The sequence below is a fragment of the Liolophura sinensis genome, chromosome 3 (assembly GCF_032854445.1).
Source record: "Liolophura sinensis isolate JHLJ2023 chromosome 3, CUHK_Ljap_v2, whole genome shotgun sequence".
NCBI classification, from domain to species: domain Eukaryota; kingdom Metazoa; phylum Mollusca; class Polyplacophora; order Chitonida; family Chitonidae; genus Liolophura; species Liolophura sinensis.
The window spans coordinates 4,774,942-4,847,030 of record NC_088297.1 but is presented as its reverse complement, the minus strand read 5'-3'; the positions used below and the strand labels follow the sequence as shown (position 1 = coordinate 4,847,030).

The following is a 72,089-nucleotide window of genomic DNA, read 5'->3' as shown; positions in this document are numbered from 1 at the left end:
ACAAACTCATAAATACTGATAGAGGGTCTTTTGTCTGGTGGTGCTTTTGTCCGGTGGTGCTTTTGTCCAGTGGTGTTTTTGTCCGGTGGTGCTTTTGTCCAGTGGTGTTTTTGTCTGGTGGTGCTTTTGTCCGGTGTCTTTTGCCGTTCGCACAAGGCAGCTTTGTGTGGTGTTGAATTGTCATGTTGGAATTGGAGGCCTGGACCATGAGCAGTTATTAATGGCAGCAGCTCCGGTAGAAGGACAAGTCGCTATGTGTTACTTGCTTGTTTGAAACAGCAGGCTGTGATATTAACTGTAGAGTGATGCTAGCCTACAACGGTCACGAGGAATACAGGTGCGTCCGCACTGCATACTGTAACCTGGAACCCGGTGACGGAAACCCAGGCAATATTTAAATTGGCATTTTCTACGAGTTACCACCCGCTCTTTCCAGTTAGCCTTTTTTTTCTGTTCTGTTTTTTTTTACCGCTGACACTTTTTTTAAAGACATAAGCATGGTACCAGGAGGCATGTACGTTGCAGGGAATTACACATCCTCAGAACGCATCTGAGCAAGAGTATGTCAGAATTAGAGATGGCAAACTATTCTAAACGTCATACATTCTTGCCGCCGATTGTTTTTATTTCTCTGCTATAAGTGTAACTGAGAAATGCACTTTTGGTAAAATATGTATTGTCCTTCAACTGATTTTTCGATTCCGCTATTGATCTCTTTTAGTGTTTACTGCATGAGTTTTTGAGTTGATGGACCACATACACTGGCTATACTCCTGTCCCAATAAAAGAAGAGATGGTAGGAATTAAGTACAGGGACTGACAAGAAGGTTTAACTATACTGTCATGCGCAGTAGTTTGTCCGACCTACCTGGTTCAGCTCCACCTGCTTCTGTGGCCAGGTGCCAAATACTTCACCTGCTTCTGAGGCCAGGTGTCAAATACTTCACCTGCTTCTGAGGCCAGGTGTCAAATACTTCACCTGCTCCTGAGGCCAGGTGTCAAATACTTCACCTGCTTCTGAGGCCAGGTGTCAAATACTTCACCTGCTCCTGAGGCCAGGTGCCAAATACTTTACCCACACAGGCAAATTCCCTACCACGTGATATTTTCCGTCATCTAGTGTCCCCTAGAACCGAATTTTCTTGTTGCTGCAACAATAGTTTCAGTCTGATCTGATCTTTATTCACTATTTAATCTGAAAAAACTCCCAGCTTACGACAACAGGCCCGATCGCACTAAGACAAAAATGCTCTATACCCTTAGTCACTTTCTCGGAAATTTACTTACCTTGAAAAAGGTTGTTTTTCTTGTGTATTTAGATCTTACATATGAGGTCCTCATGTAGTTTTACCAGCAAAACATTTTCTTTACCCCTTTTGTAAAGCCCCAGATACAATGCTGAACTTTATCTTGTTGAATGTAGGGGGTAGCCTTATCGGCCGAAAACAACTCTGGCAAATCCACTTGGTGAGCCTCACTTTCGTATTCTTGACTTCCCAAATCTGACGGGAAGTCAGTGCACCAGTACTGGATCAGGGAGGTGGATGCCACTCTAGGCCAGATACAACGACAAAAACTGCTTGAGGTGTCGCAGGATCAGTGTACTATGTTCTGGTGGAGAAACAGACACCTGGTGGGGGAGAGACTCATTTTAACAAGGGCAATATTCCCACAGATCACGCTTACATGTACGCCAGATACTTGAAATTGATCATTTTTGTTCCATCGCCGTACATAATGTGTGAGTGCACATGTAACTTGTCACAGGAGTGAATACACACATGCAATGATAGCTACATGCCTGCAGTGGTTTATTTTTAAGTTTAAAGAGGAATTCAATCTTGTCAACTCCAAGCCTATACCCAAGACAGCAGCCAGTGTTGAAGCAGAGATGCCAGATTTTGATATTTTGTGACTGCAGGTTGATTTGATGCACATTTACCTAGTGTGTGGTGGCACACATGGGAGGAACCTGACTTGGTTTGTGAATTAAATACACATTGGCCCTCTCTACTACTCTAGCCAAGTAATTTATTCTGCTGATGTGTTTTTATCCACCTGTGTGAGGCTGGACGCTTATATGTGATGCAAGGCTTCATTGACCATCCTTAATCACACACCCTATCTACCAGCCACATACTCCAATTTCACTCGCAGCACTCAAATTTTGCATTATTTCTCCAATGTCAGCCCCAAAAAGAGACGTTTTAAAAGCCAGGAACAATGAAACGTTGTCTGTGTTTGTTCCAGCCTGCTCATACACCTGTACTACCCTCGACGACAGAGCGTTTTAGCCCACTTTTGGACCAAACAGATACGTGAGGAAATATAAAACTAAAAAGCTTTAAAACTGCTCAATCAAGTTCCATGTCAATGCAAACCACATCTCAGATGTACCCACCAAATATTATCAGGTTGCTGCGAAATCTGAGCATGCAGTGACATATTATGTGTTTTGGCACAAGTGGACAGATCAGGCCACAGACCCCCATTAGTTTTCCATAAGCGACAATCTTAACGTTTAGCGCTGTAGCCCAGTCCCAAACATCCCATGGCCAATAAGCTTTGGTACATACCTGGCCCAGCCTGTGAGAAAGAAGCCATTAAAATCTTGATATAGCTTGACCGTCAAAATCCGGACCTTTCTATGTCGGCAGCTGGGAAGGGTGCCTAGCAACGCCAAGGGAACGTCACTCGCAGCCTCATCACCACCTGTCTCCTTGTGTCCTCTCACCCAGAATTTCAAACTTTCATCATTAAAACTCATACCTGCCCAAATTTCCAGCATTATGACACCAAGCATGCATCTGCACACCAAAAATGGCAGGCTGGCAGAAAAAAAAGACTTTACACTCTAAAATACACAGAATTACATTCATCCCTCCCAAAAAACGGAAGTTGCAATGGGGGTCTGTATCCTATTGTTCAGAAATGTGCGGCCAACAATTGCTATCCATCACGCACTTGATATCGAAAGCCTACACACAAAGTTAGCGCCAAAACCAGTAGACGATAGGGTGGCAGTTGTAAAGTCTAGGTCTGTCCATTTGTTAGTCAATGAGCCCCTTCTCAGACGCCCATTGTGAAAAGCTGTCAAGTAAAAATGACACTGTCATACACAGATTAAATAGTCTAATTAGATAGTGCTGAGGCTTTGTTGATACCGTTAAATCAACAAGAAGGGTGAAAATAATTACACTGCCACAAATGTGTTTATATCTTACAGAGTAAAGACTTTGTTTGTTGTAGAGTGGCATATCGGTGGGGTTCTGCAAGATGTTACTGTGCGGTGTTGTGGCAGTGGTCTTTGCTTTGCAAATCCCTACCCGAGACTGGCTATCCGTGTACTATGGGTGGCCACTGCAACCCTACTGGCATATTTGAATTGCTGTACTCATGGTGATCCAACACGAAAACAAAAATGAGGTTTCGAATTTCGCAGTGTAACACGAGACCACTTTTCGTGAAAAACATTTTCACTTCCCATTTCTCCAGGGTTGCGATGGATGCAACAGAAACAGAAATTGAAATAAAGCATCCTCTGCATGTGCTTTTTTTTAGCACTTACATCTTCGTATCACTCGACATGAAAACACTCCAATCGCGTTACACACTTGCGTGGATTCGAATACAGCCATACTATAGACTAAAACAAATGTGGAAAGCTTTCTACAGATGTGTATATCAGAGAAAATGAAGTCCAAAGATAAGGTAAAATTTGACGCTCCACAAATCTGGTAAAGTAGCTCTAGAGACAATGCTTCTGTCGATAGGTACTTGCATACGAAACTACAGCCCTATATGATAGGCTTATAGATACCTGGGGACCTCCGTGGCTCAGTTGGTTAGCGCTAGCGCAGCGTAATGACCCAGGAGTCTCTGCGGTCGCTGTGAGTTCAAGTCCAGCTCATGTTGGCTTCCTCTTCGGCCGTACGTGGGTAGGTCTGCCAGCAACCTGCGGATGATCGTGGGTTTCCCCCGGGCTGTGCCCGGTTTCCACCCACCATAATGCTGGCCGACGTCATATAAGTGAAATATTCTTGAGTTCGGCGTAAAAAACCAATCAAATAAATAAATAAAAACAAATATCGACATCTGTGCTTTACAGGGGTATGAGTGAAACAAAAAATGATGACAAATCTGGTAAAATCTAAAGAGGAACCTGGTTATCAATACACTTCATGTTCGTCTACATGTACATAGGTAGGCCTGTACACAAAAAATGTAACTTTACATGAAAGTTTTCTTGATTAAAAGAAATAGGTGAATTTGGCAAAGCCCATAGATCTGGGAAAAGAAGTCATAGAGACCCTGTGTACAAGAAATTTTAGGGGCTTTCCCTAAATTTTCTGTATTGACTACAGGAACGAAGTGAAGCTTATATAACTGGTAAAAAAATCAAAATGACCTAAAAAAAAAAAACCATTCACAAAGCGAACATAAAAAGTTCAACCTTCCATCAGTATTCCCCTTGCAAATGTATACCACATCTATGACCCCTTAAACATGAGAGCAAAAAAAAATGAAAACAACTTTTTATCGCTGTATGTTTGAGCTAAAAAGGTTTAACCTTCAATTCGAGTATGTATATGTACATACCTTAGGCGAAGGAGCTAAAAAAATGTTTACCTCCAATCCATGTATGAGTGTCCATCATACAATGAGCTAAAAAGCTTAACCTCCAATCCATGTATGAGTGTCCATCATACAATGAGCTAAAAAGCTTAACCTCCAATCCATGTAGGAGTGTCCATTATACAATAAGCTAAAAAGCTTAACCTCCAATCCATGCAAGAGTTCCCATTATACGAGGTAAAAATCTTAACCTCCAATCCATGTATGAGTGTCCATTATACAATGAGCTAAAAAGCTTAACCTCCAATCCATGTAGGAGTGTCCATTATACAATAAGCTAAAAAGCTTAACCTCCAATCCATGCAAGAGTTCCCATTATACGAGGTAAAAATCTTAACCTCCAATCCATGTAGGAGTGTCCATTATACAATGAGCTAGAAAGTTTAACCTCCAATCCATGTAGGAGTGGCCATTATACAATGAGCTAGAAAGCTTAACCTTCAATCCATGTAAGGGTGCCCATTATACATGAGGTAAGAACCTTAACCTTCAATCCACGTTTGAGAACCCTATATAGCAGCTAAAAAAGAGCTTAACCTTCATTCCGGGTAGTTTCAGATTCAGCCGAGTATAAATTTGTTTCCAACACGACAATGTTTGTGACAGAAATTCAGCACCACAGCAATGATGCTACACACTGTCCGTTTGCGACACGACACTGTTTGTAACAGAAATTCAGCACCACAGCAATGCTGCTACACACAGTCCGTTTGCGACACGACACTGTTTGTAACAGACATTCAGCACCACAGCAATGCTGCTACACACAGTCCGTTAGGGACACGACACTGTTTGTAACAGACATTCAGCACCACAGAAATGCTGCTACACACAGTCCGTTTGCGACACGACACTGTTTGTAACAGACATTCACCACCACAGCAATGATGCTACATACTGTCTGTTTGCGACACGACACTCTGTGTAACAGACACTCAGCACCACAGCAATAATGCTACACACTGTCCATTTGCAACACAACACTGTTTGTGACAGACATTCAGCACCACAGCAATGATGCTACACACTGTCCGTTTGCGACATGACACTATTTGTAACAGACATTCAACACCACAGCAAAGCTGCTACACACTGTCCGTTTGCGACACGACACTGTTTGTGACAGACATTCAGCACCACAGCAATGATGCTACACACAGTCCGTTTGCGACACGACACTGTTTGTAACAGACATTCAGCACCACAGCAATGATGCTACACAAAGTCTGTTTGTGACACAACACTGTTTGTAACAAACATTCAGCACCACAGCAATGCTGCTACACACTGTCCGTTTGCGACACGACACTGTTCGTGACAGACATTCAGCACCACAGCAATGATGCTACACACAGTCTGTTTCCGACATGACACTGTTCGTGACAGACATTCAGCACAACAGCAATGTTGCTACACACAGTCCGTTTGCAGACACGACACTGTTTCTGACAGACAATCAGCACCACAGCAATGCTGCTACACATAGTCCGTTTGCGACATGACACTGTATGTGACAGAAATTCAGCACCACAGCAATGATGCTAGACAAAGTCCGTTTGCGACACGACACTGTTTGTGACAGACATTCAACACCACAGCAAAGCTGCTACACGCAGTCCGTTTGCAACACGACACTGTTTGTAACAGAAATTCAACACCACAGCAAAGCTGCTACACACTGTCCGTTTGCGACACGACACTGTTTGTGACAGACATTCAGCACCACAGCAATGATGCTACACAAAGTCTGTTTGTGACACGACACTGTTTGTAACAGACATTCAGCACCACAGCATTGCTGCTACACACAGTCTGTTTGCGAAATGACACATTGCGACACGACAGACATTCAGCACCACAGCAAAGCTGCTACACACTGTCCGTTTGCGACACAACACTGTTTGTGACAGACATTCAGCACTACAGCAATGCTGCTACACACTGTCTGTTTGCGACACAACACTGTTTGATACAGACATTCAACACCACAGCAATGCTGCTACACAATGTCCGTTTCGGGAAAATATGGGCAGTTAACCGGGCAGTTAAAGACACTATTGTCAAGATAGAATCCAAATCCAGTCTGAATGAATGAGCGTATGTGTTTATTTTTACATCTAGGACGATGTCATTTATATACACTTGTACGAATGTATGTTTGATTGAGGTTCTACGTTGTATTTAACAACTGTTCAGTCAAATGATGAAGAGGAGTCGTTGGGTGTGTGTGCATATACTATGTCTTCTTGTGGCAGGGTGAGTCCATGCTCCCGAAGTGCTGCCGCCGCTGAAGTACTATGCCAAAAGACACCAGACGTGACACCCGGTCACATTATACTGACACCAGGCCATCCAGTTCTGTTTCTGTGCTCTAACCTCTCAGTGCCGAGCGTTACCTGAGCAGCAATAAGTATCATTTTTAAAGTCTTTGGTATGACCAGATCCAGGTGTGAATCCAGATCTCTCGACTTCGACGTGGATGCCCTAACCACTGGTCCACTGAAGTGTCATGCCGAAGACACTCGATGTGACACGCAGTCACATTATACTGACACCGGGTCAACCAGTCATGTTTCTGTAACGTTTCACTGCGCAAGTGCAAGCCAAATCAAAAGCAACAGCAAGTACCATTTTTAAAGCCTTTGGTGTGATCTGGGACGGGTTTGAGCGTGGATTTTCAGACTTCAGAGACAGACGCTCTAACCATTAGGCCACCGAAGCGGTCTGTCGCCACTGATGTATCGTGCCGAAGACACCAGAGGTGACACACAGTCACATAATACTGACACCCACTCAACCACTCCTGTTTTCTTGCTCTAATCTCTCAACGTTGAGCGCCTAGCAAAGCAACAACAAAGTACCATTTTTAATGTCTTTGGTATGATTCGACCCGGAATTGATCCCCAGGTCTCTAGACTTCAAGGCCAATGAAGCGGTCATTTGTAGTGACAAAGCTACTGATGCTTCACACATCATAGAAAGATAATGATGCACATTACACGTTTCTATCTCTCTGCATTTCTATCTCTCCGCTTTTCTATTTACAGGCCACATAAACCACATGTACGTATCTCAAATTAATTTTTGACTCTATCTCACAAAGTTACAAAGAAACAAAAAGAAAAAAAAAAAAAGAAAAACAGAAAGAAAGTAATAAAGCAGATTCTGAATCACCGGCACAAAAGACTTCAGTCTTATCAAAAATCAAAAATTATTATGATATCTGATTTTCAACCAATGGCGAGCTTCTAATATTTTACTGGATTTCTTTGTCTCTTACATGCATATCAAAGTTCAGAAGGATCGGTCAACTGGTTCTTGAAAAGGAGATTTTTAAATAACGCCAAACTAAGTTACCAACAAAAAACAAAAATTTTCACGTGAATATCCGCGAGAATTCTGTTGCCAAATTTCAAACACCATGGAAGCAAAAAGCACACCTATTGTGCACAAAATATGACTTCGGCAAGTGAGTGCTTGGAGTTTAACGTCGTAGTTAACAGTGTCCCGGTCATATGACCCACGGAGGGTATGCATGTAGTGTCTCCTTGTTGCAGGATGGATTTCCACCATGCTTTTTTCCGGTGTCGTTGCACTCTCCCCTTCATGCTGAACACCAGGCGAGGAAGTTACAACCTCCACATTAGGTGTGTCTTAGGTGTGACTCGACCCAGGATTGACCCTGGATCTACCGCTCCCAGAGCGCAGAATATTTAGTTGGATCAACAACCTATTGGAATACTTATCCCTGGTCAAAACATTTCTAAAACACCTACATGCACACAAAATACGTCACTATAAACCTCTTTCTGCAGACGTAAGTGGGAAGGTCTTGTGTTTCCCCGGGCTATGCCTGGTTTCCTAACAACATAACGCTGGCTGCCGTCGTATAAGTGAAATATTCTTGAATACAGCGTAAAACATGCATCAAATAAATAAATAAATAAATAAATAAATAAATAAACCACCTTTACCATTCCAACATAATTTGCCTTTAAGGATACAAGAAGCATCCCCCCCCCCCCAAATTCTCAGCTTTCTTCTTGGGGCACTGAAATGGCTTTAATAGCGCAGTTTTCATACGTTCCCACGGTCAGTTCGGAAATTACGCAGCTTGCAGTCGTGATGTCAACGGTAACAGTTGTCAAAAACAGCTTCCGGTATGTGGGGTAGACAGAGAAAGAGGGCGCCATGTGAACAGACATTTAATATGTTTCAAAAATGAATATTTTGGCGCAACATTCTTCATTTCCCTTCAAAAAATCTTCCATTCAAAGTTCTTTTTCATGTATCCATTAAGAGTGTTCAACTACCTTGAACACTAATATTTGGTGTTGGCCGTATAAGATCTTTCTGGCTCTGTAATGTCATGAACAAAGGCGTGTGGAGGCGGTGTAATGTTGGGGGAATTCAAAGAGTTATGCCCCTTTGTTCAAATCACTTGTCTCGTACAAAGGAATAAATAGATCTTAGATATGACCATTCCATCAAGACCTGCCGCATCATAAACTCGTTCAAACCTTTTAGGGATAACTTTTTCTCTGCGGCTCATCTTGGTCAGCCACACTGTATGTCTGACATGCTGTCACTCATCATGGGTCTCCTAGATTATAATATGCTTCAATCACTTAACATAAAACCAGAGAGCACTTCTTAGACGACAGAAGCGCTAATGAGCACTGTCTGATACATGTACACATGCGCGCGCCACTAAGTACCCAGGATACAGCTGAGAGCTAAGACGTCACACATATCACCCATCAGGTCAGGCTTACAAACTGGGAAAGTACCCAGGATACAGCTGAGAGCTACGACGTCACACATATCACCCATCAGGTCTGGCTTACAAACTGGGAAAGTACCCAGGATACAGCTGAGAGCTACGACGTCACACATATCGCCCATCAGGTCTGGCTTACAAACTGGGAAAGTACCCAGGATACAGCTGAGAGCTACGAGGTCACACATATCGCCCATCAGGTCTGGCTTACAAACTGGGAAAGTACCCAGGATACAGCTGAGAGATACGACGTCACACATATCGCCCATCAGGTCTGGCTTACAAACTGGGAAAGTACCCAGGATACAGCTGAGAGATACGACGTCACACATATCGCCCATCAGGTCTGGCTTATAAACTGGGAAAGTACCCAGGATACAGCTGAGAGCTAAGACGTCACACATATCGCCCATCAGGTCTGGCTTATAAACTGGGAAAGTACCCAGGATACAGCTGAGAGCTACGACGCACACATATCACCCATCAGGTCTGGCTTACAAACTGGGAAAGTACCCAGGATACAGCTGAGAGATACGACGCACACATATCGCCCATCAGGTCTGGCTTATAAACTGGGAAAGTACCCAGGATACAGCTGAGAGCTACTATGTCACACATATCGTCCATCCGGTCTGGCTTACAAACTGGGAAAGTACCCAGGATACAGCTGAGAGCTACGACGTCACACATATTGCCCATCAGGTCTGGTTTATAAACTGGGAAAGTACCCAGGATACAGCTGAGAGCTAAGACGTCACACATATCCGCCCATCAGGTCTGGCTTACAAACTGGGAAAGTACCCAGGATACAGCTGAGAGCTACGACGTCACACATATCGCCCATCAGGTCTGGCTTACAAACTGGAAAAGTGCCCAGGATACAGCTGAGAGCTACGACATCACACATATCGCCCATCAGGTCTGGCTTACAAACTGGGAAAGTACCCAGGATACAGCTGAGAGCTACGACGTCACACATATCGCCCATCAGGTCTGGCTTACAAACTGGGAAAGTACCCAGGATACAGCTGAGAGCTACAACGTCACAAATATCGCCCATCAGGTCTGGCTTACAAACTGGGAAAGTACCCAGGATACAGCTGAGAGCTACAACGTCACAAATATCGCCCATCAGGTCTGGCTTACAAACTGGGAAAGTACCCAGGATACAGCTGAGAGCTAAGACGTCACACATATCGCCCATCAGGTCTGCCTTATAAACTGGGAAAGTACCCAGGATACAGCTGAGAGCTACGACGTCACAAATATCGCCCATCAGGTCTGGCTTACAAACTGGGAAAGTACCCAGGATACAGCTGAGAGCTACGATGTCACACATATCGCCCATCAGGTCTGGCTTACAAACTGGGAAAGTACCCAGGATATAGCTGAGAGCTAAGACGTCACACATATCACCCATCAGGTCTGTCTTATAAACTGGGAAAGTACCCAGGATACAGCTGAGAGCTACGACATCACACATATCGCCCATCGGGTCTGGCTTACAAACTGGGAAAGTACCCAGGATACAGCTGAGCTACAACGTCACACATATCGCCCATCGGGTCTGGCTTATAAACTGGGAAAGTACCCAGGATACAGCTGAGAGCTACGACATCACACATATCGCCCATCGGGTCTGGCTTATAACTATGAAAGTACCCAGGATACAGCTGAGAGCTAAGACGTCACACATATCGCCCATCAGGTCTGTCTTATAAAGTGGGAAAGTACCCAGGATACAGTTGAGAGCTACGACGTCACACATATCGCCCATCAGGTCTGGCTTACAAACAGGGAAAGTACCCAGGATACAGCTGAGAGCTACGACGTCACACATATCGCCCATCAGTTCTGGCTTACAAACTGGGAAAGTACCCAGGATACAGCTGAGAGCTACGACATCACACATATCGCCCATCGGGTCTGGCTTATAACTATGAAAGTACCCAGGATACAGCTGAGCTACAACGTCACACATATCGCCCATCGGGTCTGGCTTATAAACTGGGAAAGTACCCAGGATACAGCTGAGAGCTACGACATCACACATATCGCCCATCGGGTCTGGCTTATAACTATGAAAGTACCCAGGATACAGCTGAGAGCTACGACGTCACACATATCCGCCCATCAGGTCTGCCTTATAAACTGGGAAAGTACCCAGGATACAGCTGAGAGCTACGACGTCACACATATCGCCCATCAGGTCTGGCTTATAAACTGGAAAAGTGCCCAGGATACAGCTGAGAGCTACGACGTCGCACATATCGCCCATCAGGTCTGGCTTACAAACTGGGAAAGTACCCAGGATACAGCTGAGAGCTACGACGTCACACATATCGCCCATCAGGTCTGGCTTACAAACTGGGAAAGTACCCAGGATACAGCTGAGAGCTACGACGTCACACATATCGCCCATCAGGTCTGGCTTACAAACTGGGAAAGTACCCAGGATACAGCTGAGAGATACGACGTCACACATATCGCCCATCAGGTCTGGCTTATAAACTGGAAAAGTGCCCAGGATACAGCTGAGAGCTACGACATCACACATATCGCCCATCGGGTCTGGCTTACAAACTGGGAAAGTACCCAGGATACAGCTGAGAGCTACGACGTCACAAATATCGCCCATCAGGTCTGGCTTACAAACTGGGAAAGTACCCAGGATACAGCTGAGTAGTACCCAGGATACAGCTGAGAGCTAAGACGTCACACATATCGCCCATCAGGTCTGGCTTACAAACTGGGAAAGTACCCAGGATACAGCTGAGAGATACGACATTACACATATCACCCATCAGGTCTGGCTTACAAACTGGGAAAGTACCCAGGATACAGCTGAGAGCTACGACGTCACACATATCGCCCATCAGGTCTGGCTTACAAACTGGGAAAGTACCCAGGATACAGCTGAGAGATACGACGTCACACATATCGCCCATCAGGTCTGGCTTATAAACTGGAAAAGTGCCCAGGATACAGCTGAGAGCTACGACGTCACACATATCGCCCATCAGGTCTGGCTTACAAACTGGGAAAGTACCCAGGATACAGCTGAGAGATACGACGTCACACATATCGCCCATCAGGTCTGGCTTATAAACTGGAAAAGTGCCCAGGATACAGCTGAGAGCTACGACATCACACATATCGCCCATCGGGTCTGGCTTACAAACTGGGAAAGTACCCAGGATACAGCTGAGAGCTACGACGTCACAAATATCGCCCATCAGGTCTGGCTTACAAACTGGGAAAGTACCCAGGATACAGCTGAGAGATACGACGTCACACATATCGCCCATCAGGTCTGGCTTACAAACTGGAAAAGTGCCCAGGATACAGCTGAGAGCTACGACATCACACATATCGCCCATCGGGTCTGGCTTACAAACTGAAAAGTGCCCAGGATACAGCTGAGAGCTACGACATCACACATATCGCCCATCGGGTCTGGCTTATAAACTGGGAAAGTACCCAGGATACAGCTGAGAGCTACGACATCACACATATCGCCCATCGGGTCTGGCTTACAAACTGGAAAAGTGCCCAGGATACAGCTGAGAGCTACGACGTCACACATATCGCCCATCAGGTCTGGCTTACAAACTGGGAAAGTACCCGGGATACAGCTGAGAGCTACGACGTCACACATATCACCCATCAGGTCTGGCTTATAAACTGGGAAAGTACCCAGGATACAGCTGAGAGCTACGACATCACACATATCGCCCATCGGGTCTGGCTTATAACTATGAAAGTACCCAGGATACAGCTGAGAGCTAAGACGTCACACATATCGCCCATCAGGTCTGTCTTATAAAGTGGGAAAGTACCCAGGATACAGTTGAGAGCTACGACGTCACACATATCGCCCATCAGGTCTGGCTTACAAACTGGGAAAGTACCCAGGATACAGCTGAGAGCTACGACGTCACACATATCGCCCATCAGTTCTGGCTTACAAACTGGGAAAGTACCCAGGATACAGCTGAGAGCTACGACATCACACATATCGCCCATCGGGTCTGGCTTATAACTATGAAAGTACCCAGGATACAGCTGAGCTACAACGTCACACATATCGCCCATCGGGTCTGGCTTATAAACTGGGAAAGTACCCAGGATACAGCTGAGAGCTACGACATCACACATATCGCCCATCGGGTCTGGCTTATAACTATGAAAGTACCCAGGATACAGCTGAGAGCTTACGACGTCACACATATCCGCCCATCAGGTCTGCCTTATAAACTGGGAAAGTACCCAGGATACAGCTGAGAGCTACGACGTCACACATATCGCCCATCAGGTCTGGCTTACAAACTGGGAAAGTACCCAGGATACAGCTGAGAGCTACGACGTCACACATATCGCCCATTCAGGTCTGGCTTACAAACTGGAAGTACCCAGGATACAGGCTGAGAGATACGACGTCACACATATCGCCCATCAGGTCTGGCTTACAAAACTGGGAAAGTACCAGGATACAGCTGAGAGCTAAGACGTCACACATATCCGCCCATCAGGTCTGGCTTACAAACTGGAAAGTACCCAGGATACAGCTGAGAGCTACGACGTCACCGACAATATCGCCCATCAGGTCTCTGGCTTAAAAACTGGAAAAGTGCCCAGGATACAGCTGAGAGCTACGACATCACACATATCGCCCTCAGGTCTGGCTTACAAACTGGGAAAGTACCCAGGATACAGCTGAGAGCTACGACGTCACACATATCGCCCCATCAGGTTCTGGCTTACAAACTGGGAAAGTACCCAGGATACAGCTGAGAGCTACAACGTCACAAATATCGCCCATCAGGTCTGGCTTACAAACTGGGAAAGTACCCAGGATACAGCTGAGAGCTACAGACGTCACAAATATCGACCCATCAGGTCTGGCTTACTAAACTGGGAAAGTACCCAGGATACAAGCTGAGAGCTACGAACGTCACAAATATCGCCCATCAGGTCTGGCTTACAAACTGGGAAAGTACCTGAGAGCTACGACGTCACAAATATCGCCCATCAGGTCTGGCTTACAAACTGGGAAAGTACCCAGGATACAGCTGAGAGCTACGATGTCACACATATCGCCCATCAGGTCTGGCTTACAAACTGGGAAAGTACCCAGGATATAGCTGAGAGCTAAGACGTCACACATATCACCCATCAGGTCTGTCTTATAAACTGGGAAAGTACCCAGGATACAGCTGAGAGCTACGACATCACACATATCGCCCATCGGGTCTGGCTTACAAACTGGGAAAGTACCCAGGATACAGCTGAGAGCTACGACGTCACACATATCCGCCCATCAGGTCTGCCTTATAAACTGGGAAAGTACCCAGGATACAGCTGAGAGCTACGACGTCACACATATCGCCCATCAGGTCTGGCTTATAAACTGGAAAAGTGCCCAGGATACAGCTGAGAGCTACGACGTCGCACATATCGCCCATCAGGTCTGGCTTACAAACTGGGAAAGTACCCAGGATACAGCTGAGAGCTACGACGTCACACATATCGCCCATCAGGTCTGGCTTACAAACTGGGAGAAGTACCCAGGATACAGCTGAGAGCTACGACGTCACACATATCGCCCATCAGGTCTGGCTTACAAACTGGGAAAGTACCCAGGATACAGCTGAGAGATACGACGTCACACATATCGCCCATCAGGTCTGGCTTATAACTGGAAAAGTGCCCAGGATACAGCTGAGAGCTACGACATCACACATATCGCCCATCGGGTCTGGCTTACAAACTGGGAAAGTACCCAGGATACAGCTGAGAGCTACGACGTCACAAATATCGCCCATCAGGTCTGGCTTACAAACTGGGAAAGTACCCAGGATACAGCTGAGTAGTACCCAGGATACAGCTGAGAGCTAAGACGTCACACATATCGCCCATCAGGTCTGGCTTACAAACTGGGAAAGTACCCAGGATACAGCTGAGAGATACGACATTACACATATCACCCATCAGGTCTGGCTTACAAACTGGGAAAGTACCCAGGATACAGCTGAGAGCTACGACGTCACACATATCGCCCATCAGGTCTGGCTTACAAACTGGGAAAGTACCCAGGATACAGCTGAGAGATACGACGTCACACATATCGCCCATCAGGTCTGGCTTATAAACTGGAAAAGTGCCCAGGATACAGCTGAGAGCTACGACGTCACACATATCGCCCATCAGGTCTGGCTTACAAACTGGGAAAGTACCCAGGATACAGCTGAGAGATACGACGTCACACATATCGCCCATCAGGTCTGGCTTATAAACTGGAAAAGTGCCCAGGATACAGCTGAGAGCTACGACATCACACATATCGCCCATCGGGTCTGGCTTACAAACTGGGAAAGTACCCAGGATACAGCTGAGAGCTACGACGTCACAAATATCGCCCATCAGGTCTGGCTACAAACTGGGAAAGTACCCAGGATACAGCTGAGAGATACGACGTCACACATATCGCCCATCAGGTCTGGCTTATAAACTGGAAAAGTGCCCAGGATACAGCTGAGAGCTACGACATCACACATATCGCCCATCGGGTCTGGCTTACAAACTGGAAAAGTGCCCAGGATACAGCTGAGAGCTACGACATCACACATATCGCCCATCGGGTCTGGCTTATAAACTGGGAAAGTACCCAGGATACAGCTGAGAGCTACGACATCACACATATCGCCCATCGGGTCTGGCTTACAAACTGGAAAAGTGCCCAGGGATACAGCTGAGAGCTACGACGTCACACATATCGCCCATCAGGTCTGGCTTACAAACTGGGAAAGTACCCGGGATACAGCTGAGAGCTACGACGTCACACATATCACCCATCAGGTCTGGCTTATAAACTGGGAAAGTACCCAGGATACAGCTGAGAGCTACGACATCACACATATCGCCCATCGGGTCTGGCTTATAACTATGAAAGTACCCAGGATACAGCTGAGAGCTAAGACGTCACACATATCGCCCATCAGGTCTGTCTTATAAAGTGGGAAAGTACCCAGGATACAGTTGAGAGCTACGACGTCACACATATCGCCCATCAGGTCTGGCTTACAAACTGGGAAAGTACCCAGGATACAGCTGAGAGCTACGACGTCACACATATCGCCCATCAGTTCTGGCTTACAAACTGGGAAAGTACCCAGGATACAGCTGAGAGCTACGACATCACACATATCGCCCATCGGGTCTGGCTTATAACTATGAAAGTACCCAGGATACAGCTGAGCTACAACGTCACACATATCGCCCATCGGGTCTGGCTTATAAACTGGGAAAGTACCCAGGATACAGCTGAGAGCTACGACATCACACATATCGCCCATCGGGTCTGGCTTATAACTATGAAAGTACCCAGGATACAGCTGAGAGCTACGACGTCACACATATCCGCCCATCAGGTCTGCCTTATAAACTGGGAAAGTACCCAGGATACAGCTGAGAGCTACGACGTCACACATATCGCCCATCAGGTCTGGCTTACAAACTGGGAAAGTACCCAGGATACAGCTGAGAGCTACGACGTCACACATATCGCCCCATCAGGTCTGGCTTACAAACTGGGAAAGTACCCAGGATACAGCTGAGAGATACGACGTCACACATATCGCCCATCAGGTCTGGCTTATAAACTGGAAAAGTGCCCAGGATACAGCTGAGAGCTACGACATCACACATATCGCCCATCGGGTCTGGCTTACAAACTGGGAAAGTACCCAGGATACAGCTGAGAGCTACGACGTCACAAATATCGCCCATCAGGTCTGGCTTACAAACTGGGAAAGTACCCAGGATACAGCTGAGTAGTACCCAGAATACAGCTGAGAGCTAAGACGTCACACATATCGCCCATCAGGTCTGGCTTACAAACTGGGAAAGTACCCAGGATACAGCTGAGAGCTACGACGTCACACATATCGCCCATCAGGTCTGGCTTACAAACTGGGAAAGTACCCAGGATACAGCTGAGAGATACGACGTCACACATATCGCCCATCAGGTCTGGCTTATAAACTGGAAAAGTGCCCAGGATACAGCTGAGAGCTACGACATCACACATATCGCCCATCGGGTCTGGCTTACAAACTGGGAAAGTACCCAGGATACAGCTGAGAGCTACGACGTCACAAATATCGCCCATCAGGTCTGGCTTACAAACTGGGGAAAGTACCCAGGATACAGCTGAGTAGTACCCAGGATACAGCTGAGAGCTAAGACGTCACACATATCGCCCATCAGGTCTGGCTTACAAACTGGGAAAGTACCCAGGATACAGCTGAGAGATACGACATTACACATATCACCCATCAGGTCTGGCTTACAAACTGGGAAAGTACCCAGGATACAGCTGAGAGCTACGACGTCACACATATCGCCCATCAGGTCTGGCTTACAAACTGGGAAAAGTACCCAGGATACAGCTGAGAGATACGACGTCACACATATCGCCCATCAGGTCTGGCTTATAAACTGGAAAGTGCCCAGGATACAGCTGAGAGCTACGACGTCACACATATCGCCCATCAGGTCTGGCTTACAAACTGGGAAAGTACCCAGGATACAGCTGAGAGATACGACGTCACACATATCGCCCATCAGGTCTGGCTTATAAACTGGAAAAGTGCCCAGGATACAGCTGAGAGCTACGACATCACACATATCGCCCATCGGGTCTGGCTTACAAACTGGGAAAGTACCCAGGATACAGCTGAGAGCTACGACGTCACAAATATCGCCCATCAGGTCTGGCTTACAAACTGGGAAAGTACCCAGGATACAGCTGAGAGATACGACGTCACACATATCGCCCATCAGGTCTGGCTTATAAACTGGAAAAGTGCCCAGGATACAGCTGAGAGCTACGACATCACACATATCGCCCATCGGGTCTGGCTTACAAACTGGAAAAGTGCCCAGGATACAGCTGAGAGCTACGACATCACACATATCGCCCATCGGGTCTGGCTTATAAACTGGGAAAGTACCCAGGATACAGCTGAGAGCTACGACATCACACATATCGCCCATCGGGTCTGGCTTACAAAGAAAAGTGCCCAGGATACAGCTGAGAGCTACGACGTCACACATATCGCCCATCAGGTCTGGCTTACAAACTGGGAAAGTACCCGGGATACAGCTGAGAGCTACGACGTCACACATATCACCCATCAGGTCTGGCTTATAAACTGGGAAAGTACCCAGGATACAGCTGAGAGCTACGACATCACACATATCGCCCATCGGGTCTGGCTTATAACTATGAAAGTACCCAGGATACAGCTGAGAGCTAAGACGTCACACATATCGCCCATCAGGTCTGTCTTATAAAGTGGGAAAGTACCCAGGATACAGTTGAGAGCTACGACGTCACACATATCGCCCATCAGGTCTGGCTTACAAACTGGGAAAGTACCCAGGATACAGCTGAGAGCTACGACGTCACACATATCGCCCATCAGTTCTGGCTTACAAACTGGGAAAGTACCCAGGATACAGCTGAGAGCTACGACATCACACATATCGCCCATCGGGTCTGGCTTATAACTATGAAAGTACCCAGGATACAGCTGAGCTACAACGTCACACATATCGCCCATCGGGTCTGGCTTATAAACTGGGAAAGTACCCAGGATACAGCTGAGAGCTACGACATCACACATATCGCCCATCGGGTCTGGCTTATAACTATGAAAGTACCCAGGATACAGCTGAGAGCTACGACGTCACACATATCCGCCCATCAGGTCTGCCTTATAAACTGGGAAAGTACCCAGGATACAGCTGAGAGCTACGACGTCACACATATCGCCCATCAGGTCTGGCTTACAAACTGGGAAAGTACCCAGGATACAGCTGAGAGCTACGACGTCACACATATCGCCCATCAGGTCTGGCTTACAAACTGGGAAAGTACCCAGGATACAGCTGAGAGATACGACGTCACACATATCGCCCATCAGGTCTGGCTTATAAACTGGAAAGTGCCCAGGATACAGCTGAGAGCTACGACAGTCACACATATCGCCCATCGGGTCTGGCTTACAAACTGGGAAAGTACCCAGGATACAGCTGAGAGCTACGACGTCACAAATATCGCCCATCAGGTCTGGCTTACAAACTGGGAAAGTACCCAGGATACAGCTGAGTAGTACCCAGATACAGCTGAGAGCTAAGACGTCACACATATCGCCCATCAGGTCTGGCTTACAAACTGGGAAAGTACCCAGGATACAGCTGAGAGCTACGACGTCACACATATCGCCCATCAGGTCTGGCTTACAAACTGGGAAAGTACCCAGGATACAGCTGAGAGATACGACGTCACACATATCGCCCATCAGGTCTGGCTTATAAACTGGAAAAGTGCCCAGGATACAGCTGAGAGCTACGACATCACACATATCGCCCATCGGGTCTGGCTTACAAACTGGGAAAGTACCCAGGATACAGCTGAGAGCTACGACGTCACACATATCGCCCATCGGGTCTGGCTTACAAACTGGGAAAGTACCCAGGATACAGCTGAGAGCTACGACGTCACAAATATCGCCCATCAGGTCTGGCTTACAAACTGGGAAAGTGCCCAGGATACAGCTGAGAGATACGACGTCACACATATCGCCCATCAGGTCTGGCTTATAAACTGGAAAAGTGCCCAGGATACAGCTGAGAGCTACGACATCACACATATCGCCCATCGGGTCTGGCTTACAAACTGGAAAAGTGCCCAGGATACAGCTGAGAGCTACGACATCACACATATCGCCCATCGGGTCTGGCTTATAAACTGGGAAAGTACCCAGGATACAGCTGAGAGCTACGACATCACACATATCGCCCATCGGGTCTGGCTTACAAACTGGAAAAGTGCCCGGGATACAGCTGAGAGCTACGACGTCACACATATCGCCCATCAGGTCTGGCTTACAAACTGGGAAAGTACCCGGGATACAGCTGAGAGCTACGACGTCACACATATCACCCATCAGGTCTGGCTTATAAACTGGGAAAGTACCCAGGATACAGCTGAGAGCTACGACGTCACACATATCGCCCATCAGGTCTGGCTTACAAACTGGGAAAGTACCCAGGATACAGCTGAGAGCTACGACATCACACATATCGCCCATCGGGTCTGGCTTACAAACTGGGAAAGTACCCAGGATACAGCTGAGAGCTACGACGTCACAAATATCGCCCATCAGGTCTGGCTTACAAACTGGGAAAGTACCCAGGATACAGCTGAGAGCTACGACATCACACATATCGCCCATCAGGTCTGGCTTACAAACTGGGAAAGTACCCAGGATACAGCTGAGAGCTATGACATCACACATATCGCCCATCAGGTCTGGCTTACAAACTGGGAAAGTACCCAGGATACAGCTGAGAGCTATGACATCACACATATCGCCCATCAGGTCTGGCTTACAAACTGGGAAAGTACCCAGGATACAGCTGAGAGCTACGACGTCACAAATATCGCCCATCAGGTCTGGCTTACAAACTGGGAAAGTACCCAGGATACAGCTGAGAGCTACGACGTCACAAATATCGCCCATCAGGTCTGGCTTACAAACTGGGAAAGTACCCAGGATACAGCTGAGAGCTACGACATCACACATATCGCCCATCGGGTCTGGCTTATAAACTGGGAAAGTACCCAGGATACAGCTGAGAGCTACGACGTCACACATATCGCCCATCAGGTCTGGCTTACAAACTGGGAAAGTACCCGGGATACAGCTGAGAGCTACGACGTCACACATATCACCCATCAGGTCTGGCTTATAAACTGGGAAAGTACCCAGGATACAGCTGAGAGCTACGACGTCACACATATCGCCCATCAGGTCTGGCTTACAAACTGGGAAAGTACCCAGGATACAGCTGAGAGCTACGACGTCACACATATCGCCCATCAGGTCTGGCTTACAAACTGGGAAAGTACCCAGGATACAGCTGAGAGCTACGACATCACACATATCGCCCATCGGGTCTGGCTTACAAACTGGGAAAGTACCCAGGATACAGCTGAGAGCTATGACATCACACATATCGCCCATCAGGTCTGGCTTACAAACTGGGAAAGTACCCAGGATACAGCTGAGAGCTATGACATCACACATATCGCCCATCAGGTCTGGCTTACAAACTGGGAAAGTACCCAGGATACAGCTGAGAGCTACGACGTCACAAATATCGCCCATCAGGTCTGGCTTACAAACTGGGAAAGTACCCAGGATACAGCTGAGAGCTACGACGTCACAAATATCGCCCATCAGGTCTGGCTTACAAACTGGGAAAGTACCCAGGATACAGCTGAGAGCTACGACATCACACATATCGCCCATCGGGTCTGGCTTATAAACTGGGAAAGTACCCAGGATACAGCTGAGAGCTACGACGCCACACATATCGCCCATCAGGTCTGGCTTACAAACTGGGAAAGTACCCGGGATACAGCTGAGAGCTACGACGTCACACATATCACCCATCAGGTCTGGCTTATAAACTGGGAAAGTACCCAGGATACAGCTGAGAGCTACGACGTCACACATATCGCCCATCAGGTCTGGCTTACAAACTGGGAAAGTACCCAGGATACAGCTGAGAGCTACGACGTCACACATATCGCCCATCAGGTCTGGCTTACAAACTGGGAAAGTACCCAGGATACAGCTGAGAGCTACGACATCACACATATCGCCCATCGGGTCTGGCTTACAAACTGGGAAAGTACCCAGGATACAGCTGAGAGCTACGACGTCACAAATATCGCCCATCAGGTCTGGCTTACAAACTGGGAAAGTACCCAGGATACAGCTGAGAGCTATGACATCACACATATCGCCCATCAGGTCTGGCTTACAAACTGGGAAAGTACCAGGATACAGCTGAGAGCTATGACATCACACATATCGCCCATCAGGTCTGGCTTACAAACTGGGAAAGTACCCAGGATACAGCTGAGAGCTATGACATCACACATATCGCCCATCAGGTCTGGCTTACAAACTGGGAAAGTACCCAGGATACAGCTGAGAGCTACGACGTCACAAATATCGCCCATCAGGTCTGGCTTACAAACTGGGAAAGTACCAGGATACAGCTGAAGAGCTACGACGTCACAAATATCGCCCATCAGGTCTGGCTTACAAACTGGGAAAGTACCCAGGATACAGCTGAGAGCTACGACGTCACACATATATAATAATATAAACTGGGAAATCCTACATAAGCCATGTCATATTGTTTATGTATTTATTTGATTACTGCTTTTGTGAAATATTCAAGAAAGACTTAATTTATACGAAGGCGGGCTAGCATTATGGAGGGAGGCCGGGGGAAACCCACAACCATCCACAAAGTGCTGGCAGACCTTCCCATGTAGAACCAAAGAGGGAGCCAGCATAAGGTGGACATGAACTCACAGCGAGCGAACTACTAAGCCATGGAGGTCTCTGACATATATTAGTTATGTAAAGGCATATATACTGGCGTAGTAATTCGAGTCAATAAGGGATGACTTCAAAGTTCCAATTCATAACATCCGATAGCCCTGACTAGGCCTTTTAGACGATGAATCTGACATATACATGTAGGTCCAACTTTTCTGGACAAGAAAATGTCACAATTGTGCGATTTGGAAGCTACACGCAACTATCAAACCCATAATAACAAACTTCCACAGCAACTAAAGAAAAAAAATGTATCCCCGTCAAATTTAAAATTCCATCTAATATGACTAATTCGAAAAACAGCATTTCATTACCGCCACAAATATGCGCATTTATCTTATATAAAAATAGATAAGTATTATTAGATACATGGACACTCAGGGATAGGATACGGAAATATATGGTGTCAGTAATCCTCATGCCTCGCCCAATTATGAAGGTGACTGACACCGTATATTTCTGTATCCTATCACTGAGTAACTATGTAACGAATTTATCCTGCAATGACCCATCAGTTAAGTGCAGAAGACCGGTGCATAGCTGAATCACTTCAGCGATGTGACCATTGTTTTCACAACTGAATGACGGAAGCTGTTTGTACTGTAAGGCAATGTAAGGGCAATTGTTATAGGGGTGTGTCCATGTCAATACCAATTATATTATATATTTATATTAATGTAAGGATTATTGTATGATTTTACGTCCATATGCACATATGAAATAAGTGTGCATGCACATATCGGTATCGGTTTGGTGTTACATAAATATATTGATGTAAAGAATTATTGTATGATTTTACGTCCATATGCACATATGAAAATAAGTGTGCATGCACATATCGGTATGGATTAAGTATTACATTAATATATTGATGTAAAGAATTATTGTATGATTTTACGTCCATATGCACATATGAAATAAGTGTGCATGCACATATCGGTATGGATTAAGTATTACATAAAGATATTAATGTCAAGAATTATTGTATGATTTTACGTCCATATGCACATATGAAATAAGTGTGCATGCACATATCGGTATGGGTTAGGTATTACATAAATATATTGATGTAAAGAATTATTGTATGATTTTACGTCATATGCACATATGAAATAAGTGTGCATGCACATATCGGTATGGATTAAGTATTACATTAATATACTGATGTAAAGAATTATTGTATGATTCTGTGTTCATAGGAACATATGAATAAATTGTGGTATCAGGTAGGTATTACAAGTATATATAAAATTAAAGAATTATTGTACGTTCATATGCGTATCAAGCGGGTTTACACATATGAGTTAAATGTATATTTTTATATACCAATATGGTCTTATTTTTAACAATTAAGATGTAGGAATAAGTGTGTATTATTTTGTCATGCTAAATGCGTAAGACTTATTAATACTGATTTATTAGGTACATTGTTGAAATCAGTGCAAGCTTGCAGGCCTCGCCTTAATTTGGGTTTGTTTAATAATCAGTGGTCCTGTGGTTACGATGTCTAATCGGACTGTGATTAGAGATTAGGTCACCATAGGGAACACAACACAAGCGTAACATGAAGTTTTGCTCAATCCTAAACAAGCAGAATATAGGCATATACATATAATGATACAATATAGGCATGAACTGTAACTGCAGAATTGTCTGTGTGTTGAGGACTGGGAGGGGGGGGGGGGTGGGGGAGGTAATGGCCAGGGCAGGGGGAGGTAATGGCCAGGGTAGGGGGTAGTTGAGTGTCCAGGGGCATGGGAATGTCCAGGAGGAATGTGTCTAGTGGGGTCCAATATTTGTTCACCAAGATTTTACATCATTATTAGACTGGCTTAACTAGCAAAGTAAAGAGTACAGCACTGCACGTCTGACCCAAGAAAGCAGTCTCCTGAAATACTGATCTGGCTTTATATTATCAAATATAAATACTGTCGTCTACAGAAATAAAAACTTAACGATAAAAAAAAAGTTTGTTCCATCACTATAAACTGCAATTATGTTGGTAACAATTTGAATGTGCATCTAACTGAACAACAACATGCAACAGTACTTTGCAACTATATTCTGTTGTGCAAGAGAATCCTATTGCAGGTATTGCAACATCTATTTATGTGGACACTGCTGGTTGATCGCAATTCTATGAAGAAATAAATCGCCTTGTTATTGCTACTGTAATTCCTTGACCTTCTCGCATGTTTGCAAGGTGTTTATTCAGGCATATTCTGAAGGTATTACTCTGTGTAGACTGATAAAATTGTACTTTTTGTGATGCCCTGAAATTGGCCAATCGAACTAATGTATATTTGTCTCCAAAATCAGATCATAAATGTGTATAATTGCACTGGAAGTTGCCCTTTAATGTGCAAAAAATGGTCGAGGAATTAGTGTAGTTGACTTAAACAGGAGCTGTGCTGAGAAATCTAATTAACAACTACTGTGTAAATCTGCAACCTTTTCAACCACAAAGTACTTTTTGCAGTGAAAGTTATGCATACAATTAAATGATGTTAAAAATTATTTGTCTGTGTCATTAAATATGCAAGCTTAAAGAAAAACTGTGCTAATCATTTTCTCTAAGTTCTCTCAGAATATTTCTTAATATCGGTTGCAGAGGTGGTTGGAAAAGTTGAGGACAAAGATTATATTCTAACAGAGAATGTTAGTAAGCAAAGCTAGTTAGATTCAAATTACTTTAATTTATCCAGTTTCCAATATAGTTTCATGCTTGTGTGGGTATACTAGTGATGACACACGGGCACACCTACCTGGAATTCAGGCATGCCTCGCTAGGTGCTGGTGATGGTGTTGTTGTTGTCACGTCGAATCCTGTGCGGAAGCAACCAACGATATGGACACAGACCCAACAGTACTCGTCAGCCTACATCCACGAGGGGAACGGAAGTACATCCACCAGGAGACCTCCATTACATGTTCCGTTTTTCGGGAATGTAGTTCTGTGTATTTTAGGGTATAAAGTCTTTTTTTGCTCCCAGGCGGCCATGTTTGGTGTACAGGTGCATGCTTGGTGTTAAAATGCTGGAAACTGTCTAAACTTTGAGGAGGTATGAGCTTTATTGATGAAAGTTTGAAATTCTGGGCGAGAGGACACAAGGTGTAAGGTAGTGATGAGGCTGCGAGTGACGTCCCCTTGGCGTTGCTAGGCACTCCTCCCAGCTGACGGCATGGAAAGGTCCAGATTTTGACGGTCAAGATTTTTATGGCTTGTTTCTCACAGGCTGGGCCAGGTATGCACCAAAGCTTATTGGCGCTACAGCGCTAGACGTTAACATTGTCGCTTATGGAAAATTAATGGGGGTCTGAGACCATATGTACGTCAAAACGAGGCTCATTAATACCACTTTACAGTATCCAATGAAATCGCAAAGCGCGGGAAAGACAACATCTCTCTTCAGACACTCGTTAATTGTAGCATTATTTTCATTCCGTGTTCTACTATTTTATGCGTTTACCAACCAATTTACTTCCTGATGTGGCATTACACAAGGTATGTGTCACATGTAAGCCTCTATGATAAATCAGTTATTATTCTGCTATCACGTCTTAAACACGCGGTACCTACTTATATAGGCCTACCAGCTATACTTACTTAGTATGTGGTACTTCACCATAAACTCATAAAACTCCGTAAAACCATGAAACTCCACAAACCATAAAATGTTTTTTTTTTATTCTTATACCATAATCACACATCGCTCTACTATCAACCCACGTGTTGCGTTCAGGCAAACCGAATACATGGATTAACATTTCATTAAAAAAAAACAAAATGTCAATTCTGGGTCGGATCACACCTAAGAACTTAAAAGAGGAAGCTGTAACTTCCTTGATTGGCGTTCCACGTTAAAGGCATAGTGCAACGACTGGTTGACCTGTATCAGTATAATGGCTCACGCCTGGTGGCTTACTTGCCTTTGGTAAGGCGTCTCAGTGAAGCAGCACTAGATAAAAGAGCGGTGGAAATCCATCCTGCAACAAGGAGGCACATCACATGCATTCTAGGGATTCCTTCGTTGTCATATGACTGAAAAATTATTAAGTGCGACGTTAAACCTTTTCCCCTTACTAGTAAGTACAGCGTTAAAGACAAAATAAGTGAAAGTGTGAAAGCCAAAAGTACGTGTCACCTCTTAATATTCACCCCTAACTTCGGACATCTTTGTGTTCTTACTCCGCTTGCTCCTCTGCCATGACACTCGACAGACGGATTCAGATATAACACCTGTGTATCAAACATACGGTATAAGACTCTTAACACCTATTGAGTAGACCGATCAAGTAAAGGACAAATGTAAAAAGTTTGTCTTGTGTATCTCTTATGTATTATATGTCAAGCATCGCTGCGTACCTTTACCCTATAAAAACCGCCATGGAAGATTCCGATTTCACATAATGATCGATTGTATGTCATCTTTTATGATTATCATTTCTCTTTATATATTGTGACAGAGTCATTTGGGTTTTTTAATATTGTTTATACTAGTTATCCATATAACGGACATCCCCTGTCCATGATCTCTCCCGGTACAGGTTAGCTATGACGCGCCTGGGATAGGTCATGCTATGATGCTGTTTGTATGACGTCACTCCACGCCACTCTATCGTCTGCAGCTATTCTGAAAGGAGTGCTTTATATTATTTTACTGCCGAGTTCTAAGCGATGTCTCGTAAGTGAAAACCGTATTGTTTACATGATTCTGTCCATATAGTAATGAGCTTTAGTTAGTTTTCGTTAGCGTTTATATATAGTCCTAATAAGCTGCATTTGTGTGTTATTTATAACAGTTAAGTGTGACGACGTTTCGCTTGTACTAAGTAAAGATGGCCGCCACCGAATAACATGGCTTCAGCTAGCGGAAAGTTCAAACCGTTGCGCAGGTCGCACACATGTTCAGTGTTATTTGCCTATTCCTGCATCATAACGTTTTGTTATGACTTTTTCTATTACTTTCATTGAGACAAATGGTTCGTTCTATCTTGAATTTTGTTATGACTTGGTATTACCACTATTGCACATGTGGTTTTCAATGCAGCTGTGTGACGATATGTTTCACCGTCGTACAGTTATACCAGACTTACCTAATATCTGTTAATTTAGCTGTCGTGAATCATGTCAAAATTACCCGATTAGGATTTCTTGTCTCTAGTACCATTTAATGGTTACTTTGCTTTACACAATGTTTGTGTATTTAAGTAGATACAATTGTCTTGGCTGTGTGATGTACCAGTATTCTGGCTGGATACACCTTGTATCTCCTGGTGTGTTCCTGGTGCACAGGGGTATTTAAGATTATCACGTTTTGTCTGATAATTTCTTTATCATATCGTTTGCAACAATATTGTTATACTTTTATGTTCGGCTTTATAGTTTGTTTTTGAGAAAAAAGCCTTTACTGTGTATAACTGTGTATTCGAGACTGTGTATACTAGTAACTGTACAGACGATAATGACTAATAACCATTGCTCTGGGCTAAAGATACATAAATATGCATTATTGTCTAATCTACACGATGGTTTATTGCATTTGTTTGAAATGAACATATCTGTGTAACATTACTTATGTCACATTCTGTGTTTATGTTCATAGGGTTATTCAAGGGACCAGTGAATAAAATTATACACAAATTATACCTCGTCATCACAAGTTGTGTGTGTGGTTCGTTCACTTCCTAAGTCACAATATCATACATCATCTGCAAGTGCTTTGTCCTCAACACTGGATGTCATATAACATTATAAACTTTAATGTACCGCAGACAATAATTAAACTCAAGATTTTTGCCTTTTACGGTGTCATGGGTCTTATCCAAACACTTGGATTTAAATTTCGTATAGCACTAGATAGTTTATTGTAAATCATGATTTTAAACCTGCTTTCTTTTCATTTACTAATAGCAATACGGGGCGTTAAGACACATCTTATCTCTTGAGTGAGAGAGTGAGTGCTTGAGGTTTAAGGTCATACTTAACAATTTTCAGTCATTTGACGACAAAGGAATCCTTAGAGTGCATGTAATGTGCCTCCTTGATGCAGGACGGATTTATATCTAGTGCTGCTTCACTGAGATAACTTACCAAAGGCAAGTAAGGCGCCCCGCCCGAGCCATTATACTGTACGAGTCAACCAGTAACTATCCCGTTCATGCTGAGGGCCAAGCGAGGAAGTTACAACTTACTCTTTTAAGGTCTTAGGTGTGACTCGACCCAGGATTGACCCTGGATCTACCGCTCCCGAAGAGGACGCTCTGCCACCTGTCCTACCGGTATTATCTTCTTGAACTAGGCATATATACTTTACAGTCATACATGTATTTGTATGAGCGTGTTGCGCTCAACCAAACCCCAACATGCACGTGGATTCAGATTTCATATTACAGCCTTTGTATCTCAGATTATGATTTTAAACTCCCTGTTGTCTTCTCTTACCAGTTGCGATATATACGGAAATAAAACATGTCTTCTCTCTTGATGGATATACTTTATGTGTCAAAAAATTAAGTGTCCTTAATCCACATGTTGCGCTCACCCAAACGCAAACACGCGGTTTCAGAATGCATATATTACACTACCGTCTATATCAAGGGTTATGGCTTCAAACCTCATTTTTTTTCTCTCTGACCATTTGCGATATGCGGTGTCATAACACATGTCTGATTTATCAGTGTATACATTTTATGTGTGAAAAATCGACGAGTCCTTAATCCACGTGTTGCGCTCACCCAAATCCCCACACGTGGATTCAGATTTCTTACAACACTGCCTTGTACATCTCAGATCATGTTTTGAACCGCATTTCCTCTCCAGCCGTATGTGGAAGGTCTTGCAGCAACCTGCGGATGGTCGTGGGTTTCCCCCGGGGTCTGCCTGGTTTCCTCTCACCATAATGCTGGCTGCCGTCGTATAAGTGAAATATTCTAGAGTGCGGCGTTGAACACCAATCAAGTAAATAAATAAAATAAAATCGCACTTTATTTTTCTCTTATCCATTGCAATATACGAGGTTACATCACATTTACAACACACATCTGATTTATCAGTGTATACACTTTATGCGTGTAAAATCGAAGAGTTAGTAATATACCTGTTGCGCACACCCAAATCCCAACACGTGGATTCAGCTTTTAAATACCACTGACTGTTACATCCCAGATCATGTTTTAAAACCCCATTACTTTTCTTTTACACATTGCGATGTACGACGTTATATAGCTATGTATTGTCTCTTAATATAAATTATATATACTTTATGTGTCGTACATCGTCGTGTTTTTAGCCCACATGTTGGGCATACTCAGTGTGTAGATTTCTTTTTCGATGTTTCAGATTTTTTAGCAAAAGAAAATAATAGACATCACAGATTGTCGAGTGGTAAAACAATTTATTTTTTCTTTAAATTATGTCACAAAGGATGACTCCATTTCCTCCCTTACACGCATCTTATACATACACTCCTTAGCATGTTTTAGGCAAATAATATATCACACGTTTATATACCGAACCACATGTATACTGGGTAGTAGGTATAAGATGCGACAACAGAAAATAACATGTTTTTATGCTATGCCTAGTCTCTCTAAACCAGACCGTCCTACCTAACCTACACTTATGTCTATGGTCCTCTGCATAAGGAGAGTATGCTATGCCATGTTAGTATGTTATTTTGAATGTTTATGTCGAACCAGTCAGATAACTCCGCCTCTGTTGGATCTCGGATCAGTCATTGAAAAATACATTAAAAGTGACTCAGCAATGATTTAATCTTTTTGTACAAGTAGTATGCTAAAGGTAGTTGGAAACACAACGAAAACGCTTACTTTACACACACAAACAAACGGATGTATGATCAGAGGTATTGGCTTTCCCGCACTGTGTATTTTTATTGGATAATATAAAGAGACATTTATGAGCCTTGTTTTGACCTGCTTATCATTAGTGGCAAATCTGAATGGACGTGTTCCGATAATGATAGCACCGTCATGTAACGTTTGAGCTCTCGTGCATAAATTATGGCCGAGATTTATAGCCTTCCCTTTGCTTCTCCCGTCTCTAATTCTTTGCATCGCCTCTTCAGTACTTCGCCTTAAGTTACATCACTCATCAGTAATCCTCACATTTCAAATGCTTTCTGGTAAATATCGTAAAAATTAGGCCTACCCGGTGCTCCCCTTAAAGAGGAACCACTCACGCCATCTTACCCGGAAGTTCTCCAGAGAGCAAATCTTTTGCCATATGCGAAAAGCTTCATTTTCAACCAAGTTAAAATCTTCAATTTTGTATTACCATTTTATGGGAATATGCGTATATGTTATGCGTCTAGAACACCCATGCATAGATAACTGAGGTATGGTAGGAAACCGGGGAAAGGGGCGCAAATGACCCCTAGGTTATAATTTTAGTAGGGATCCCTAATGCTGGAGTATGCTAATCTCGTTCTGACGTTGTTGTGTAACCATGGTAGCAAAAGCAGCTAGACGCGCCGTGCGCATGGAGTATCAGCTGGGACTAGCCTAATATAATAGTCTGGCAAATCAGTGCCTGGGACCGATTCCAAAAAAGCCTTTTCTAACTTAAGCCAAAATGTGAAACCTCCTTACTAATGCTTATTTTTGGTACCGGCACTGAAAGTTGAAATTTTGACACGATTGTCTTAAGAGTGGGTGCTTGGGTTTTTAACGTCGTACTCAACAATTTTTCAGTCATATGACGACGAAGGAATCCTTAAGCTGTATGTAATGTACCGCCTTGTTGCAGGACGGATTTCCACCGCTCTTTTATCAAGTGCTGCTTCACTGAGACGCCTTACCGAAGGCAAGCAAGCAGCCCCGCCCGAGTCCTTATACTGATACGGGTCAACCAGTCGTTACACTATCCCCTTCATGCTGAAGGCCAAGCGAGGAAGTTACAACTTCATCTTTTAAAGTCTTAGGTGTGACTCGATCAAGGATTGACCCTGAATCTACCGCTCTCGAAGCGGACGCTCTACCAACTGGGCCGGTCGCTTGTCTTAAGACATCATTGATGAGGTGGTCAAACATTGAATTACAAGGACCTAGGCCCTAAAATATCATTAGGCCTTGGCCTTTGCTTTAAAATTATATTTCAGATTTTGACTTAAGTCAGAAATAGATTTGTGGAATCGGCACCAAACTATCGGTACAGAAATAATGAAAAAAATATGCATGCAGACTATGACAAGAAAAACATGATGATGCTAAACAATGGTAAGCAGTTTGTCAAAACAAAAATAAGATAGGCCCCTACCGGTATGTTATATTTAGATTTGCTGTTCGCTTGAAAAGCGTTCATAATGAATAAGGGCAGAGACTCCATATATAGGAGCTTAGGCCTATATGGTAGCTCATACAGTCTCTAAAATTTCTTCCAATCTGACTTTTCGTCATGAATTTATTTGTCATGTGGTTTTTTTTATTGCCTTCAATATAAAGATAGGCCTACTAGGCCTATAGAATTTGCATTTAGTTGTCAACAATTGATCTTTCGAACAGCCAACAGCCAGCGTTCAGCTATAGGCCGTGGGCTATATAGACCTATCTTGCTGGGACTTGACGGAAGTTCAAATTCAAAACATTGGTTCGACTTGTTCGATTCAAAAATTTAAACGATGCTGCATTTAAACGATGCATTTCAGCCGAATAATGAAATGGCGTTAAAAGAAAAGATAACACCACTCACTAATGATTTATATACAAGCGTCGATAAAGTATTCCAACCCAGGGGCCTCTCACCAATGCGGTCGTTGTGAGTTCAAATCCCGCTCATACTGGTTTCCTCGGCCGTACGTGGGTACGGTCTTCTAGCAACCTGCGGATGATGTCTGGTTTCCTTCCACCATAATACAGGCCGTCGTCGTTGAAGTGAAATACTCTATAGTATATTCAAGCGCTGCCATGTTGTAATTTTATCCAATCAGGGGTAAGTTATATCTATAGCTCGAGGAGAAGTATGAATGCATAACCAGCCATTCTCGCAGTTTTCTTTTCACTTCATTTAGATTTTAAAACCAATCAAATGGTTTCTGAACAATGGGAAAATCCACTCCATGCGTTTATGTTTTCCAGTATTTAAACGACGAAAGTAAGAGATTGTACCAACATATACAGTAAAATAGTAAAACATCCCAAGCCAAATTAGAGGACCCATGAATCATATACTTTTTAATAGGCCTAAAATATGTAAGTTACAATGTATTCAAATAATACAGCAGTTTCTATATACAACAACTTTGTACATTTATGATATTATTATTGTACATTATTACTTTGTACATAAATATTATGATATATTATTACTTTGTACATTGTTACTATTATTGTACATTTGTTTGTTTTTACAAACTGAACCGCCCATGTGCCCATATTTGGAGGTAGAGGAAACATGCTTGAGGCGTTACAGCAGACACGGGTGCACAGTGAGGTTGGTGATAAATACACGAAATATAAATAGGTCACAAAATACAACATAAACGCCCACTCTCTCATTCCTGTGTATCTCGAAGTCAATGCTAGTAACATCTTAAGTAACTTCAGTGGAAGATCATTTGTAGGCACCAACAAGAGTAGAAAAAATACGTTTCTAGGACTTTCAAACAACTTATTTTGTCGAATTAAAAATTGTTCAATGTCAAAAAATATCCCCAACATGGGGCCTGGAATGCTTTGAGAATGTTACTAACTAAGGAAACGTGCAGCCTCGTGTTGTGCACGACTTTAAATTGGACTACAAAGAACGTAAAATGTATTATGCCCAGTATTTTAGAGTACTCGTTTAGAACTGTATTGATCTAATGACATCATCTCGCATAATTTTGTGTTTTTATGGATTTCACAATTGTTAATCCAACTCCAAATCACTGACATGCTGGGATGTCGGTTCAAGAGTGTTAACTTAAAAGTCTTTAGAAATACGGAAACAAACACACCTCCACGCGCCATTTTCAATCAGTGACGAGAGTTCCATCAAGCAGGCGTAACCCTGGATATTACAAGCTCCCCAAATTATCTCCCTTTATGAGAGAACCATTTGCATACCTTACAGGTCAACTATCCAATACCAACGTTTCCGTGAAAACCAATGGAGTAGATTTCAAAGATAAGTGAAACAAGCTGATTGGACATTTTAGAAACCGAACTGTTTTTCAGAGTCTTTCAAAACAGTTTAAGGTCCTCCAACACGCATTCGTTGAGGATATTTTTTCCAGCGCAGCATCGCAGACGAGGGATTCTCTGTATGCAAGTCCTTGGCCTAGAAGAAAAAGCGTTTTCAGTTATAGTAAGATATTTATCAAATAATGAGGAATGATATACTTAATTTTTTTATTATTTGATCGGCGTTTTACGCCGTATTCAAGAATATTTCACTCATACGACAGCGGCCAACATTATGGTGGGAGATCGGAAACCGGACAGAGCCTGCGGGAAACCCAGGATCATCCGCAAGTCAACTGGTTATGTTGGAACCTTCAGTTTGTGGTAGGAAAGGATACTTGTTAGCCTGGATCACTGAAACGATCCAAGAATCGATTAACATGAGGTCAAATATACAGCATACGCTAAATCACACAAATACTAAGATGGAAACACTAACACTAATGTCACTGTAAACCACTTACTGAAGACAGTTGAAATTCAAATGGGAATCCACAAACTTTTCCATCTCTGTCGCATAATCGCCTTATTTCAAATGGCGGAGCTTCGGGGCACACCGTATTTCCGCAACTGCGCGCCTCTCTCCTGGGCCCTCTGTTAAGGCGTAAAAAAAACACATGTACAAAATATACGGTTGTAATCAAATGCGCTGGTCAAGTCACCTTAAGTGACTTCTAAATCATGACGTCGGAGCTTCGATTCTAACAATGGCTGGTTTGGACGCGATTTTTCAGTCAAAGGTTAACTTGGCGAACCGACATGGCTTCATCATAATCCAGACGAAAAGAGGTTGCTACACCCCATAATCCTGACGAAAAGAGGTGGTTACAGCCATAATCCTGACGCAGAGAAATGGTGATACCCATAATCCTGACGAAAGGAGATGGTTACACCGATACTCCTGACGAAAAGAGGTGGTTACACCCATAATCCTGACGAAAAGAGATGGTTACACTCATAATGCCGACGAAAGGAGGTGGTTGCACCTATAACCCTGATGAAAGGAGATGGTTACACCGATACTCCTGACGAAAGAGTGGTTACACCAGATATAACCCTGGCATATGGAAGTGGTTCCACACGTAATATGGACCATCGTTGTATAAATGAAAATTCTTCACATCAACGTTTAACGCCATTCTAATAAATGATCAATATAATCTAACTGAATATAATTCAATTGATCCAAACGTTTTTGAAAAGTCGCTTTAATCAAAGATTTTGTTTGTTTGACAACGGCATCTTTTGGGGCTAGTCCAGTTTCATAGCTATAAAGTGCTGCTTCAATGAAATGGCGTCCCACCCATGCAGTCACAACATGGGCCTACTGGCACCCGGTACTTGATCTTAATCGCTCTGTCTAGCACCAACCACAAATAACGAAGATTGCCAATTATAAAACCCCAGCATTTAGCATGAAGTCAGCCGCGTAATGAAGAAAGTGTATTGTCTACCTGACGCAGTACGCCCTGTTGTTAACACATGGGATTCGTCAATCTCTTAGACAAATACAGACATTGCAACCACGCCCAGGTATAGGCCGGGCACGTCGTTAAACACCAAGCATACATACAGTAGCATTGACTTATACATGTAGTTACCGCTTCGGTGGCCGAATGGTTAGCGCGTCCGCCTCGAAGTCGAGAGACCAAACCCGGGGTCTGGTCATACCAATGATTTCAAAAATGGTACTTGTTGCTGCCTCGCTTGACGCCCAGCACGGAGGGGCCAGAGGAAGAAAACAGATTGGTAACTGGTTGGCCCGGTTTCAGTATGATGTGACTGGTGTCATGTCTGGTCTCTTCGACATGATACTTCAGTGGCGGCAGCGCTTTTTTGGCGACATGAGAAGACACAGTATATGTATACGCACCTAATGACTCCTCGTCGCCATTATGCCTGAAAAATGAAATGACGTTAAACCCCAAGCATCCATGCATACATACACACATGTAAACACTCACGGACAGTTCCCCAGGAGGCATGTGCGTTGTCGTACGGTACTTCCACACAATCCGCACGTGGCTGAGCAGGCCGTACAGGGACCCCACAAGCCCCACACGAACCGTGGCGGAGCCGGTGTCGTCGTTGTTGTCGTTGTCGTGGTTGTTGTTGTTGTCGTTGTTGTTGTTGTTGTTGCTCTTGTTGTCGTCGGAACGGTGACTGGTGGTCTTATCCTTAAAGCTACTGGATTATTTTGCGATGTTCCTAAAAGCACAGAAGAATGGCTGAATTATAGAAAAGATTATATTGGCATTGTGTTTTATATTAGTGCAGTGTATTAGAATTGTTCGACTTTATTTGATTTTGACATAATCAAACAACAATTCTAATACAACATCGACTGTTGCCAGCCAGAGGTCAACCCACTTTAAAACGATCAAGAAGTATTTGAATTAGAAGCCTACAGATGGTTTCCAGATTAAATTGCAGTTTATCGCTGGTATAGAAATACTCAAATGCTGTGTTGTAATCGCAGTAACATGAAAACAATGCAAAGGGTCAAGGCTTTATGAATACTTAGTCCACCAGCAAATTCCTGTTGTAGAAGGCAATCGACGATCATACAGTATAACCCTCCGCTCCATACATACATCACTTAATGACAATTAACAGACAAAGGAGCATACAATACTGTGCATTTGTCTTATCTCTCAATGGTAAAGGATCGTTCACAAATGTAGGTATCCGGAACTATGACCGGATGGCTCCAACATCAGCACAAACCTTTCATCAAAATCCGTGCGTAACGTTCCCATAAAGTTGCTGACAGAGAGAGGGACAGATAAAATCGGCATAAAGTTGCTGACAGAGAGAGGGCAGATAAAATCGGCATAACGTTGCTGACAGAGAGAGGGACAGATAAAATCGGCATAAAGTTGCTGACAGAGAGAGGGGCAGATAAAATCGGCACATTCATAACGTTTTTTGTTGGAATACTTACTTATACAAACGTCTCCACTTTTCTGGTAACCCCGGACAGCAGTACGACGACTCTCTAATACAGGTGTTCTTTCTCTGCCTATTTCACGTAAAATAAAACGAGATTACAAATGATGAGAAAAATATCATACCAATATGAAAGGGTACAAGACAGAGAAGCCCAGCAGTGACGACAGCGTGGCTCAGTTGGTTGGTGCTCTAGCGCAGCGTATTGACCCAGGAGCCTCTTACCAATGCGGTCGCTGTGAGTTCCAGCCCAGCTCATGTTGGCTTTCTCTCCGGCTATACGTGGGAAGGCCTGTCTGCAACCTGCGGATGGTCGTGGGTTTCCTCTCTGTCCAGTTTCCTCTCACCATAACGCTGGCCGCCGTCGTATAAGTGAAATATTCTTGAGTACGGCGTAAAACACCAATCAAATAACTAACTAAATAAATAAATAAATAGAATTACTCAAAGTGCTGTATTTATCTTGAATTTGATTGTCACATGTTTTAGATTTCTTGCTTCAAAATGTCACCTTGGCAACATTTCACTCTCTGTATTTTGTATTCCATCTTGTACGTACTATCTCAATTTCAATCTCATAAACGTTAATTTTGTTCTGTGGGTTGCTTTAATGCCTCACTTTTTGCACAGTCTTCGATCACATATGGCGTTAACTTCAACCGAACAGTCGTATTTTTCAGATCTGAAACACACTGGTTCTCTCGCGCCAGCGTCACGGGCACAACCTCCGCATTTCTCTGAAACAATCCAAACAGAGGACATTGGTTTAACCATTATGTCCACACGTACCATTGTCAGGACATTTGATATGATTATTTTTAATCGCCAACACAATTAACAACAAGAGGGCGTATCAGTCATGTAAAGCTGAGCGTTGATTGGCAGTTCGTCTAGGAACAACTGGAAGCAAGTGGGAACAATACGATCAGACGCTGGTTTTGGTCGATCTGCGCACGCTTGGCATCACCGATTGGCTCAGCAGTTGCTCAGAGCTGAATATGTTCTACTTTTCTGCGAATCGAAGCATCCAGTTGTACCCAGGTCAATTCATCTACGCGTTCTTTGCGTCGTTGGCCACAGTTGCTCCCAGTGACGCGTCACATGTACTATGAAATGGCGACCACTGAATGGACCGATGAGGCGGAAAATAAGTTCATGGATATCTGGAGGCTTAGCTCGTACTTGTACCACAACTCTTGCAAGGCACAGACAAAGCATATTATGTACATGGGGTGTGTAGCGAGGGAGAGGGCTATAATTACCTTTCACCGAATGGGGGAATAAAGGGAAAAGTTCGAATAAAAGGGCAAGAAAATTTTCGGAAGGAAAATGAACCTAAAGGTATATTAGACATTATATCAATTACATCCACGCATCATGTACAAGGATTCCGCCCTCATGAACAGGTCACATGACAGTCACGTTGCTAAGTATTTGCTCACAGTTACCGCCAGTCGTAGTCGACATACACGCGGCGAGACTGAATCTGATCAGACGCCGCCAGTTGCTGACGATCGTAAGGTTTTTGTCAAACTTTTCGACATAAGCGCTACGCGTAGGTCGACTGTGTCGAGTTGTACCCAGTTGCTTACGATCGCAAGTCGACCTTCGCCCTTCTTAAGGCGAAATCACGCTTTAGAGCGAGATTTGTAGGTTATCGGATAGATTCGTGTTCACATGTTAGTTCCATCATTTTGAATTAAATTCACGTTGAGATTTTGCATTATATGAGCTATACCTCAACAGTGTTTACAATGATATCTGGGTTAGAACTATACATACATAGTTTGAAACGCAAACAAAATGTACTCAAATGATATACACATTTAACATTATATAATGTATCCTATTTGACATTATATAATGTTTCCTATTTGACATTATATAATGTCTCCTATTTGACATTATATAATGTTTCCTATTTTTGGCCACCAGGTCTGCTCATTTTAGCCAGTACACATGCAACTGCAGTAAGAATATTTAGCTTCTTTTTTCCACATGGTTAGTCCATCTAATGAACAACATATTCATATCTTTATTTTCCAAACTGGGAGAAAAATGTAATTCTTTCAGAACTACTCATATCCGTTTTAAAAATTAAAAGAATTAAGGTAGGCGGGAAGAAAGCTCATTTGAGCTTGATACATAAATAATTAAATATTTAGTGCTTTTTATCCGTATTGCGATTGATAATTGTACTTAATTGCTCTAATGCATACTTTATTAAGGCTCTGCTGCGGGCAAGCGTTGTTGTTGTTGCTGTTGAGGATAGCATACTTCTTGTTTCCTGATAACGGGGAGTGTATTGGATAAGAGCATGCGTTTTAAATGTTGTTAACTTTTTAAAAATGTAGTTACATGATTACGGTGCTCCATTTAAAAATGCAAATATTTCAGAAAAAAATGTTTTTAAGTGATATTTAGCATTATCTGTCTATCTTTGTATTCCACGAAGAATAAATCGCTTTTTAAATTCTCATTTGAAATGGCCTATTGACACTTTTTGTGCTTACTTTGTTACATTTTGTACTCTTTTAAGTTTTGCTGTGCTATATCCATGTGTTCGTCGCTCTTGTAAGGTACACCCACACATTCATGTGTATAACGGCGCTGCCTGTATATTATACTTAATACTTAATACTTCTACTTAATACTTAATATTCTACTTAAATATTCAGTAGAAAAATTATGAACAAGTAAAATAATAAGAGCATTGTGGAATCTGTCACAATTTTAAAGAATTATTTTCTTTGAATTATCAACCAACCGGATAATGTTTGTGTTTCAAACCAAATTAGTGTTTGCAACAGCTGATATTGGTAACAATTGGTGCTTGCAGCAATTAGTGTTTACAATTAGTGTTTTCAACAACTGATGCTACGCAACAAGTAGTCTTTCACAAGAAGTTCGAGCATGGGAGATAACTCGCCCATGTTATCCCCTTAACAGAGCGATTACGTACAAAAAAGGTCACAAGAAAAAAAAAAAAAAAGAAATGAAACTTTTTTTTAGACATTTTACCTGCGACATAGGTGAGATTGAAGCCCCTGAAACCCTTTAGCTTTGTATGCAGCAGCACTAGAGTCTCGACTCCGTGAGAAATGAAGATGTCTTCTGGGGCCCTGTACCAGCAATATCTGAGATGAAGAAACGGTAGAGCATATTGTAGTTGTGGTGTAAATTGTCTATACAGTGTACTTGGAACAGGTCCTATCATACATATTTTCCTCCAAAAACGCACGATAAATATCATAAAAACACTCGGTATGCCACGTAGTAAAACAGATTTTAATACCGATACATAGATTTCGTATTAATGCTGTCGCTGTAACACCCATGTCAGACACCAAACATGACACCAAATCCAGTCACACCTCAGACACCAGATATTATTACTCCAGTCTGAGTAATAATGGCACCGGTTTGATAAATACTTGTTTTTTTTTATCAATATTTCACTGAAACAGTTTAGAATCGTAATACATGTATGATATTGATAATTGACTGACGCTATTTATTTGATATTTCATGTTTTTTTACGCTATAGATTTTGTTTTCACATACACACGATGACGGTCATTTTCACGGGTGGAGGAAACCGCAGTGCCCGGGTGAAACCTTAGGCATTTGGCCAGCTACTGAGGAACATTTCTACGTCTAACGTATGGATATGCACATGATATTGTGTTGATATATGTTTGCTAAATTGAAGGAAGATAAACGGTCTTCACCGAACTTTAGAACCCTAATAAAGATTAGAGTAAGACGAAGTATGGAACCATTAACATGACACTTGAAAAATGTTAATTAAGCCGGAGTCAAAGTGAAACTTTTCTCGCCTAAAGTAATTAAGGCTCAAGCTATATCCAATGTCCAATCTTGCCAATGGGATAGCGATCTGAAGGCAAACTATAAGGCTATAATAATACGTCTAATACAAGAGATCCATGTTCAGTCCAGCTTGGACCCGAAGAGCCAGCGAGCCGGAGAGGATACCCCCTTGTGGAAGAATGCGCAATTATTTACCTGGCTCCTGTTCGTGTCACATCCTTATATCTAACCTCAACGTAGGCCAGACACGTGGGACGGGTGGCTTGTAATACAAAGGTGCCCTTAAACTGGAGCTTTATTCTGTGATGAGAGGGAGCCTGAAAGAACATGTGTATTAAGTATTATATTTATTTATTTATTTATCTGACGGTGTTTTACGTCGGACTCAAGAATATTTCATTTATACGACGAGAGCAAGCATTGTGTTGAGAGGTAACCGGACAGAGCTCAGGAGAAACCAACGGCTATCCGCAGGCTGTTGTCGACCGGAGAGGAAGCCGGCGATGTTCTGCATCTGGTAGCTCACATAAAGCACACAGATGCCTACTATAACGGTTAAACCTCAAACGCGAAAATGAAGTGAGAACCAGCGCAAAAAATCTAAAGCATTAGTGGAAATGTAAAAAGACCACAGCATAAAGATATAGAAAACATTGTGAGACGTCAATCAACACCTTATCAATATAGTTTACATCTCCCAGCTTACAGTCCACACTTTTGCATTTAATTCTGTAAAAATGTATCAACAAGTAAAAATACAATGTACTCCAAGTTATCATGTTCAATATTTTTTCTAATGATGTTATATTCACACTTACGTGATCTGTTTCTTTAAATAATCGTTCATGTATGTAGTTTTACTCTCGCGAGATCAGAATGTTTTTCGTTGACTTACTCTGATCAGCCATGCACAATCCGCGTTACCAGGGTAACCGTTCGGGTAACCAGGGGAGACCAAGGATCTTTCCTCAGTGCCAGCTTGTAGGTATTGTCGGCCACAGTTTGCTAGTAAAACAAAAATTAGAACACTGATTTACTGATCGATCGATTGAAAAAAGGCTTAATTTCTTGTTGATACTTTCATTTAAACAGCCCAAAAGAGAGAAAATAATGGAGTGAACATTAATTAATTACTATCCCTTGTTTTGTATTTATAGATTTTTAATTAATGTATTTATGATAAATTCTACTTATTTGTTGATGTTCTCTGTAACCATTGAATAGGACGTTTCAATTCGCATGCGCGCACACAATTGAATGGGAATGTGATATCTACCTAATCTAGTGTATTGGGAATGTGATACGTAACTAATCTAGTGTGTTTTTTGGGTCTTAGTATATTTACTTGCGATTACAACTCCGAATTAAACGGTAACTACTTACACAGGAAGAAAGAACTTCCATTCCCTTCTCTTACAATGACAGCTTTGTGATTTTACTGTTGCTTTCGATAAAATAACCGCCCCATCAGAGGGGAAGTAACTCTTACCTCTCACTCCACGAGCTAATCCTCCGCAAGTAGGGGGCGCAAATCCTCGGGGGCATTTACATTGATTACAGTTATTGGGATCCCTGTATCCACCATTTTTACAGCGACTCCATTCTAGAGTGTCTCCACCGCATTTATCTGAAAAAATAATTATGTTCAAGAAAATTACAACTACCTCATCAGTTCTTAATTGGTATCCGCTACGGCGGACAATCAGCATGTTGTGTGAGTTTGATCAGTGCTATACGTCTCATAACAACCCAGGCAATCACACAACTCCGGTACAATCAGTCCTTGTATGGTGAGCAATGCTTTCTGTTTAGTTGACGCATGCATTCACAACAACACGCGCCTAATCAATGATCTGGCACCAAGTACTTAGAATGTATTGGAAAGAAAGTTGGTCAGCAATTTGCCAAACACCGGTGGTTTAAACCATAAATAAAACCACTGCAATCACAGAGGCGAAGAATTCTTGAGTATGGGACTAAACAGCACTCTTATAAATAAATGATATTACGTTTTACATCCGTGGAAACATACGCACAAAAACTCGCTGTATCTCGCGCATGTACCAACGTGGGCCTCCAAGAACTGCGAGACTGAGGCGGAACAAATTATACATATTCAAAGAAGAATATTTTCATAACTAAACTGCGACGGCACATGAAGAAGCATTTTTTTCGAAGCTCTATTTTCTTAGAGAGAAAGAAATTTTGTGTATAAGCAAGAGAGAAAACTTTTGCAAAAATACCTTTAATTGATATTTTTTCACAGATCCCAATGTATTAACTATTTTGATTGCATGATGGGATAACATTGATAGGAATGTTTCACTTATATACGATGACAGTAAGTAATTTGGTGGAAGAAACCGGCCGGTAAACCACCAATCTTTTGTAAGTTAAAGACGAACTTTCCCCACACATATATGCGCACAAAATATATAATAATCAGACAGGTGATTTTCAACGATCACAAGACAACATTTATTGTTGACCAACAAGCAACGAGAATTAGTGAGAGCAGGTGAATCAATAAATTTCCTGACCTAGGCTGGATTTGAACCCCCACGTTGTGTGACTGAAAGACAAGCACCTTTAACCAATGGACAACCGAACTCTCTCTTCTTTAGCAAACAGGCCATACTTATTAAACGTCTTAAGATATGATTCAAAAATTCAAACACAGCTACAAATAAAATGTTTTGCTCAAGAAAGTTTAAAATTTGTACACTGGTTCTTTACTGCTGAACTAAGCACCAACCTCAATTTGAGTTCTTTCCTATTCTGAATTTAAGCACTAGTAATTTATGAATTAAGTCTTAAGTTGCTGGATAAATACAGCCCCAGTACTGTCAGTATACTTACCCGAACAATAAAGTACGTTAATAATCTTGATATCAAGGAAAGACAAGGACTCTCGCTGACCGAGCACTTGCTGCATTCTGGGATCCTTCGGATTGATAGTCGCCTTCCCATTCTTGGAGAAGTCCTGAGAAATAAAAATTCAAGTAAGACATTACAACAGCTGAATTCATGCACAGTTTCTCCAAATCTGTGTCCAGACCATTTGTGAGGAATGTTCATGTCTTAAGTGAAATAAACAAGGATAAAGGCCCGCTCAACATAGCGAGTTCTGACATTTTGACGAATTTACAACACCAGTACGTTGCGTAGCTTATGGTATCGTTTTGTCATACATTTATCTTGACACTTGTTAGATATTCTCGTAGAGTCCACAAAATGTAATATTTTGACATAAGTCAAAATCAACATTGCAAAATCGGCCCCTGTTTCATGAGAAGAATTTACACATATATTACATTTGCAAAAAATGGCCTTTTTCTAAGATAACGACTGCTTACGTCAGCTATGTGATCTATTCTACTCCAGAAAATTGCTCATGCAAGAATTGCAAGGTCCGTCTGCCTTTTTCGATGTGTTGAATCAAGAGAGTAAGGGTGTATTTTATGTAGGTAAAGAACACCGTTATCCACTATAAAAAGGGTATTCATAATATTGCGCAATATGTTCATCACCGGTAAAACCGAATGGATTGGTCCGTAGCCTAAACCAATGTGTCCGCAGAATTTGAGACAAATCCGTAAGTAGCTCCTGGTGAAGTTGGTGACAGACAGACTGACAGACACACAAAAATTTGTGGCGGGAGTGATAAATGTGTACTTACGAATGGTCCGTAGTGCATGGCAGACGAGTAGTCGTACGGGATCCCCAGGGTCTTGACGAATCGCCAGTTCTTGGAGGCGAAGTTAATGGAAGGGTTCCCTCGGATGGTGCCATAATTGATGGATATGTATAGGTCTCGGTCAGGACGAGATTGTTCGTGATACAGTCCAAGGGCGTGGCCGATCTCGTGGGACATGACTCCGAGCTGCAGACATAGAGTAAGTGATTTTAGTTTTAGAACACCTTCGGACACAGCAGTGGAGCGTAATCCAGAACTGTAAGTGATGCTGCCCTCGTAGATTTGTGAACGGCTCCAGTCCGATATTCTGTAAATGGTCGTGCAACGAGCTGGATAATTTAAATTTTATTTTGACGTTTAATGACGTTTAGCTGAGTGATTGAGCGGCTGAATTATGCAGACTATTCCCCCAACGGACTGTTTTATTGCGCGGTTGCGAGATTGCGTGATTACGTCGGTCATTCACTGATGCAGAGTCATCATCTGTTTCGTCAATTGGTGAAATTCTACTTTATCGTATATATTACAATATACGAACCATACATTGCGCTAGGGCTACTTACCTGATCTTAAAGCATGCCAAAGTATGCAGCCGATGCCCAGATAACTGATCTATTATACACACCCAGAGTTTATACGCGATTGTCTCCCTTCTCCGTAAGGTGGCGCCGGCACGTGAACGCGGGGATGTTAGCCCGTCCTCTTCCTCAGCGTTGACCTGTGCCTTTTGAGTTTGGGTGACTGCCTTAGTTCTAATCCACCAGCAGAAACCACAGGGCGTGAACATAGTCTGTTTTACATTGACAGTTAATCTAAATTTAGGTTGCAAAGCAACCAGATCTGAGCGACCGGACTGCACAGAGATGATTGGCTGCACGTTTATTTAGAGCTGAAGCTTAACGCCCTGGTCTGCCTTGGGTAACCTGGCATCCAGTAAGTGTACACAGTCTCTTAGTCGTCAAATAGATATTTACCACAACGACAGTGTATGTTGGCTTTAGATAGATGTGACTGGCTTACTGGTTTACACATGTGCGCCTTTTCACATTTATAGAACAGGAAGACGTGTGAGCCCAGTTAAGGTTATTGTAAACCAATCAGATTTGACTGGCGTTATCATCGTGCAATTCTATTTCTCTATTTTTCTCGGATGTGGTGCCAAACAAAAGGAGATGGTGTGAGATTCTGCGAGACTAGATGAACCAATATGGCGTGGTTTTTTCGTTACCAGATTTGTTTCCAGGAGTTACAGCATGTGTCGTAACCATGGTTCATACCGATCATCGCTGACCAAGGTGTCTGATGTCTATGTAAGACGATTCTTGTTGTGGTTGCGAGTTCTAATCGAGACAGGATGCGACTTTACGACAGAGGATTTGTTGGGTACCTTGTTCTCAGGTCTCTGCCCATTTCCTAAACCCCCAAACTCCCGTAAATAACAGGCAAATGTTCTTGAGATTGGCATACATGTAGCACAGAAATCCAAATCAGTATTGGTAGATCACATCTCCTTATCCGTGTTTACAGACCGATCTTTTGTTACAAAAGATCCAAGTCATAGAATACCATAAAATCAGTGAAAAAGCAAAACATGTTACTCCATATACAAAAAATGATTGGCGTCATATTTTAAACTCAATATTGGCCTTTCCGCTAACGTGATTATCTCCCCTTTCTGTTACGACCTTTTGCGCTCTGCATTGTATGTATGAGATTAGATTCAGCAACTCATAGTGAAGAGAAAAACAGGGCCACCTTTTTTTTTTTTTCTATCCCAGTTTCAAAATGTGTGTGTGTGGGGGGGGGGGGGCGGGGGGGATGGTAAGGGTGCAGTACAAAGTAATTCAACATGACTTTATTGAACAGATGAAAGAAAATCAGTTTCCTGAATGTTTGTAGGCAGTTTTTGTAAAGAAATTGAAAGTTTCGAGACCGGATGTATTGTGCGATAAACGTTGTAGGTTGATTTTATATTTTTGGAGGTTTTTGTTGGTCACCATGATAATGCAGCAATCTTATGATATAAACATGCTTTGTATTAAAACAATGGTAAGCGTTTAAACTTTGGACAGTTTTCGGATAGAATGTTTGCGAAAAGTTTAGACTCTTTGCCAGAGATTACAAAGAGTCAGCTACAGATGAAACGAGCGACGTCTCCCGGACGTTGTTAAGTGCCCGTACGAGCTGCTAGCTTAGGAAGGTGCACATAATGACGGTCCAATCTATGACAAGATTTTCAGAGGCTGGAAAGGCAATGCTTATTGGCCACGGAATAAGGGGGCTGAGTTAGAACACTAAACATGAACATTGTCGCTTGTGGAAAGTTAGCAGGGATCTGAGGCCAGATAGTCATCCGGAAGTGGCATGGCTAAACATGAGTATCGTACTCATAGGGAGGTAATTTTGTTTCCGGAAAGGTATTAAAATGAGAGATAATTATGATCATTCTTTCCACAATGGTCGCTAATACATTCTGTTACCAGAGCACGTGGTTATTGTAAGAGTTATACAAAAGTCATAAATTACACAGTTACGGTTTTATTCTAACTATTCCTATAAATGTTCAATGTTAAACTATTCCTGTACACGCCTTTCAGCACCATTTTTTAACAAAATTAGGTAAAATAATGCAAATATGTTAACAGCAGTTAATTAGACGTCACTGGTCTAGGATTACTCAAAATGTTGTGTTGTCATTACATTTATTGAACAATAACCAACCCCATTTGAAAGGTGAAGAGGCTACTTACCCTAAAACATGTATTGCCAATGGAGAGTTCTTGGCCGTGTTTCTGTTTCCCAATATAAGACCAGCACCTGGATAAGAAACGAAATCGTTGTTTGTATTACAACAAACAAGGCAAAGCTACAAGCCTACTTAACAGGAAGTTACGGGCGATTTGTCAGTTTACGATTGATTTCCGTAAAGGTTATTTGTTGTAAGAGTCGCATGACGAGCGCAAAAGATGGACGACGTGGATGATGAAACAGATGTTTCTAATGACTGAGTCATGGCATGACGTCGCCGTGCAGCGTATATCCGGTATCAGAATCGAGCTTTGGGTCGGAAGGTTCGTCAGATACCTGCCGAAGGACAGAGGTTTACTCTACACATGCTGCATTGAACACCAAATAAATAAAGAAGAAATATATTGAGCATGTTAACAGATCATGGGTATTCTTGATTTCATGGCTGTCGTTTATCGAAAACATGAAAGGATAAAACAAATCAAAAAGTAAGCGTCATCAGAAAGATAATGGGAAATTGTATGGAACATTATGTCAACTTAGATTTTTTCTTGTCCAGAAAACTACGGTCAAATGCTCGAAATGTAAGATGGCTGTATTGGCCATGTTTTTGTATAATTTTCTATCTATTATATCGGAACACAAATATAAATGTAAAATATCAGATTGGCGAAAAAATCTCACAAAAAATTATACCACTAAAATATCGCCCATACAGCTTAATTAAATGAGCATTTAACTTTACTTTTCCCTCTAAAAAAAACAGATAAAAAAACCCCCAAAAAACACTACAGATATTTTAGATACAGCGTTCCGCTGATGGCCCTATTTAATTTTGTTTTTCCATTTCTTCAGGAAGATGTATTAAATGCTCTTACCCGGATTTCTTGACGAATTTGATGTGAGGACCAATCACAGTTTTGCTGTCTGAAACCTTGTTAACCTGACACACGTGTTGTCCTGCCAGTGGTTGATGGCCTGTCGAATTCGACTTTGCTGCGCTGAGGCTGGACAAAACAATCCGAGCAAGACACATTGAGTTTCAGCCGGGTAACTACAGAGTGAGTTAAAGTTTCAATCGAGTAACCGCAGTCAGTTACAGTTACAGCTAAATAACCACAGTCAGTTACAGTTACAGCCAAGTAACCACAGTCAGTTACAGTTACAGCCAAGTAACCACAGAGTCGGTTACACTTACAGCCAATTAATCACAACCAGTTACAGTTTCAGCCAAGTAACCATGGTCAGTTACATTTATAGCCAAGTAACCACAGTCAGTTACAGTTACAGATGCAATGGATATTAGGTAAGATTCATTAATATATGAGCAGCATAGGTGAAATAGTGTTAAAACAACAACGAATTTACAAGTCTGGTATCTGGACACCGGTCAACGTCAAGTGAGAAATACTGCAAGATTAATCGCAACTAAAAACGATGCGAAGTTTCTAAGCCACAGGTATATAGGAATATTAAGTATTTCTTGCTGACTTACTGAAGGCATTTCGGTTAAACTGCCATGATATTGGCCCGGTCCATAAGAAATTATCGAAGGCGATTGCCCTCCGTTTAGAGCGGCCGTTGTTGTTGTTGGTGTTGTTGTCTCCCGTGTTGTTGTTTCCGGTATAGGTGCTCATGATCGTGTCCACGCTTTCCCGACTGATGATTATATCACCTTCGAATTTATCCAGCTCCTCAACGTTGTATTCGTTCTGAGGGAAAATAAATAGACGGAAATAGGTGAAATATTTACTCAGTCACGATATTTCAGGTTTTAACATTAAAGCCATTTTCATACACGTTTTTATTTCACGGTCAAATTGAAGTTGTTTTCCTGTCTCACCTACTTTCATTTGTAACCTTGCTTGTCTGTTGAATTAACCGCTGACCGCTGTCAAATAACAGAGAGATTTACAGGGTACGAATTTACACTAATCATATATTTATTTATTTAATTATTTACCTGTTAGGTGTTTTACGCCGCATTCAAGAATATTTCACTTATACGATGGCAGCCACATTATTGTGGGAGGAAACCGGGCACAGCCCGGGGGAAACCCACGACCATCTGCAGGTTGCTGAAATACCTTCCCACGCTAATCATATAAATAAACAAACAAAGCAATAAATAAATCACCATGCTGCAAATGGAGTAGCCTACTTATCAGTAACAGATGTGAAGCACTTTCTGGCTTCACTGTCTACTCTCACTTTACATCACTGCCACCAGTACACAGTTTCTACACAGCTTAGATAAAGAAAATGCATGCGTATAATTTATTGTTAGAGGCAAAAGGTTGAGACGGATTGTTTGTGTTTTCTGACATCACTTCCTACTTCATCACCATGACAACAGTGACACTGGTGTTGTTCAAGATTTCTGTACAAAATTTTATTTCTGGTGGCAGTGATCTAATGCGAAAGGTGAAGAGCGACGCATGCGCTGTAAGGGGTATGGGGGGTTGAGGAGACTTTGCACACACCAAGGCCTATTTGAGGTCATGGAGTGAGTGAGTGAGTGCTTGGGGTTTAGCGTTGAGGTCATGGAAACACGTCTGTCAGCAACTTAATAGAGATATATCGCCCTGCTGTACAACGCGTAAAATACATTATACGATAACTAGGCTTGTTTAATGACAGATTTAGACTGATGTGTATTTTGAGCTCTACAGATTAACAACAACAACAACAAAAATTTTTTTGCCTAAGATAATGGAGTTAATTATGTATATGACGGTTTGAAAAAATGCCGACCTAAATTAAAATGTCAGAACATGAGGAAAGCGTTTTTTTTAGGCTGTAGGTTTTCTCTAAAACCGCTGACACGTTAAATTATACTCATAACAAAGCGTGCCATCGTACTAAACGAGGGCATAATCATAACAGAATTGTAAACATTGCTAGAATTAATCATCACATTTTTAATACTAAGCTGAGGAAGGTATAATTAAGATAACGGGAGTTTTCTTTGAGACGTTAGAAAAGCTAATTGTTTAGGCACATTAATTTTTCTTTTTTTCTTTCTTTTTGAAAAAGTGTCTGTGAAAATTGTTACAGTAGCCTACTTATCAAATGGCCACACGATCAACTTTAAAAAGAGCCACGATTTCTGATTACTAAGCACTTTTTAAGGCGACATAATCAATTTTTAATCCACCAAACTGCTTAGTCTTAACTTTGACCACTTAATCGGTATAATATATTTTCTGTTATATAGTGTGATGTCTATAACTTGAGTTATAAACTCAAATGAAAACTATTTGAATTCCGCTGTCATGGAGCACAATGTACACCATAGCTTAGATCTTGAAAACTCAGAGTTTTAAGTACAATTTTTACCTTGCCGATCGTGAAAACCATATACAGATTTAGGGTAGCGGGGTACTGGGATTTTACAGCTGTGGAGTATAAGGCCTATCGTGCTAATGTCATTGAAAATCAGAAGTATATTTTCAGTACTAGAATTTTACAGTTCAGAAAAATCATGCTTGTACATTGAGTGATCTTGAAAACTCGAAGTATATCTTGGGGTTTTATAGGGAATATAATGTTGACGAAGGGTTTCATTGTGAAAACTGGACTAAGACTGTTTGAATTTTACTCGCATGGAATACGGGGTAAAACTCCTATCATATAAATCTGCTCTTATACATACAAACTGTAATACTGTATGAAGCTTTTATCCTTACGGCTAGGAAATTATTGGTTTCAGGTATGAAACTGCCAATGCCCTAAATAATTCTGATGCTACATTCTCTGTTACACAATCATTCCAGTCCGCGCAGGCAGAAATTTTCCCTAACGTACGGCGTTTTATTGGCATGCGTTATTGTCATCGGAATCTTCATTTTCAGTACAGTATTTTGTGTATCTTTGTTTCTGGTAAAGCTGAAATAACTTCACCACAAGTCTGCTTTTTTGGTGTAGTCTACAGCTACATGTATTCGTATGCAAGTTTTAGAACATATATTTGTATTACTTTATGGAATGTATACACTTATGTAAGCGTAGTTTCGTTTGCGATTGATTCTAGTTTTCTGTGGTCTTACTTACTTGGAGGTGGGGGTTGAGAGGGAGGGGGTGGGACGTGTATTCCTTCACTATGGGAATAAACGGACGAAGAATACTCACTGTGCTGTTGCCCATTTCTTCCTCCCTTTGGGACGCCATTGTGGCAATCTCTCCCCACACGTACATCCGGTCTTCTAACGTCTCGTTGTGCATCAAAGGGATCAGCTTAATCTGAAATCCAAAGGGATTAATTGATTGATTGATTGATTGATTGACCGATTGATTGGCTGTTTGATTGATTGATTGATTGATTGATTGATTGATTGATGGGTAGAAAGGAGAAATAGGATATTGCATAAAAGAAACCTGATCTTAGCAAAAAAAAATATTCATTTGTGTATAACTTAAATTATTCAGATCATATTTGGTCATTGCTGTGATATGTTCGTGATTAATAATTATGTTTACTGTTTGCTTGTTGTAAATTTTTTCACACTAAGCTCTAGTGTGCTCATATCATGGGTTTATCTCTGCATATAATCAATTCCTCTGTGTGTCGGTTTATTTTGCTTGAGATAAAATACACACTATCTACTATAGTTCTATCAAGTACTATCTAATTGTCTTTTTATCATCAGGCTGAAGGATCGTGGATCACGTTTGCCATGTTTTGATACTTGGTCAAAATGGACCTATAACAAAATGCTCGCCCGATTGTTAGCTGAGCTGTGATGAAAAAAAAAAACTAAAAAAGAAAAAAGAAACCCACCAAAATAACAAAAGTGGAGAACAGCTAAGACATATACAAATGTATTCCCGCAAAATTATATTCTAAAATCTGAATTAGTGCCCTTTGGGAAAAAGATGCACACCGACAATGTCTGACCTCCACATAAAACAGTATTTATACTTCGTATGCAAAACCTTAGCTAAAAATAGAACACGTGCGGAGATTTCAAAGGCCGCACGTAAGTTTGAGGTTTCACATGGCTTTCATGTTGCATGCGAAGGCTCGTTTTTGCGTGACGTCAACACCACAATTTGTCTGTGGGAATGTTCGCAGCAGGGAGTGGACAAAAAGTGTCCAATTAACATGGACAACACCCCAGCTCGACTAAAAACTGCAACTCACAATCTTCCAATCAAATGTTCAAAAAAAAAAAAAAACCTTTTTCACATTTTGCTTTCTCAATTTTGGAATTGCAGAGGACTAATTCATAGACTGAACTGCATGAATTTGACTTCACGTGTCAGTTGAAGCAGCACGTATGGGATTTGAACACGCTACTTCATCGCTGATATATTTCTTTTATGTGTGAATGTCGTTGTACTGGAAATGTATAGCTGTATTTGAGACCACGAAACTCGCACGGGATTATTAAAATCTACGTCCTACGTGTCTTGCAGACAAACATAAACGTTTCACGCGATGTCCCCCCCCTGTCACTTCATGTGCGTGGGACACTGGTGAAAATAAGCTGTCGATATCGCTCGTATCGCGTTTGGTTGAGCTATCGCGTATCACTCGTATCGCGCTTGGTTAGGCTAAAGCGTATCCTCGTATCGCGTTTGGTTAGGCTATCGTGTATCGCTCTTATCGCGTTTGGTTAGGCTAAATTTCTTGAACGTTTGTTGGTAACTTAGCAAATTTCGGTGTTTTATCCCTTACATTCCTTTTTCTTCCAACCAAGAAATTGACAGCCATGAAATATCAAAAATAGTTTTTTGTCTATATAGCTTCACGCGGCAATCAAGCCCTTGACACTAACCGATGTCTCAGTATCTGCCAAACAAAGGTGTATTTCAAAGATCTGTTTCCATATAAGGCGATACAAATACCAAAAACATACATTTCCTTTGACCCACCCTGTATTTGTTTGTAGCTAACGGACATGGTCGTACATGTATTCTTCGGTTCGTCTTACATGAAGATGTTTGTGTATGCACATGTTACAATATTGAATCTGCGGGGACCGCCGTGGCTTAGTTGGTTAGCACGCTAGCACGGCGTAATAACCCAGGAGCCTCTCACCAATGCGCTCATGCTGACTTCCTCCCCTGTCGTAAGTGAGAAGGTCATCCACCAACCTGCGGATGGTCTTGGGTTTCCCCAAGACTCTGCCCGGGTTCCTCCCACTGTAATGCTAGTCACCATCGTATAAGTGAAATATTTTTGAGCACGGCGTAGAGCACCAATCGAATTAATAAACACATGGTGGATTCGTTTCGTGTATATCTATACCCAGCGGACAAGCTTTTTGACATACGTTTTATGTGTAGGTGTTAATTTCTAGTGTAATGGATTTGTATTGTGTATGTATAATGACAAAGACAACACTCAAAACGGGTGGGAGTAAGTTTTACAGAAAAAATAATTGTTTAGTTAATTAGCGCAACTCTATAATTAGCACTACTGTGTAGTTTCTATTTGATATCATAAGCATCTCTGGGTTAATCCCATGTTTCGTGTAAAGGAGATTTTTATCAAATTATTCCATATGGTTGCACATCACAGACAGCCATTAAGTGAAAATAAAACAACAAAACCTCTGCCGGATTTTTTTGGGTCGATTTTTGAAGTGCTGTTATAATTTACTCTTCAGGGGATAACTTCTACACTTATCAATTCACCTAGTTTTTGTTTCCTCACAGTTTTAGACTCTCCCATTCGTTCAACGTTTGAAACAGACTAATCCCGCCTTTTCTCAAGTATTATTCAAGTACACCATGGCGGTCAGTTTTATAGGCTGAGGAGAATGTCAGGAGTAAACCACCGACCTCTGGCAAATTACCAGATAAGAATCTGGTCGCCGTCGTATAATTGAAATATTCTTGAGAATAGGGTAAAACATCAATCAAATAAACAAATAAATAAATATTTCTATGTGTGAAATTTTCAAGACAATGACGTAAGGCTGTTTTGTCAAAAATGCACTATTAAAAAGAGACAGCTTATTGAATGAGTTTGCTTTAAATTTAGAACCTTCTAGCAAAGTGCACGTCGATAGGACGCCATCATTTTATCTTCAGTTCTCAGATATTTTCACTTTAGATTAGTTCTATTCGCATTGATTTTTCGATTTAACCTACGGTAAGATTTTTGTCTTACGTCTGCATTCGGCCATCACTCACTATCACTAAACGTACGATAAAAATACACAAGTATCGAATCCATACTATGTTCTAGAAGTCTAACGTACAAGACACCCATTGGCGCTGAAAAAAATTTTGAATTTATCCGCAGTTTTGTACACACACAATTATTGTTTATCTGTTTTTAATTTCAGTTCTTTTCTTTTGTTTACATTTCCATTTGTATGTAAAAACGTCGTGAATAAGTTATGTGAGCATGAGTCATGTACCAAATGAGTCATGTACCAAATGAGTCATGTACCAAATGAGTCATGTGCCAAACTAAATCAATGAGTCACTTAGTACTCTGTTTAAACATGAATCCCGTGTACGTGTGTGCCCACTGCACACGTTTCGAGTGAAACACATGTTTGAAGCTTAAACATTTCAAAAACAATGAACAGAAAGAACGAAACACTTCACGTCTAGTCGAATTTCATAAGAAACCAGCTCAAATGACGCACATCTTAAGCGGCAGTAAAACAGCATCCCAAAATTGCCTTCGTTGTTGCGGTAAACATTATTATTTTATTTCCCTGCATTAGGAACACAGGTGATTCGAGGCTTTGACATTTGAATCTCACCATTATTCATTTGATTGGTCAATTCCGGAACCCCAAAGGCAGCATATCCAAGGATATTGACACTCTCCTTGTCTCTTATAGTACGTATTTCTCATTCCAGCAAATGCTCAAACAAACTTTTGTACTAGTAATCTATGCGTTGTAGAAAGACTTACAGCATAGAGAGTAAAACCCGAGCAGCGACGACAGTGTGATAGTTGGCAAATGGTCACACGTAACCGGTAAAATACGCCCGCAGCATAGAGAGTAAAACCCGAGCAGCGACGACAAGTGTGATAGTTGGCAAATGGTCACACGTAACCGGTGAAATACGCCCGCAGCATAGAGAGTAAAACCCGAGCAGCGACGACAAGTGTGATAGTTGGCAAATGGTCACACGTAACCGGTGAAATACGCCCGCTACATAGAGAGTAAAACCCGAGCAGCGACGACAGTGTGATAGTTGGCAAATGGTCACACGTAACCGGTGAAATACGCCCGCGGCATAGAGAGTAAAACCCGAGCAGCGACGACAGTGTGATAGTTGGCAAATTGTCACACGTAACCGGTGAAATACGCCCCCAGCATAGAGAGTAAAACCAGCACAGCGACGACAGTGTAATAGTTGGCAAATGGTTATATATGTACGCAACCGGTGAAATACGCCCGCAACATAGACGGTCAAACCTGAGCAGCGACGACAGTGTGATAGTTGGCAAATGGTTACATATGTACGTAACCGGTGAAATATGGCTTCATATGGTTTCTAACTCTACATGTTGTAAGTCTTTTGCTATACTGTAATCCTGCATAAAACAGGTTTCTGCTGGGGCGGTAATCATCGCCGAGGCCTGGTCCCTTTGCATTGTTTAATGTGATTGTATGTTAAATGTGATGACAACACAGTATTTGGAGTAATTCTAGACCAGTAACGTCTAAAAATATTTCATTTAATAACAATGACTTTTTTTACCTGCTTGTGCCATGATGCTAGGAGCCGAGTAATTTGTTATCATTTAAGATTTTTCATGATCACTTAGAATAAACCCTCGGATGAGGTAAACCGATAAGAATCTGTGCATCGAAACAGACATTCGTATACCAGACGTCAACCAGTAAGGACGTTTGAGGTCCGTAATTGCAAGGCCAATTCCCAAAAAGACGTATAACACAAACCACCAAAGAACTAAGAAAGTATAAAGTATGAAATTAGGTCGGAATCATGCAGAGAGACGCGGTCAACAGTTTTCGGTGATGTTTGAAAGGCGCAGGGTATGTTCCAGGAGGATGAGAGAAGTCGGTATTCAAATCGTGTACCGTGCTAGCGTATCTGTTGTCGATAATAAAACATCTATCTGAGCTGTGTTCATGTATCCAACGTGACGATCTAATTCAAGACGATGAATACACAGTCCCTAGCTTCGGGTTCAGCAGAATTAGGGGCCGTATTTTACCGGTTGTGTGTGATTACACACCAAGTATCACACTGTCGTTGCTGCTCTCGTGTTACGCTCTACATCGTAAGTTTTTTGTTATAGTTCCAGATCTTTGCCCAGCCCTCTTTCATTAGACAGATAAAAGCGTAGGACCAATCAGAATTGCCGTTTCAATGCCGACATGAATTAATGAGTAGACATTCAGTTTCCAAAATACTATAAAAGGAATTCGTTGGGTCAAACAGATGACGACCTGAGAGTACGGTTTTTTCTTTTCTATTTTTTTGTGTGTCTATCTAGATCTAGGTAGCGCAGTCAGCTTGCATAGAGGCTACTAGATCCGGCTTCTCACAGATTGGTTTTACTTCAGATCAGTATTTGGCGACATTTAAGCTAATACAGAGATTGTTTGTACCAGATGAGTCATTGCCATTGTTGGGAAGAGTTTTATTGATGCTTTTTAATGTTTTTCAAAATTTAGAATAGAGAAGATGACGGCCATTAGACATCTTCAAAACCTAGAGTGTCATAGAGACGTTGGTCGTTATTATGTTTGTAATGATGGCAATAAAACATGGATTAGTACTGAAAAGCGACTAAGGGATAACATAAAGGATTAATTCTAAAGCGATAATGACATCCACACAATCCACGCTGTAAATAAATCCCAATTAAAGCTTATAATTGCCGACTTCATTGCTACCAGGGTCGACAAACATTACCATTGGTACTTGTAAACACAAAACGGTGTTTCATCTTCAAGAGAAGATGAACTCAGCCTATAGATATGTCAAACAATCTAATCTGACACGGACACGTGTACCACGGACCGAGACCAACGAGGAGACTGCGCACAACCGTTAATCGCCCGACTAATCATAATGCAGGTAAGCATATCGTATTACGGAAGCTCTCAAATATAAACGTAAACACCTGAAGCAATTTGCGGTCATAAATTACTAATTAAAGTCACGATTTGTGTGTCACCTATAGACAATAAACATTTTGTATTAAAATCTTTTTCTTTTTTTTTTTTGAATGTAAGTTTATTAGACCTCAATTTCGAGGGCTGAAACCTGACATGATACATAAACACGAACAACAAGTTTAATTTTTAAGTTGTAAAGGATGATTATCTGTATTAAAATTTCTCATTGTCTTTGCGGTTATTGGTTAATCAAGGGTTATTGTGAGAAGTAATTATTGCCCTAAGCTGTCAGCTTTTAATCTCATGCAATTTCCTGGTCTTCGTTCTACAATAACGCTGTAACAGATTCAGATTCAGTGCGGCGCAAACATATCCTGTAAACAAATCGAGAGAGCTAGTTTGAGGGTTCAGTTTGGTGAGTCTGCAAAAACCGTGGACACCCTTGTATTCTGAATCATTTACTTATTCTGTAGTGACTCACCAAATATGTGGATACCATTTTGTACGGAGAGACTATAAGTTAAAAAAAAATCATATAGGACGCGTACTGCTGGAAATGTCTGGCGGAATATGTCAATGACTCAGAATAAATATGTGCAATTTATTTATCGATTTGTCCAACAAGGTCTTCTTTTGTTTTTACAACGTCGAAAACTGATCTGAATTAGGCTCTACCATTCTGGGTAAGGCGTAAGATTGAGGTATGATGGTGGGTCTAAAGACAGAAAAAAAAGATCTGAAATAGGAGCTTACGCTTTGGATGAGGCGTAAGGTTAAGGTATGGCTCAGTGGAGATTTGGCCACACTTCTCATCTCAGTAGGGTTGATGTTTGAGAAATATGGTGGGTGATAGGGTTGATGTTTGAGAAATATGGTGGGTGATAGGGTTGATGTTTGAGAAAAATGGTGGATGATAGGGTTGATGTTTGAGAAATATGGTGGGTGATAGGGTTGATGTTTGAGAAATATGGTGGATGATAGGGTTGATGTTTGAGAAATATGGTGTGTGAGTGGGTTGATGTTTGAGAAATATGGTGTGTGAGTGGGTTGATGTTTGAGAAATATGGTGGATGATAGGGTTGATGTTTGAGAAATATAGAGTGTGAGTGGGTTGATGTTTGAGAAATGACGTGGACACTATTTATTGGTGAGCCGCTAGTCTTGTATTACGCTCCAAGATGTCTTTTCGTATTAATTGAGTAAATTTTTCAGCAGGAAAATTTGCCCAGCGTTATGTTGAGCCATGCAGTAAAGTTTTATTGCGATGAATAAAGGCGTTTATCCCTATATGTGTCTACTTAGCAAATCTGTGATTTTAACTAAAAGCGTGATATCAAAAAAGGTTTTGTGGGCGATTCCCCGCAAATTTTGCGCCCATTTGTATTGGCAGATGCGTAAAAAGGAGTGCAAAAAAAGCTCTCACAACTGTGTGGTAGAATTCTGGCCAACGTTAGATTACGTTATTATAATTATTGTCTAAAAAGCCAAGAAATAGGTTAAATTCAATTCACTGCTTTTTTGGTGGAAACAAAAAGAGAAAAATTATAAAATGCTCTCCCAAAAGTTCATTTTTATAATCTTCTTGTAAGAATGGAATTGAAGGAAATTCTCCTAAAACTTTACTATCGTTAACACTTCACAATAAGTGTTGAAGTCTTTTTACTGTAACTACTCCGCACCATCTGTCGTCGTCAGCACAAACCTCGATGAGTAATTTCACCGATATTGCAACGTCACAGATGAGTCATGTGACCTTTCCACAGCTTGAGCACACTTAATCTTTTAAGTATAAAGCTCATGCAATCTCGATTAAAGAAAGGTCAATAAAGGATGACATCCTGAACCCATTGGAGCTAAATTCAACAGATACTCTGTTGAAAAAAAATTAAAATAAAAAAATTGAAACAAACAACCACTTAACAATGACAAAGATTTCTTTTGTACCTCCAGTAACACATTTCTGGCTTATCTATGCCCGAAACTTCCGCTCTGCATCAGTGTTGAAATATCACAAATTGTCAAACAGTCATTGTGCTCTATCATTATAACTTTGACATTCTCTAAAACGATGAAATGCGAACAATCCTCAACACGTCTTCAAATTGATATTATCGCGTTCAATTACCCTCACGGCTATAAGGCTGTGTTACGATAATGATGTTTTTCTTTCACCCCGCTGAACCTTGGGAAGGTCACTGGGCATGCTCGTTTAATTATGCCGCTACAACCGAATCTTAATTAAATTTAGAGGTAAATATTTTAAAACAATACTTAACATTACTTGTAGATTATATCGCTCATGTTTGCATGTATTTCTATTCTCTTGATAAGAGGTTGACATTTATCTAATTACAACAAAGTCAAGCGACAGATAAAAAACTGTATACTTGAGATTTGCTCAGCTAAAATGTTAAATTTAATTTAATTCTAAGTAACATACAAAGGAAGTGTCATCTGACTTTCATACGATTATATCAAAATGGCTTAAATGATATCAGGAAAGATTTGGTCAATCTGGGCTTCCACTGTTCTCCATACAATGTTCTTTATACTGTATTACTTTTGTTCGGAACAATATTCACGGAGACAGCAACAACAATTCTCGCATCATCCAATAAAGCGTAGGGTAATTTATGTACTTATTAAGAACATTTCGGAAAATCTCTAAAACTGGCTTCACTTCTTGCTCATGAAGCAGTTTCCTGTTGTATTCTCGGTTTCACTTTCACTAAATTTCGTTGACGTTTTGCTTCGTTTATTTTTCCATAAAGATAATATAACCCACACAAATTTGAATCAGACAAATAAAATCCCACAAACTACATGTACTAATTAGTTTCTGGCCCATTTTTTGAACCACAAAAACTTCTAATTTATTTTGGTCACATTTTAACAAGTGGGCCAGTCTTTGTTCATTTTTATTGTTAAAGTAAAAGAAAGCTAAAATATGAAGTAAAATTCATCATATAGACAACTGAGAACTGTGTGTAAAATACTTTCATTTATTTTTTGAGATTTTTGTAAGAGTGTAAGAGACATTCAAATATTTGAATTCTATCGGCCATACTGACGGTATTTAAGAGCTATGACGCCACATAAACTTTCTCCTGATGTTCACCAGAAGGAAGGAATTTTTGAGAACATTATTTCAGCAATATTTTACTCATAGGTAAAAAGAGTTATAACAATATTCAGTGTTTTGACTAAAGATAGAAAAACTTCCTGTGACGTCAGAGTTCCTAAACTCTGATAGTATGGTCCATAAAGCCCACCTTAGAATCCCAAGGTTTAAACGCCTTTAACTCTCTTCACAAAAATCTAAAAAAATAAATAAAAGTATATTTATGCATAGCTTTAAGTTGTGTGTATGATGAGCCTTACTTCATATTTTGGCTTCCTTTGACTTTATAAAAGTCCACCAGAAAACTAAGTTAGGCTTTCAGGACGTATAATGATCCCTGACCCGTGTTTAGATTGTGTCCCATATCCGTGCCTTTGTTGACAGTAAGTGTAGAGGTTCGCCCAGTAGCGACCATTATACTTATGTATTCTTCCAAATGAAATAAATTTGGTGAAACGAAAGACAAATTTACAAATGTAAACATGTTTTCACATTTTTAATGGGGCGATAATTAGTCTCATGTTAATGACCCATTTATATGTTCAAACTGTAGTGTACAAATCATATATCCCCTGGGGCTGATGATATCTAGAAGCTTTGTTCTTTTTTTTCAAACAAGTTTATCCTGGTCTCATGCATTGTGTTTGTCTAATATTGGGTCAAAGGTCAATGGTTTACTCCTGGAGCTCCGGTTTCATCCAACCAAAACCCTGGAAAAAAAGTTGTGTAAGTGAAATATTTTTGAGCATACTGGCGTCGAATACCACTCAGATAAATCCATAACAAATAACAAGCTTAAGTCTCAATGCTGAAGGACTAGCGGGAGGCTATGAAATTCCCTATCTATGGTTAACCGATCACTCAATTGAGTTTCTACATGTGTGTTTTAGACAACAAAAACCAGTTGGAAGATCGTGACAACCATTACCCAGCCAACCCACCCACGTTTAAAGTTTAAACCGTGATGTACTCAAAATGTACGCTCCTTCCACATGGTCCAGTGGGTAACGATTCCGCTCATGCGCAATGATCTACGATTTGCCCCATGGCTGTTGTTGTTTAATTCTGTTAACAAGTCAAAAAACAAGATTCTTCATGCTGTCGAAACTATGCAGATCAGGGTGGGCCAGATGGTGGCTAATAATAATATAGATGTGAAAAAACAAAAACAAAAAATAATCTATTGTCACGGCAAAAAACATCAACTGGTATCTCTTTCAGACATACGTCATGAGATTTACTTCTACTCAAGTATTGTTCACTGGCGACAAGGAGTTGGTCATGGCCGAGGGCTTAAACGGTTCTCGAAGTATCCAAACCACAAGTCAGACACTTAGCCGGTGAGACAATACCCAGTCAAATTCTTAAAGGCCAGTTTCATTAATAAAATTAGCATTATAAATAATTTGGTATATGGACCAAACGCATGATTGTCTATGTAGGACAGATTTCCAGAGATGCCTCTACAGCATGGAGTCGGTGAGATGTGTATTTTGAAAGTTTTAATAGGAGATGTGTGATGGGAGTGGTCAGCGAAGCATATCCGGATTCAAAGTCACACTTCAGGGATTTATTTTTTTATTTATTTGATTGGTGTTTTACGCCGTACTCAAGAATATTTCACCTATACGAAGGCGGACAGCATTATGGTGGGAGGAAACCGGGTACAGCCCCGGGGAAACCCACGACCATCCGCAGGTTGCTGGCAGACTTTCCCACTTAAGGCCGGAGAGGAAGCCAGCATGAGCTGGACTTGAACTCACAGCGACCGCATTGGTGAGAGACTCCTGGGTCATTACGCTGCGCTAGCCCCGTCACAGTTCAGGGAAATTACAGTGGCAGACATGACTGGCTTCTTGTGATGCGTGTGGTCAGCGGACCATACCCAGATTCAAAGCCACAGTTCAGGGATATTACTCTGGCAGACATGACTGATTTCTTGTGAAACTGTAAACTTTAATGAAAGGACATCCACAAGGTCAAAATATGGAGAGAAAATAAGAATTATCATAGGCACATGAAATATTCACGTGAACTTTCTGTGGGGTGGGAAACTCCAGTAAAGCTATAACGAAACTAAAGCCTTGAAATAGAACGACCGCGATATGGAAAGAGGCCTGTGATATCGCCTATATCACCACCGGGCACAACTTAAGGGATTCTCTTGTGCATGACGTCCTTATGGAAAATTTCGTGCACACCATGGATGTTTTTACTATTTTTGTTTTGTTGGGGTTAAACGTTACATAATATCCTGTGTCAATCACAATACCAATAATTAAAGACGGACAGCTTAGGCACACTTCTTCCTAGTAAACCGCACGAAGTGCAGATATTTTTTAAGTGCTGCATCACTGGAAGACCATGCCAAACACATCAGACACGACGTCCTGCCAAGTCACAGAGGAATGACTCTGGATCATGTCATAAGGCTTATTTGACACACTAGATAGAAACGTTGCCAGTTTCGAACCTTAATAACAACTTGGGCTTTTACGCTAACGATAGGTGTATAGTATGTATGGTTGAATTGTTCAGCAGTGAGAGGTTAAAGCACATACATACACACAGACATACATGACTGAATAAACTGTAAATGCGTGATATTAATTCCACGTGATACAAATATATTTCGCTATGTGTGAGACATGTCATGAATCCTACCTATAGCTCTGAGTGTGGTGTTACTGCATGCTAAATGCCCTGAATGACATCAACATACAGAGCACCTGATTAAGTGCAGGTTTAGCTGGGTTCGTGATTAATACAAATACGCATGGCTGCATATACACTTTATTTAATTGGTGAAGCCTACATATACAAGTATACGTGCACGCGTAAATAGACACATGCCGCTACGCTAGACTGAGATTTATGGCTCTTATTTGGTGTGTGTAATTCGTAATAATGATAATCCGGCCTTCGGTGTTTTATCAATGGCCAATAATACGTAGTAAGCTGGCTTAGCCAAAGTCAGGCCCAGGACAGTAACAGCTTTTGTCGGTTCTGTAGAAACCGGCTGTAGCCTAGAATTGTGAGGTGGTAGGCTCGAAGCTAACTCTGGTCAATTTGGTTGCGATAATTGTGAGCCTACCACGTCACAATTATGATTATCATACTAGGGATTATGAACATTTGTTAGCGCGTGTGGTTTCTCCAGGATAGGTCTATTCTGTTTCCTTCACCATAGAATTATACACCATCCGATAGGTAAAAAGTTTTTTTCAGCACGGCGTTATTTGTTTGAATCAAATTAAAGACGTAATTATTGACAGTATCACTAATTTCAAAGGTAAATACAAAATGCATGAATAAATTTCCATTTCCATTTTGATTCTCCTATTTTGCATAATTTTTACTTGAACCGGATAACCCCTTGACTGAAAACAAGATAAACTCAAAATCAGTCGCACAAAGTTTAATTGGAAGAAAAAATATTCCTATCATGTCCATCCCTTTTTGTCCCGTCATTTTATAACTTTGTGACAGCAGACCGCGATATAATTTCCTCATGTTCACTGACAACCATAAAATAAACCTCGCTTATTAAAATATAACTCCTTTTGCATGATCCATGGCTGTTTGGTGCGGTTGGTTTCATCAACACATGCATAAAGCCACAGTCGCACGTGCAAGACGTTTTCAATTAGAAAACCATATATTGCGCAAGACGCATCAGAATCACACTTTACAGCCAAGAAAGCTGCTGAGAAATCAAAAAGCTTACGTATAATACTGCACGGCGTGCATGCACACATTAAATGTGACGCGTATGTTATAGACCGGGTGCAATAAGACAGCGTACATTAAGGATATCGTGTATGTCATGTGGGATCCTTCTTCTGTACGTCACTTCTCTCAAGATGACAGAACTGACACGTTAACGTGATTGTACCTAAGTGTTTTAGATACACGTGAGTGTTTTTCCTGGGCTCTGCTCGGTTTTCTCCAACCATAATGCTGGCCGCCGTCATATAAGTGAAATATTCTTGAATACGGTGTAAATCATCAATAAAAAAATTAAATATTTAAGACATGTTGCCAGCGGCTTTTCAGAGTAGTAAATCATACAGCATCTCAACTGTACACTGTACAGCTGAGGACTGTCAAACATCTGTACTTGTATATATATATATATATATATATATATATATATATATATATATAAATCCTACAAAACATGCAACACTCTGTAATTATCTATGTGCATGTTTAGCTAGTTAATTAGTTATCGTAGGTAGTTAATTATCTGTTTGTTTGTTTTTTTCTTCTTCTTTTTTTTGTTTGTTTAACGTTATAATCAAGATTATTTACTCAGAGCGTGACGGCCTGTTTTATGGGTGACAAACAATAGAGCCCAGAATAAACCACTAATCTTTAGTAAGTCACTGACGAACTTTTTCACCTGTGACATACATCTTGCTAAGCTCACGAATCTACTCTCAAATGCGCATAGAGTGGACATAGTGCACACAGAGATAAAAGTGTTGAAATTGAAATAGTCGCAGCCAGAGACATGATGGTAACAAGAATCAATGCATTGCATACACGCATACCACTAACTCTGCTTTGCAATGAAAATTAGCCATTACACTTAGCTTACACCTAACATTAATTACGTGGTTTAGGGGACAACAGGCCCAGGCGCAGTTCGTTTCATGCAAGTTTACTGTCAGGTTTTAAAAATTCGCAGCCTTGACATATGTATTGCTTGAGGTGATGTTCCAAATTTAGACAGCCATAGCTTCTATTGTTGATACAGTGTTCGTCAACGTTCGGCTGCTTCCGTGTAGATGCCTTCAACGTTCGGCTGGTTCCGTGTCGATGTGGTGAACGCTCGGCTTGTTTCGTGTATCACGAGAGGTTATCTCGCTCGACTGGTGACAGAGCGAGATAACCGGAGAAAGATTGGCATCTTTTCTGTTTGTTTGCATGGGACAGTAGCGCCGCCTTTAACAATATTTCGTTCACATCACAACTGTGATATGAATCTAGCATCAGATTAACCTCAGTGTCTGGTTGTTTGAAGTGTATATGACACCGACACAGACAAAGAGGGTTTGTTTCTAACTTCGCCTGTGGAAATTTACTTTACAATTAAGTTCATGCTTGAAATCATATTTATATTAAACATTTGTTATAGGCTTTCTAGGCTTTAAACAGTGTCTCGGTTGTGTGATTTATTTATTTGATTATGGTTTGACGCCATATTCAAGAATTTTCATTTTGCGTTCATACGATTGCGGTCAGTGCTATTAATGGAGGAAATCGGAGTATTCGGAATAAACCATTGACTTTTGGCAAGTTACTTAGGATTGTTGTCAACCATGAATCTCTACCGCTCATTTCCCAAGAGCAATGAGAGCATGGGAATCTAAAATTCACTCACGGCTGGGATTAAACCGCACCTTGAGTATCCTGGCGATTTAATAACGAGCATCTGCTCATATTTATAGTGCTGTCTCAGTGCAAAATAACTCTAACGACCCCAGAGAGGACACCAGAAAGGACACCACACACGACATCACACTCACTGACACGGGGGCAATTTGCACTAGACACTGAGCACTGAATCCAGAGCTATAAGCACGGAAATACAACTATTTCTCTAATCGCATTGTTCACGCATGATGGTTAATCGCGCAATTTTTCACCACTTCAGTGCAGCAGTTCAGGATTCACAGGCAGAGACAATATGGTAATTTTGAGATCTTGAAAAGTAACATGTAGAGATATGCATGAGACGCATGGTTTGAAACGCTTTATATGTAGCACTCATTACATACTGATGCACAGCAAAATTGTTTTGAAAGATTACAGTTCATCGTAAATTCTCATCCTTGCGCGGTAAGTATATTAGAGAAAGTGTAATAAAAAGTAGAATTAATGTGGAACAAAATGAGCTAAAGTGCGACGACAATGTGACTCTTGACATCAGTGGTGTATGTTACAATTTTGGGGAAATATAGCATCACTCGACATTTTTGCTTACGTCAGCGTTTAATTCCAACTCTACTGTTCATTACTTAATCTGTAGTATTGTGATCAAGTTGAAGCCCGAAGACAGCCTCCGTTACATGGCAAGTAATTATACATGTACAAGAATATCTGAGTGTTTTGTACACACCAATGCAAAATAGACAATGTGCTTTAATGTCTTTAGAAAATATGCAAGAGGCCAAAGACAATGGAATAAATGAATACAAGCCGGCCTTTTGTCAGCAGGTTTGTCGTGTAACGGTGCGGTGGTTTCACACGTGGTCTATAAGGTTTCCTCCACTCATAAACCTGACAGCTGTTGCATATATTTCTTTATATCGGACGTGAAGCCAAATTCAAATAAATATACCAATTAAGAAACAAGAAACAGCTGCAAAAACCCGCAAGTGTTAGGTTTAGACGCCTTATTAGGTGAAAGACCCGTGTTACAAGATAGGATAAGAAAACTTTGACAAACGGACCAATTGACCTGATTTCTAAAGCTAATTGTTGCAGGTATTGAGAGGAAGGATTAACGCAAGGAAGGAAGAAAACTTACGGCATCCAATGTCGACAAGACCAGGTTTCTCTTGTTCATGATTTTCCCTCCTAGCTTTAGTCTGCATTCCGGAGCACAGTCGGAGAAGTCCCAAGATTTTCCCGTTACGCTCCTGACCATGCGGAAATTCGCCAGATTCGCCCGGAGTTCCGAACCGCTGTCTCTCAAGGATGACGATGTGGCGGTGGGTGCAAAGGCTACCAACAGCATGAAAATGGCATAAAAGCGTTTAGCACAAATAACGTTTTCCATGATGGGACGAAGTTAACCCTGTTCAAGGCAACGAAATGTGCTTAGCTGTTCTTAAAAGGCTTGTTGTTACGGCTTCAAGTTCACGTGAACAAGACCTCTTAACTTGCCCTGCACTCTGTGATGTATGAACTCTTTTTAATATTAACAGCCTTTTATATCTATGATGAGCTGATGAAAAAAAAAAACGTCCCCAACAAAAAAAGCCCCTGCCAGAAGTTACTGGAGACAATGCATGCATGACACGGCTGACTAGGGAAGCGTGTCCATCTAACGGGCCACGAGACCGATGAAAACGAGCCTTCATTGCTCACATCATCTTTCTGTGTATGCGATGATGATGATGTTATAATAGATGAAAAATATGAACTCTGCTCATTAGCAGACTAACGACAATTTATCTCCTTTGGAGAGTTTTAATAGGATTTATAAATGCTTTGACTAACGTAAACCTGTCCAAAGGCATCTATAAACGGCTTAGAGGCTACGACACTCAGTAATGTGAGATCATCATTAAGATTTGATCGTCGGAAATAAAAAAAAAACAAACACTAGAAATTTCACATTTTTCTCATTTTTGAAGAATTACCATCGGTTTGAAAAATGCAAACAATTAGTGTTATCAAATTGTGATCAGTTAAAAGCCCTACACCAAAGTAAGAAACAATACATAGCCTTATCAGTTGTAAAGCATTTGAAAAATGTGCTTTAAAGCAGTTAAAGCTGATAATCTTAATCTAAAAAAAACAAAGTTTGTGACATTCCGGTTGTTAAAACACTATAAATTGAATGCGATTTTTGTATGCCTAATTAGTTTGGTGATGTTTGCATTGACAGGGTTCCTAACTGAACTACATCTCAATTCAAGTCTCAGTACACAGGCACTTCATGTATTACCTGTTGATATTGTAGCGGGATTTTAGGAAGTAGGATATTAAGAAATAAATTTAACGTAGGGAAGTTTAATATATTTATGTTTTAAGGAATTTTCACGGAAGTTTTGTTAAGATCGTTATCTGAGGCCTTACTAGTTAATTTTATTTCTTAAAAAATTTGGGACTTGATCCCAGAGGTCAAGCTGAACTGTATTTAGCTGAATTAAGGGGAAGGCGGCGTGGTGAAAGGGAGGGTCTCCGAGAGTCAGGCCATCCCATCAGTAAAATCTCCACCATGGCATATCCTGGTATGTGGCATGTCGCCTAAGCACCAGGATAGACTGGCTAAAATTCACTTCACTGACGCTCTGGAAGATTATAAAATGAAAATGCAGGTTCAATAGAGTAAACCCAATACTTTACAAGATGCAGTGACACTGGCATTAGAAATTGAGGGATATTTGAAATCTGAAGAAGTCGGGAAAACTATGTTTCACGTCGTAGGAATGTGAGGGAAATTTCTGCCAGGAAGGGTGATGAAAAATCACAGTCACGAATTGACGAACTAGAGAGAAAATTAGCAGAGATGTCAAGTCGTCATTATGCCCAGAGGAGTAGGAATTATTCCCGATCTGGGAAACACAATCTAAAGGGTCGGGGATTGGTTGTAAACAATCAGTCCCGACAACTGCAGGAAATTACAGTTTTAATTTCTGATGGAAACATATCACACCTTAAAGATGACGCTATGAACCAACCAGTAGGTGTAGACAATGTAGTTTCGTCTATTACTGAAGTAGGGTTGGAAGATGTGGACAGTCGAAAGTACGTTTCTGGACATGTTGGCAATAGTAAAGTTTTATTTCTCTTTGACATTGGTTCATGTGTAACTCTAATTTCTGAACATATTATTCCAATTTGCCAGTCAAGGACACAACATTATTCAAACCCACAGGTCTCACATTGTATAGTACAGATGAGTCATCTCTGAGGATTCTTGGCACAGCTGAACTTGATATTGGTATATTGTCTCAACCTACTATGATAGAGTTTGCTCTGGTGAACATAGAGAGTGATGCGATTCTTGGAATCGACTTCTTATCAAAATTTGACTGTAAAATTCATCCCAAAAGGGAATGTCTTACCTGTTGTGGTCAGCAAATTTTCTTTGAAAAATTGTGGAGGTCTACTTTGAGTTGTCGACTGATTTCTGATAACGTTATCAGTCTTCCCCCTGGTGAACAGATTGTTAGACCTCTTAAGTCAAATACTGGTTAGGAAAATGTTGGGAAATGGGCTAATTGTGAACTCTATTTCAACAATGAAAAACATCCACAATTATTAGTTGGTAAAACTTTAGTGGACACTGAGAATGATGTCTTTCCTGTAACCATTTTGAATGCTGGGAAAGAAACTGAGATAATCTATAAAGGGACAAAAAGGGCCATGTTGAGTCCAGTGTTGGACACTGTTGAATTTTCAAACTGAGGACGTGAAGACTTTGAGAACAGGTCATGTGATGACCAGGTATTTAACACTGTGAATAGTGTTAAGGTCTGCTTGGAGCAGAGGGATTTAAATGACTTTTTAGTTCCCATGTTTGAACGGAGTACCAAGGATTTAGGTACTGAAGACAAAGCCGAAGTGGAGAAATTGTTGATAGATTATCAAGAAGTTCTTGCTGGATCAGATTTTGACTTAGGCAGGGCGAAGAACATTCGACATTCAGTAAACACTGGTAATGCTCCACCTCTGAGACGACCAGTCAGGCGATTTTCCCCAACTAAACAGGAAGAAACAGATAAACAAATTAAAGACATGTATGAGAAGGGGATCATTGAGAAGTCAATCAGCCCATGGACATCACCTATAGTTTTGGTAGTACTCGGTTCTGCATGGATTTTCGAAGACTAAATATTGTGACACTTGTACACTAGCGGTTGCACTTTTATTTGGTATTATTCGACGGCGAATAATTAGAAAGAAGGGGATAATGTAGCGGGATTTAAGGAGGAAAGATTTAAGAAATAAATTTAACGTAGGGAAGTTTCATATATTCATGTTTTAATGAATTTTCACTGAAGTTTTGTTAAGATCGTTACCTAAGGGCATACTAGTTAATTTACGAAGTCAGTATTTGCCAGTATAGCGTTTATTTATTCTCGTAGAAAGTTTTAAACTTACGTTTATCTTTTTCATGGACGAGTAATTTTGTTGTTGTTGTATCGGCGTTCCCACATATTTAGGATATTTATAAGCATTTTTCAGCAATGTAGTGATGATAATGTAGAAATTACGAAATTCTGTGTCATTGTCTTAACTGGAAATCTTTACCTTCTATTTTCGTTCTTATTTCATATAGAAAATATAACATTTATTGTCCTCAGTTCAACCTCCAAAGCAGAGGCTTGCCATTTTTGTACATTTATGGTAATTAGGGTGTCTATAGAATCCGCACTTACAGGCTTTTAGAAATCGGATCAGGATTTTCCCACCACAGTTTGAAAAGGAATTTATCATTTAATACCCTTGTGAGGAAATTGGTTATACTTGTTGAGTAATATGGATAAAAAATATGGGCTTGTCAGACATTGGCATTTACATTTGGCGTCAAAGCAAAGCCATTATTTTGGAGTTCTTGGTTGCGATCGTGATGACGTCATCGTGTCATCTAAGTTTACAAACTGTCAAAAATTGCTCTTCTGACCAATCAGAATCTCCTGATTTGGTTCATTGCTCCGTACATACCATGTGGAAATCTATAAATAGGATGATTTTTCAGCGTGCGCAGATGGCCTTGGAGTCTGCCGAGAGTTGACACCAAATTGCTGGTAAGCATTCTCAGTAATTAGCTATTTTATTAAGAGTGGGAAAATTCTTGTACCGTGATTTGGGAAACAGTCCAAGTATCGGGAAAAGTGGTTTGTGATCCAGTTTAAGAATACAGAGACAGTTGACACTTGGTGGGAATCAGTCTCAGGACGCCGGCAATACAGTGTCAAAAATCTGGGAATTTTCCCAGTCCCGAAATTCTGGGACTCTTCAGTCTCGCAATACCTGAGATCCAGCTCCAGTCTCAAAAAAGTGGAAGATATCAAAAGTGGACCACAGAGGCTATATACCAGAATAAATCACCTGAATTTTGGTACTATCATTTGAGACGAGTCTCATGAGACTTTTCCCAGTCCACAAACTCTGGGACTCTCCAGTCTCACGAAACCTGAGAATCCAGCTCCAGTGTCATGCAAGTAGGAATTATCTGAGATATCAAAAGTGGACCACAGAGACTCTATACCAGAATATACCAACTGAACTTTGGAACCATAATTTTATACAAAACTTTCATGAGACTTTCTGTCCCATATGACACTTAACTAGGGCTCTGTCCCATATGACACTTAACTAGGGCTCTGTCCCATATGACACTTAACTAGGGCTCTGTCCCATATGACACTTAACTGGGGCTCTGTCCCATATGATACTTAACTAGGGCTCTGTCCCATATGACACTTAACTAGGGCTCTGTCCCGTATGACACTTAACTAGGGCTCTGTCCCGTATGACACTTAACTTTTTGGTACTTGTGTCAACTGCTGGTTCCTCCCTCGTCATAATAAATATTCATCATCTGATTCACTGACAATCTGTTGTTGGAGAACTTTCATTTTGTATAAGTTCAAATCTCAGGTACAAGTCATACTGGATAACAGCCCGAGTTCAGGGAATGTTATGAAATCGGATCCAAATAGTAGCGGCGTTCAGGGGAAAGAATCCTGATTGGTTTATTCATTTAACAAGCTTCGCTCGGCACGTTGAATATCAAACAGGATTAAAGTGATTGAATGGTGTCGCACTCGTAGCTGCCTGCATGCTTGAGAAGACACCATAAGAAACGAAAGCACATAAGACAAATACAATAATT

At 41.4% G+C, this 72,089-nt stretch overlaps 2 protein-coding genes across 2 annotated transcripts in view; both read right to left on the bottom strand.

The window, feature by feature from the left end:
• The window catches only part of LOC135464175 (galactoside 2-alpha-L-fucosyltransferase Sec1-like), a 29,877-nt gene extending 4,105 nt beyond the window's left edge, over positions 1-25,772 (bottom strand). Inside the window, exon 1 of the mRNA XM_064741674.1 lies at positions 25,671-25,772. The gene's annotated coding sequence lies outside the window, so the exon portion shown is untranslated. The remainder of the gene's footprint in view (positions 1-25,670) is intronic.
• A 10,277-nt stretch (positions 25,773-36,049) lies between these two features.
• Positions 36,050-67,295, bottom strand: LOC135464011 (zinc metalloproteinase dpy-31-like). The gene is made up of 14 exons (XM_064741485.1): positions 67,044-67,295; positions 51,368-51,556; positions 48,810-49,026; positions 48,258-48,321; positions 47,317-47,383; positions 44,549-44,752; positions 43,729-43,852; positions 42,359-42,496; positions 41,765-41,874; positions 41,065-41,186; positions 40,060-40,175; positions 39,258-39,325; positions 37,658-37,775; positions 36,050-36,297 (listed from the first exon to the last, which is right to left on the bottom strand). Exons 1-14 carry the CDS (start codon positions 67,293-67,295, stop codon positions 36,050-36,052), a joined length of 2,037 nt encoding a protein of 678 aa, XP_064597555.1.
• Between the last annotated feature and the right edge of the window lie 4,794 nt (positions 67,296-72,089).

What these genes read in the sequence shown, in the direction of transcription:
- LOC135464011 (XM_064741485.1), bottom strand. Translation starts at nt 67,295, where the DNA reads ATGGAAAACGTTATTTGTGCTAAACGCTTTTATGCCATTTTCATGCTG. An exon ending in CTCTCAACCCCCACCTCCAA is followed by an intron (nt 49,027 to 51,367) that starts GTAAGTAAGACC and finishes ATTTTCCCTCAG; the next exon opens with AACGAATACAACGTTGAGGA. An exon ending in TTGGCAATACATGTTTTAGG is followed by an intron (nt 44,753 to 47,316) that starts GTAAGTAGCCTC and finishes CTATGTCTGCAG; the next exon opens with CTCGGAGTCATGTCCCACGA.